The sequence below is a fragment of the Oncorhynchus clarkii genome, chromosome 6 (assembly GCF_045791955.1).
Source record: "Oncorhynchus clarkii lewisi isolate Uvic-CL-2024 chromosome 6, UVic_Ocla_1.0, whole genome shotgun sequence".
NCBI lineage: Eukaryota > Metazoa > Chordata > Actinopteri > Salmoniformes > Salmonidae > Oncorhynchus > Oncorhynchus clarkii.
In genome coordinates, this window is record NC_092152.1 from 33,943,804 (window position 1) to 34,015,378 (window position 71,575).

Consider the following 71,575-nt stretch of genomic DNA (forward strand, 5'->3'; position numbering starts at 1 on the left):
TGTCCCTGCTCAAGAATCAAATGTACACTTTTCGGTTCACAATCTGTTTGACAAAATGTGTTTCATAGTTACAAATAAGGTCCGTCACCCTACCAAACTTCCCTGCTAAAACCTACTGTAGGTCTGTCTGCTGCCTTTTCGTTGTCACAGCCAAAATGTCAATCACCAAACGAGGTGACTAATTCAAGTGTGGATTAAATCGACTTTCGTCCATGCTGTACAACATTGTAAATAAAACAGCACTGCCGTGCTGCTCTTTTTATAGTTCTATAAACTCAGCGGGAACATGATTTCTCTCCATTCAACGCCACTCTAATCTCGATGGAGCGTTTCTTTAAAACATGCATCCAATCACTTTGATGCAATACATAACTTGACCAGTCATATGCTTCAATGTGCCTCGTTTTACAGTGCTTTGGGAAGACAGGACAATGATAGAGATTCCGCTAGTTATGTTAAATTGCAGGCGCAGATGCTCCGATTTTCAAAACCATTTGGTGCACAGTTGAAAAGTTAATGGACTAATTAGAAAAATAAAAGCAGTAATTTTCAATGAGATATAAGAGGTGTGCTGTGAGAGCATGAGAAGAGGGTCAAATGCGTATATCACGACCAATGCATGAGAATTGGCAGCTCTGACAGCTCATGTTTCTCATGTGTAGGACATAGAATGGCCTACAAACCTTTTCTGTATTGTTTCTTCTATGCTGTTGAAATTGAGGCCATTTATGAAGTTGACGTTAGTTGGCTGAGTGAAAGTAAATCAAGCGAGCATTTCACCAATTTGACTGCTGGACTACTTTAAAGCCCAAGTCAAACCCTGTTTACAAGGAAAGTCCCGTTGATGTTCGCCACGCAGTTATTATGATGATCAGCTGACACAAGCTAAATATTAGCACATGATGAGACATCTCAAAGTGAAACTTAACTTATCCAGTCAACTGGTTCAGTCGAAAGTGCACTAATACTCAACTTTGAGTGCTCTCAACACCTGCTGCGCATTGTTTAAAGAAAGATGTTGACTACCTCAACTTGACTCACGATCCTTATTATTCACCTAGGTAAGTTGTATGTACACCTTATTTTGATGTGGTAACACCTTTAAATGTAAGTATTTATAACACAGTATATTGCCGTTAGCCTTGCTTGGAAACCCGACGTTGAAGCATGCGCAGAACGATGTGTGCGTGTGTTCGGCAGGTATGCATGAGTCTCATGTATTTGGATCTTGTGCTCATGCTCCAGGTGATCTAAATCTGAATGCACTACCAGTGCTTTGAAAAGTTGATGTATTTATGCTTTCTTGTGGATATGTGTTCACGCGCCCACGGCCTAAAGGACCAGCCGCATGGACAACCGGTAAAGCAGCACGTCATTTTATTCAACATTCTGACATGTATAGATTGCGAGGAAACCTTCCTGACCCAAACTAAGATTTCTGCCCGTCGTAGAAATCAATGCAATTCAGCGGTTAACCTAGCTGTTGCTCTGTTATGAGTCTTGGACCCAATCCAATGATCATCCTTTTATGGAACTTGGCGCCTGCCTAAATAATGTGAAAGTAGCTTTTGAAGTATGTCATTGTTCTTCTGCCTATATTTATTGTCCGGACACAAATACAATCCCTATTTCCTACGGTTATAGTTTATTTTATGCATAATATGTCCTCAACGGGTTCGGTTTTTTTAAGCGCCACCAATTACTGTATGTAGTCTATCCCAGAACATTTTTACATGCAAGTGGTAAATTTAAGTATATAGCTAATTAGCCTACAATAATGAGATTTCAGCTGTGCTGAGCTGGGGCGTTTGTGGGAAGACCGACATGACTAAGTACTTTTGAGGTTGGGCCAATTCTTCAACTATATACATTTAGCTAGCTTACCTAACATTCACAATACGGTCAAATTAGCTGCATTATCCACATTGATAACTGTCAAAAACCGATTTGTTGTCAAACCGTTAAAAAGGTGAAACGTCACAACTCGGCTCGGCAACTCGGGTAACAACATTTTCTCCAAGTTTCCCACTTGTAATTACAATTTGGAAGGTCGTTCAAGTGAAACTTTCCAGTATGAACTCTGAGCTTCCGATAACTCCAATAGCATGTGAACGCCCCACTAGCCTTTTAGCTTTATTGGTATTTTATTACATTGCTATTATTATGTCATTTTATCACATGCTTGAATAATGTTAACATGATTGATAGCCAGGGTTGGGTAGGTTACTTCCTAAATGTAATGTCAGTTACTATTTACCTGTCCAAAATTGTAGTCAGTGAAAAGTTTTGGATTACCCAAACCCAGTAACGTAATCTGATTACATTCAGTTACTTTTAGATTACTTTCCCCTTAAGCGACATTAGAAGACACACGTATGTTACCAATTGAACTGCATCTATTGCAGGATAAATCGATGTTAAAGTTTACATAGCTGGCCATATATGGATGTTAAATTTAACTTCATGGTGTCACGCCCTGACCTTAGTTATCTTTGTTTTCTTTATTATATTGGTTAGGTCAGGGTGTGACAAGGGTGTGTGTTTTTGTCTTGTCTTGGTTTTGGGATTGTCTAGGTAAATGTAGGTCTATGGTGGCCTGAATTGGTTCCCAATCAGAGACAGCTGTTTATCGTTGTCTCTGATTGTGAATCCAATTTAGGTTGCCATTTTCCATTTTGGTTTGGTGAGTTATTGTCTATGTGTAGTTGCATGTCAGAACTAGTTGTTTATAGTGTGACGTTAATTTTGTTAGTTTGTTTAAGTGTTTTTTGTTAAATAAAATAAGAATGTATTCCAATCACACTGTGCCTTGGTCTCCTCGTTATGACGAACGTGACACATGGGTTGGTTATGTAGGCTTCTTCTAACCTATTGCTTTCTACTACATATAATAATAATACGATTAATAATACGATGAAAATCTTTATACTCTCTTTGGATAATTCATTCCAATCATTTAAAAGTTAACAGCAGGTATTTTGCATGTAAGTTTAAGTATTTTGATATGTTCACAAATATCTTTACATTAATAACCAAAGTCTATCAGAATTCCATATTTACAAGATCAAGGAGTATAACATTTATTGGAATGACTGGAAGTATAGATTAGCCTAATTGTTTTACCTGAGCATAACACCAAAACTAAGGACTTATTAGCCAGCCCTACTCTGTTGTTTTGGATTTTGTTGTTACAGAGGACTGATTGGGCTCATTGATTCGAGTTGAAAAATAAATGCTGCGCTTTGAGCATTTCTGAAAGTGCTATTTACATGTGAAATATGAATTCTGCATTTGTTATAGGTCTATTGTTTCACTTTTTGTTGGTGACTCTTTGATATCTTGATAATATGCAGCTGTTTAAAGGGCAAATCCACAGATTAAAAAATAACAAAACGATCGCCCCACCTCTGTTTTGGTAATAAATAAAAAACTGAGGGATGGGCATGGAGAAATTTAACCACTCAGAGAATAGACAGAACTATGGATGCAATGACTGACCATCCATGATATCAAAATTATTGTTTTAACCATGTTATACATTGTTTACATTTACAATGTTTACAAACATTGAAGATAAACAAGCTTATATTTTGAGTTCTCATGGAGTGTGACAGTTGAACTAAGCTCATGAGGCATTTATAAGTTATATTCTTCAAGAATCAATGGATAAAAATATATCCAAGTCCAGAAATGGATGTAGCGACTACAGATTTCCCTTTTAAGTCTATCAAAAGTGTCCGAGTTTGAACATGTGTCCATTAGGCCTATGGATTTAATGTTTTTGTCAGCATGAATTAGATTGTGCAATAAAAGCCCCACTTGAATTCCACAGGCTGGGATCGGCACTGTGCAGTTGTTGTAAGAGCACATTTTTCACTGGCTGTCCACTGGTTTAAAAAAATATATTGATAGGCTCCTGAGTGGCGCAGCGGTACATCTCAGTGCTAGAGGTGTCACTACAGCCCCTGGTTCGATCCCGGGCTGTATCACAACCGGCCATGATTGGGAGTCCCATAGGGCGGTGCACAATGGTCCAGCGGCGTCCAGTTTAGGGGAGGGTTTGGCCAGGGTAGGCCGTCAACTTCTTGAAATCAACCATTATTGGGTTCAAATATTTATATTTGTGAACAGCCATCCACAACAACCACAATCCGTAAGGCACAAATAGCTAAATGAGAGCAGCAGTGATTCACATCAATGTGCTATGTAGATAGCAATAATAAGTGACATCCAAATCGCCATAGACTACACCACTGCTGTCATACTTAACTCCAAGTGTTTATTCAAGTTGGATAATCTTTGGATGCCAACCGCAGTCGTACCATTGGAAGACATAGCTTGGACTGTGGCCTACAAAAACCTATTCCTGCTCTTTTCCCGCGATCCATTTTATCAGCATATCCATCAAACAATGGGAGATGTTTCTAACAACATTGTTTGGTGCGTGCAACATCATAGTGGCATCTCTGACGGACATATTCAATCAATCCCTATACCAGTCTGCTGTTCCCACATGCTTCAAGAGGGCCACCATGTTAAGGAGGACAATGCAAATAGTCCTGGTAGGCATTTTCAAGGGATATATAAAGTGATTGCCTATATATATATATATATTTTTTTTTTTAAATTTATGAAGTGACTGAAAATCATACAGACTGTGGCTCTAAGGCTGCCTTTACGCAGGGAACCCTGATTGGTCAAAATACCAATTAGTGTCAAAATGTGTAAATGCAGCCCAAGAGCCAGTCCTACGCTTCAATTTGGAGATGCATTTTTCTTCTCATTTGATAGGACAAACACAACTCCTGTATTAGCGGAAGAATGTTTCAGTTCTCATATTGACTTCTCTAACCCCAAACCCTAGTCTGCTTCGCAAGTGTTCCCGTAAGTCTTGTGATGTTGCTCCTCTTGGTTTAGAAAATATGTGGGATCCTCCTTATGGTGCCATTTCCGCATTCACATGCTAGTCAGAACTCAGACATGTCTTACTTGCTGATTCATTGAATGCAGGTAATGTCAGAGTTTCCTAGTTGGGACTAGCACATGAACGCAGCATTCCTCAGAAACTCAGATAAAAACGAGGTAAAATCATGTCTGAATAATCTGTCTCCATTGTGGAATAATTATAATGTTAAGGTAAGATTTAAATTAAGAAAGATGATCTGAGAGCAGTGCTGCCTTTCTTTCGATTTTCGAACGTTCTTCCTGTGTGGTGTTTTGGGAAAAACTGGTTACATCTTCAGCCAGTGCAGGAAAGATGCATCGTTAAAACACTCAAAAGTCTACAGCTTTACCGCATGCTTTCCAGTCAGAACAGTTAATGCATATATTATGACGACGTTTTGGTGTTCGGCAGGGGGTTTCTTCAGCTGTTTTGAGGCTTGTCGAAGTTCAGTAGCTTAAGTCTACGCCCCTTCGTGGGTGATTGGTCAACAGTAGGGATTCTTCAATTAATTCAACGGCAGATGACTAGTTTTCATGCACATTTTTTTACTTGAGAAATACTGCACCAAACATCTTAGTTAGATGTACATTGAGCGACTAAGACCTGCTCTGCAAAAACGTTGAAATTAATTAGATTTCTTGAGTTATCTTAGATTAAATCAGACTATTTTGAGGCAGTGTGCTGGCCACGGCAGTAATATTTCCTCGTTTTTCAAGCAAAGGTATTTTAATGAAGTCTGCGAGCACAGACGTTGACTTCGCCTAGCCAAATTCTGCTAGGAGCAAACCGAACCTATGTAATCGGATTAGAGGTCGACCGATTAATCGGAATTGCCGATTAATTAGGGAATGATTTCAAGTTTTCATAACAATCGGAAATCGGTATTTGTGGACACCGATTTGTATTATTATTATTCTTTTTTACACTTAAATTTAATCTTTATTTAACTAGGCAAGTCAGTTAAGAACACATTCTTATTTTCAATGACTGCCTAGGAACGGTGGGTTAACTGCCTCGTTCAGGGGCAGAACGACAGATTTTCACCTTGTCAGCTCGGGGGATCCAATCTTGCAATTAACTAGTCCAATGCAATAACGACCTGCCTCTCTCTCGTTGCACTCCACAAGGAGACTGCCTGTTACGCGAATGGAGCAAGGTAAGTTGCTAGCTAGCATTAAACTTATCTTATAAAAAAACAATCAATCATAATCACTAGTTAACTACACATGGTTGATGATATTACTAGATATTATCTAGCGTGTCCTGCGTTGCATATAATCTGACTGAGCATACAAGTATCTAAGTATCTGACTGAGCGGGGGTAGGCAGAAGCAGGCGCGTAAACATTAATTTAAACAGTACTTTGTTGCGTTTTGCCAGCAGCTCTTCGTTGTGCGTCAAGCATTGAAATGGCTAGCTAGTTAGCGCACGCTAATAGTGTTTCAAACGTCACTTGCTCTGAGCCTTGCATTGGTTGTATCCCTTGCTCTGCATGGCTAACGTTGCTTCGAGGGTGGGTGTTGTCGTTGTGTTCCTGGTTCGAGCCCAGGGAGGAGCGAGGAGAGGGACGGAAGCTATACTGTTACACTGGCAATACTAAAGTGCCTATAAGAACATCCAATAGTCAAAGGTTAATGAAATACAAATGGTATAGAGGGAAATAGTCCTATAATTCCGATAATAACTACAACCTAAAACTTCTTACCTGGGAATATTGAAGACTCATGTTAAAAGGAACCACCAGCTTTCATATGTTCTCATGTTCTGAGCAAGGAACTTAAACGTTAGCTTTCTTACATAGCACATATTGCACTTTTACTTTCTTCTCCAACACTTTGTTTTTGCATTATTTAAACCAAATTGAACATATTTCATTATTTATTTGAGGCTAAATTGATTTTATTTATGTATTATATTAAGTTAAGTGTTCATTCAGTATTGTTGTAATTGTAATTATTACAAATAAATAAATAAAAATGGCCAATTAATCGGTATCTGCTTTTTGGTCCTCCAATAATCTGTATCGGTATCGGCGTTGAAAAATCATAATCGGTCTACCTCTAATACAGATGCCTTTTGTTCCAACTCTATTGGGAAACCGGGCCATGGAAGAATAGCTCACAGTGTTGTGAGTATTTAGTCAGCCACCAATTGTGCAAGTTCTCCCACTTAAAAAGATGAGAGGCCTGTAATTTTCATCATAGGTACACTTCAACTATGACAGACAAAATGAGAAAAAAAATACAGAAAATCACATTGTAGGATTTTTTATGAATTTAAAAACATGATTTAAGTGAAGGATGATTTGTAATTCATATATACAGAATAAAAAACAGTACATCCTGCCAGCACGCCCACAAGAGAGCCACTCGGGCGAAGAATGAGGCGTAGAAGAGAGTGAGGAACGAGATGGGAGTAACAATCCAGGCTATTTGCTCTGAGACCAGCATAATAATGTAATGAAACAAGCAGCGAGAAGGTTTCTAACCCTCACATTCTAGCCCGAAGTCCAGCACGCTATCGACTATGTCCAAATGTATTGATTGGGGCCAATTGTGGCTAAAAACATTTTTATCAATTAGAATCTTGAACATGTGGAAAGGGGAAAAACTGTTATTATTAGTTTTTCACAAGTGTAGCAGGATGGGCTATTAGCTGAACAATAGACTATTCAACCTTTACTAAAGAATTGTCTAATAGCCGAGCTAGGTGTGAAACCCCCTCCCCAACTTGAGCTAGGTGTGAAACCCCCTCCCCAACTTGCAACAAATCATTTGTATCTATCTTTCCACACCTACCTACACACATGTTTGAAAACTTTTTATGGCTTCAGGGGCAGTATTGAGTAGCTTGGATGAATAAGGTGCCCAGAGTCAACGGCCTGCTCCTCAATCCCAGTTGCTAATGTATGCATATTATTCGTATATTTGGATAGGAAACACTGAAGTTTCTAAAACTGTTTGAATGATGTCTGAGTATAACAGAACTCATATGGCAGGCAAAAACGTTATTGAAGATGTATGATAACATCCTAAAGATTGATTCTATACTTAGTTTGAAATGTTTCTACGACCTGTAATATAACTTTTTGAACTTTACGTCCGATGTCCGGCTGGACCTGCACGAGCGTTTGGATTTGTGTACTAAACGCCCTAACAAAAGTAGCTACTTGGGCATAAATAATGGACATTATCGAATAAATCAAACATTTATTGTGGAACTAGGATTCCTGGGAGTGCATTCTGATGAAGATCATCAAAGGTAAAGGAATATTTATAATGTTTTGTCTGATTTCTGTTGACTCCAACTTGGCAGATGATTTAATTTTTCTTCTGAGCGCCGTTCTCAGATTATTGCATGGTTTGCTTTTTCCGTAAAGCTTTTTTGAAATCTGACACAGCGGTTGCATTAAGGAGAGGTATAGCTAGCTATAATTCCATGTGTAACACTTGTATTTTCATCAACATTTTATGATGAGTGTTTCTGTAAAATTGATGTGGCTATGCAAAATCACTGGATGTTTTTGGAACTACTGAACGTAAAGGGCCAATGTAAACTGATTTTTTAAATATAAATATGAACTTTATCAAACAAAACATACATGTATTGTGTAACAAAGTCCTATGAGTGTCATCTAATGAAGATCATCAAAGGTTAGTGATTAATTTCAACTCTTGTGCTTTTTGTGACTCCTATCTTTGGCTGGAAAAATGGCTGTGTTTTTCTGTGGCTTGGTGGTGAGCTAACATAATCATTTGTGGTGCTTTCACTGTAAACGCCTATTTGAAATCGGACACTGTGGTGGGATTAACAACAAGATTACCTTTAAAACGGTATAAGATACATATGTTTGAGGAATTTTAATTATGAGATTTGGGTTTTGAATTTGGCGCCCTGCACTTTCACTGGCTGTTGTCATATCGATCCCGTTAACGGGATTGCAGCCCTAAGAAGTTTTAATCTTCTGAAAGATTTAAAAAATATATGTATACAGTTGAAGTCGGAAGTTTACATACCTTAACCAAATACGTTTAAACTCAGTTTTTCACCATTTCTGACATTTAATCCTAGTAAAAATTCAGTTTTAGGTCAGTTAGGATCACCACTTCATTTTAAGAATGTGAAATGTCAGAATAATAGTAGTTATTTATTTCAGCTTTTATTTCTTTCATCACATTCCCAGTGGGTCAGACGTTTACATACACTCAATTAATATTTGGTAGCATTGCCTTTAAATTGTTTAACTTGGGTCAAACGTTTCGGGTTGCCTTCCACAAGCTTCCCACAATAAGTTGGGTGAATTTTGGCCCTTTCCTCCTGACAGAGCTGGTGTAATTGAGTCAGGTTTGTAGGCCTCCTTGCTCGCACACGCTTTATCAGTGCAAATTTTCTATAGGATTAAGGTCAGGGCTTTGTGATGGCCACTCCAATACCTGGACTTTGTTGTCCTTTAGCCATTTTGCCACAACTTTGGAAGTATGCTTGGGGTCATTGTCCATTTGGAAGACACATTTGCGACCAAGCTTTAACTTCTTGGTGACGGGGGCAGTATTGAGTGGCTTGGATGAAAAAGGTGCCCAGAGTAAACTGCCTGCTACTCTGTCCCAGATGCTAATATATGCATAGTATTAGTAGTATTGGATAGAAAACACTCTGAAGTGTCTAAAACTGTTTGAATGATGTCTGTGAGTATAACATAACTCATATGAAAACCTGAGACAAATCCAACCAGGCAGTGGGAAATCTTTTATTTAAGTGATTGCCTATCCAATATGCTGTGCCTATGGGGCCAGATTGAATTTCCCAAGGCTTCCAGCAGATGTCAATAGTATTTAGAAAGTTGTTTGAGGCTTCTATTGTGGAAGGGTGTCGAATAAGAGCTGTTTCAATAAGTGGACTAGGCTGAGGCCAATCAGTTGTTTATTGCATGGTCACGCGGGTGCACCGTTCCTTCTTTTTCCGCTGTAATGAATACGCTATTGTCCGGTTGGAATATTTTTGAAGATTTAATATAAAAAGACCCCATGGATTGATTGTAAACATCATTTGACATGTTTCTACAAACTGTAATGGAACTCTTTTGACATTTCGTCTGGATTTTGCGCTCGCGCATTGTGCCTTTTGGAATAGTGAACTAAACGCGCAAACAAAACAGAGTTATTTGGACATAAATGGGGACGTAATCGAACAAAACAAAAATGTATTGTGGGAGTCCTAGGAGTGCATTCCGACGAAGATCAGCAAAGGTAAGTGAAGATTTTTAATGCTATTTATGACTTTTGTTGACTCCACGGGTAACTGTATGGCTTGCTTTTGTGGCTGTTATTGTGCTTTTGCCGTAAAAGCTTTTTTGAAATCTGACACAGCGGATGCATTACGGACAGGTTCATCTTTAATTCTATGTAAAACATGTATCTTTCATCAAAGTTTATGATGAGTATTTCTGTTATTTGATGTGGCTCTCTTCAATTTCTCTGGATGTTTTGAAGGCATTTCTGAACATGGTTTTTGGATATAAATATGAACTTGATCGAACAAAACATACATGTATTGTGTAACATTGAGTCCTGGGAGTGTCATCTGATGAAGATTGTCAAAGGTTAGTGATTTTTATCTATATTTCTGCTTTTTGTGACACCTCTCTTTGGTTGGAAAATGGCTGAATGCTTTCTATGACTAGTTGCTGACCTAACATGATATGTTCTGCTTTCGCCGAAAAGCCTTTATGAAATCGGACACTGGTTGGATTAATGAGAAGTGTATCGTTAAAATGGTGTAAAATACTTGTATGGTTGAGGAATTTTAATTATGAGATTTCTGTTTTTGAATTTGGCGCCCTGCAATTTCACTGGCTGTTGGCGAGGTGGGACGCTAGCGTCCCGAATAATCCCAGAGAGGTTATCTTCTTGACTGATGTCTTGAGATGTTGCTTGAATATATCCACACAATTTTCCTGCCTCTTGATGCCATCTATTTTGTGAAGTGCACCAGCCCCTCCTGCAGCAAAGCACGTACCACAACATGAGGCTGCCACCCCGTGCTTCACGGTTGGGATGGTGTTCTTCGGCTTGCAAGCGTCCCCCTTTTCCTCCAAACATAACAATGGCCATTATGGGCAAACAGTTCTATTTTTGTTTCATCAGACCAGAGAACAATTCTCCAAAAAGTATTATATTTGTTCTCATGTGCAGTTGCAAACTGTAGTCTGGCTTTTTTATGGCGGTTTTGGAGCGGTTGCTTCTTTCTTGCCGAGCGGTCTTTCAGGTTATGTCGATATAGGACTCGTTTTACTGTGAATATAGATACTTTTGTACCTGTTTCCTCCAGCATCTTCACAAGGCCTTTTGCTGTTGTTCAGGGATTGATTTGCACTTTTCGCACCAAAGTACGTTAATCTCTAGGAGACCAAACGCGTCTCCTTCCTGAGCGGTATGCCGGCTGCGTGGTCCCATGGTGTTAATACTTGCGTACTAATGTTTGTACAGATGAACGTGGTACCTTCAGGCATTTGGAAATTTCTGCCAAAGATGAACCAGACTTGTGGAGGTCTACAATTTTTTTTCTGAGGTCTTGGCTGATTTATTTTTTAATATCCCATGATGTCAAGCAGAGGCACTGAGTTTTAAGGTAGGCATTGAAAGACATCCACAGGTACACCTCCAATAGGCTAATTGACATCATTTGAGTCAATCAGAAGCTTCTAAAGCCATGACATCATTTTCTGGAATTTTCCAAGCCGTTTAAAGGCACAGTCAACTTAGGGTATGTAAATTTCTGACCCACTGGAGTGATGCAGTGAATTATAAGTGAAATAATCTGTCTGTAAACAATTGTTGGAAAAATGACTTGTCATGCACATAGTAGATGTCCTAACCGACTTGCCAAAACTATAGTTTGTTAACAAGACATTTTTAGAGTTGTTGAAAAACTAGTTTTAATGACTCCAACCTAAGTGTATGTAAACTTCCGACTTCAACTGTATATTTGTCATGGCTCCCGAGTGGCGCAGCATCTTGGTGCAAGAGGCTTTACTACAGTCCCTGGTTTGAATTCAGACTGTATCACATCCGAACGTGATTGGGAGTGCCGTAGAGCGGCTCACAATTGGCCCAGCGTCATCCGGGTTTGTCCAGGGTAGGTCGTCATTGAAAAATAAGCATTTGTACTTAACTGACTTGCCTAGTTAAATAAAGGTTCAATTTATAAAAACATCTGGTGGCAACTGCAGCACAATCAATAGGAAGTGAACAGTGGCTGGTGCCTAAAAATATAGTCAACTTGTTTTATGCAGGTGTTGCACACCAACAGATGGAGAAAACCTACACCAGTCGAGCATTTCATTTCAACAATCTTCATTTTAATTTGACTTTACAAACAACAAGAGGGCTTAATTGGAGTCTATTTCTTTGGAGCCTAGACCTATATAAAATCACTTAACTGGCTGAGATAGTCTGAGGCATAACAGCCTAATAGAAGTATGATTTTTTTTGTTTGTCCTACTTACAATTGCAACTGGTCAAAAATGTAGCATCCTACATAAAACGATAATTTAAAGAAAAGTCTGCACGTTCGAACTAAAACAATGTAACTAATAATGAAAGCGCACATTTGTAAATCTCAAACTCTAAAAGTTTGTGTAAACACAATGTTTGTGACATTGTGTTTACAATAAAGAGTGTAGCCTATCATGCAAATGTTTCCTATTAGCAGGACAATAGACTTTTTATAGCCCGGCTACTGTTGTGGAAATCTCTCAACTCGCAATGTAATGTATTCGATGCTTAAGTACTCTAAAGTGTTACATATCTAACTCAAAACAGCATTTCTTCATCAACATCTTTATGCTTTCGTTAACCTTCTTGATCTTTGCCTTTATTTCTGTAGCAATTTTGAGAAAATTGCTCAAGGGCCACGGTTGATTCGTCTGTGAAGATGACATTCTTGAATGTTTCGCAAGTTTTGATCTAAGCCTGCAGGACGCAAAGTTCTTTGTTTGTCAGACAAATCGTAGGGTTGAAACTACAGAACAGTACAAAACAAGCGAACACACAGGGTTAATGTTCTGATTTAAAAAAAATATATATAATTTCTTACCGAGCCTTTCCATAAGTCCATGCAAGTTTCTTCAAGTGTCTTCTGACTGTAATTAGAGTGATGTTGTGCCGTAATGCCAGCAGATTACAGATTGCCTTTGCCGATTGCTCGTCATCTTCACGAACATAAGCAAGTCATGTCTGCTAAATAATCAATTTAGGTTTCTCCAGAAATAATTTGAAATAACAAACTGTCTTTCTTTACAAATTAGTGAGAATGTCTCACCCCATGTTCAAGAATGGCCTTTTTCTCACTCTAATATTAAAATGAAATCTCCAAAATATCGTTACTTTTTAAACAAAGCGATTTATAATTATGAATTAATTTAGAATTGTATAAAAGCCCGTTTAGGATCTGTGAGAATATAGATAATAATTTTGTCCTCCAATCCTCTAGATGTAATTATTGGCGGAGAGTCACGTCATTGAAAAACATATTCTGTAGGCGAAATTAGTCTCACTAGTGTTGAGTAATGTGCTGTTAAATGGTATTTATTTAAAGAGGATGTTGAGGTTAGAACTGTTTTTTTTGCACTGTTTCGCTCTGCTCTGGGGCAAGCATGGGGACTAGTCTTGATATATCAATGAGATTTTTATTTTCACTTAATCTCCGTTTGGGTATTGGCTAGACAATAATTAAAAAATTAGGGTGCAGAAATGTTATGCTCTTACACTCCATTATTTAACTAGGCAAGTCAGTTAAGAACAAATTCTTATTTACAAGGACAGCCTACTCCTTCCTCCTGTTGTACAGCACCATATTTTCCATTCCCATCCTAATGGAAACCCTGATGGTTTCGTTTTTTGTTTTTCTCTGAATAGAAACACCACAATATTAATCAAATTAATTAAGCCAAATTTCTTAAAATCAATCCCATATACTATGTTATTACAAAAAAAGGTATTAAATTCTCTGGTAATGCTAATACGGAAGACTATCAAATGCTTCTCTAAGATGCCCTCTGGTGGTCAAACTAGCAATAACTTGCGTTAACAGAAAAAATGGCTGACAAATAGATAACGTGCCACGGAATGCTGCAGCAGCCCGCAAGGTGTGCCGCAGTATGACGCAACTTTTAAAGGAGGAACCACTGTAATAGTGAAGACATCAAAACTATGAAATAACACAATGAATCATGTCGAAACCAAAAAAGTGTGAAACAAATCAAAATATATTTGAGATTATTCAAAGTAGCCAGCCTTTGCCTTGATGACAGCTTGATGAAAACACCTAAAATAATTGCACTACATCACTGGCCACCAGGCAGGCCAAAACTCCATCACACCAAAACGTGCTGAAATTTTTGTTGGTCTTTTCAAACGGTTCGTACACTGAGGGCATTATCATCCTAATCACAGTATTATTCTAACCTCGTAGTGTGGAAAGAGGATAATCACGTTTTTGACTGCACTGGGCCTTTAAGATCTTTGATAGGCTGATGTGTAATTTGTTACAGGAAATCACTGTCAGCTGGTGAGGTTAGCATAGGGCTAACATGTGGCAGGTTATCTGATAGAACACTACATTGTAGCTGGTCCCATCGCATGCAACTACGTCGAGGATTGTAATTGGTTGATGCACATTTTTGAGAAAAACGTTAGGTTTAACTTTTTCTAATGTCCAAGTATAGACCCCTCTATCTTATTTATTTACTTTCTCCACAGTACCCCAACTCGAGGCAAGAAGAGGTAGTGAAAGTGCACTGACTCCTACAGGCTCCTCGTGATGGTTCTCTCAACCATGGAGCACAGCACCAGAAGACCTCCACGCTGCTGGCCTCCGGTGGCTCTTTTCCTCGTCTTCATCCTCACCCAGCAGCTCTACGCCCTCATCGTGTTACACGGCCAGTTGGTCAGCTCTAGTGAGGCCAACATCAGCCCTTTCAACTTCTGCCTCCAGGGACAAGATGTTGGAGTTACCTGTGATGATCAACACAACAACATGGCTACCACCGCTGGTGTATTAGTGGATATACTCAGGGTTCTGGTCATTATGAGTCTGTATATTCCACTGGTGCTGGTGCCCTTTGCCCTCATGGCCTTTCTGTTTGCAGTCTGCTGTGATGACAGAGGGGTGTTGTGGTTCAGTGTCAGCTGTCTGGCTGCTTCCAGCCTACTGATGCTTGTGGGCCTCTGTGTGTTTGTGGGGCTCCACTTTAACTATGTGTCATTGGCTGGTATGACAGCAGGGTACTATGTCTGTGTGTTTGTTAATGCTGAGCTGGTTACAGCAGCTGTACTGACCTGGATGACAGGGAGGCGGCAGCTAAGAGATAAGACGACATCCAATGATAACTAATAACCCAGTGGAGAGGCTTGCTGGTAACCAACAAGGGATTGTCCTCCCCAGTGTTCAAATAAGAGGAAATGTTCAGCAACCCCTAACTGGTCAGGAAAAACAAGTCAACTTTTGAGTTTTTCAATGTGTTCAACATGATCAACCAAAAGGGTGTATGACTGTCTATATAATGTTTTCAAAACATACTATTCATAACTTTATTTAGTCTGTTTTCATGTTTGTGTTCTGTTCTGTACATATATGCATATTTTAAATCAAATTAAGTTTCCAATATAAACTCTGATACAGAGATACTTTACTCTTTGACTACTACTACTACTACTATAGTCCTACTGTACTGTGGTCGGTAATGTTGACGACAAAAATGCTACAGTCATTTTAATAAATCGACCACTAGCCTAAGTAATTAAAAAGGATATTGCATACGTTTTGGCTAACTGTCATGTTCCAGTAAATGAGTGTGATAACCTACTTTACCTTATAATCATTGTTAAGTTAAAACCACCAATTTTGCTCACGAGTCTCAAATGTACATGATTTATTCATCAAAATTGTGAAGTGTATGACATGCCTGTTGATCATAAGCCTATGTTGATGGTCAACAAAGATGTCTCTAATTTCTGTGAAAACCAAAAAAGTGACATATTGCAGCTTTAAAAATAAAATAAATTGAATCAATAAAAGTGCCTTGAGAATATCCCAGTAGTCACATTTTATTCTTCAATCAAAATTATATATTTTTGGTTTCTATTACAAAGTATGTCATTGCCCTTTTACTGCTCTTAAAGGGGAAACTATCTTGAGCAGTTGCGCCTAATATTGTACACATCATTAGTTGCACCTTGTTTTTAGGCCCAATGCCTTTTCTAAGACGGTGCATAAACACTTCACAGATTAAACCTAATCCTGTATTCATAAATGCTTTCAATGGAGATGTATTTACTAACATTACCAAGAACCCACTATAAATCATTCATGTTATGGGTCCCATTTGCCCCCATTGACTATTTTTAATATACTCTAGTCTACATGACCTCACTGTGTATCCCCCCCCCATCTTAGTTTGTAAGGAAAGCATCTCAAAGTGTTCTGTGGTTTATCATCAGGTGAAGAATATCTCCCTTACAAGCCTGAGGGCATCATCGTCTGCTGTGGGAGACTGTGACCGTGAGTGGTCCTCTGCTCCAACATCCTGAGCCAAATCCCCTGGACCATCAGCATCGTCGTGACCTGGTCCTGAACTCTGACCCTCAGGTCCCTGCTCTGTGTTGTTATTGTGAGTGTTGTTGTTTTGAGCGTACAGTAGAGTGTCCTCCTCGGCTACATCGATGTCCGTTTCTGAGACATACGTCCTCTCCTGTGCATCAGAGTCTGAGGACTCCGCCACCACGTCCAACTCAGACAGCCTCCTCTTCTTCTTCTTGACACAGTTGTTTTTTGCATTCATAGAGCAGCCCACCACACTCATTTTGACCTATACAGGGTGAATTGGATAAAACAGACAGAAATAGCTCAGTTATATCCACTAGGAATGATTTAAACCTCCCCCACCAGATGTTTCACAATTTTGTTGTAGCCCTGAACTAGCTCACCTGAGTCACCTATTCAAAGGCATGATGATTACCTGAGGAGTAGAATCAGGTGTGCTAGCTCTGGATTAGATCAAATAACAGCTGGAGGTCCCCACTAGAGGTCCTTCATACTGTGGTCTAAGCTAGTTAGCTGCAACCCCCCCCCCCCTACCCCTCAGTGAATCATCGCCCAGTCTATGGAACATCACCTGTTTGTCATCATGACGAGCTCCATCTTCTCCACCTCCAAAATCATTCAAATAACTGACAGCTGCCTCCACCAGCTCCTTTTCATTCATGCAGTAGAAGGCCACTCTGGACAGCAAGAGAGGGAAAATTAAGTCAGGTTACTTTTAGTTGAAAAATAGAAAAGTTAGTGGTTGAAACCACACTCTACAGAAAACAATTGCCGTTTTGAAAATGCAGTAAAATTGCACTAATTGTGGTATTTTTCAGAATAAACTGCAAAATTACTGCACTAAAAAACTTATTTTGGAAGCAATATATAACTGCAGTACAGTGTATTGCAGCTATACTGCGTTCTGACCAGTGGATGCTCCTCAGAGGAGAAAGGGGAGGACCATTCTCCTCAGTGAATTTCATAAAAAATTACAATTGTAAAACATTTTAAAAGTTATCCTTCTTAGATAAAACTATAAATATAATCACATCAAATAATTGATTAAAACACACTATTTTTGTGAGGATTGAAAATATGCTTGGCCTATCATGGGGGTGTCTGTGTATGTTAAAAGCTACATTTTGCAACATATGGTGTGACTAGCGGAAAGGCTGTGGCTGGCCTTGAGGTGTAGGCAGCTATCATGAGTTGTGGGAGACACGTACAGAACGTAGGCAGTTAAGCAGACTGTCTTTTGTTAGAACTCAAACTTAGAAATAACAGGAAACAGATAACGGTGTCTAGGGTGTGAGCGCATGGATATTCTACACAGCAACAGTTACCGTACATGTATCAACTGGAGCGCCCGGGGGCTGGTACCAGCTCGTGCTCCAACAATCAACGATAGGCTGGGTGAGTCTAAACCACGCCCAGTCTCTACTCTGCGACAGGCCGGCTCGGAAGCAGGAACTACTTCTGTCAGAGTATATTATAATAATTTTGTCCGGAACAAGTTCAGTTCTCTGTTTGCCCTGCGAGGTGTGACAGAGAGCCCGTATATACAAAAATTGCATTTACCACTTATTGCTTAGCTAATAAAAAATATTTTAGCATACAATCGGTGACTCAATGTCATATTTATCCTGATACCAGATTCGAATTGATGCAACCCTAACATTTTGCAAAAAGTCTACAGTAGCCTCAGCAGCACTCTGTAGAGTAGCACCATGGTGTAGCCAGAGGACAGCTAGCTTTCACCTTCCTCTGGGTACATGGACTTCAATACAAAACCTTGGGAGGCTCATGGTTCTCACCCCCTTCCATAGACTTACACCAACCATCCTTTCTTAAAGTATAAGTCGCGGACCTGTTAATGGTGGGTCGCGACGTGTCAGAGTAAATGTATAATTAATTACAGGAATTGATTTGGCCAAGTCTCTTCTCAGCAGCGGTCTCTGCTCTGTTTGGCAGCTGCACAAGTGTGACAGGGAGATGCCTGTGTGCTTCGCAGTTTACCAGATCCTTTTTCTGTAGTTTTCTTGAAGATCACTCCGCGACACACACAATGCAGTGCTGTCGTTCAGCAGCAGATGATGCGCTGCCTGCCACTGACTTGTCATTCCCACTTGCCATCACTCACCGCTGTCATCAAATGGATTCATGCTAGCTACAAGTTCTGACTGAGCTCAATTGTCATGAAACGCATATACAGCGATGAGTTTCTCTCTTTTCATACAAACTTGTAACGAGGAGCGACCACAATGTGTTTTGTGTGGGGAAGTGCTTAGTAATGAGTCTCTCAAAACTAACAAATTAATAAAACGACACTTCCTGACCAAACATCCACAGCATGATGGCAAACCCAGGGAGTTCTTTGAGAACAGAGCAGAATGCTTCAGGAAACAGTGATTCGACAATGGAAAAGTAAGTCAGCTAGCAAGGCATTGTTGTCATTTTATAACAGGTGATTGATTATAAGCAGAAAAAAGGGAGCACTAACTATCTCTCATCATAGTAGATGTGAGTTTCTCTTTCAAACAATCCCCTGGCCTTGTACACAGCTAATAGCTAACATTCACCAAGGCAAGCAAGCTACTGTTAGTGCAACCCTAGTAACAGTACAGATTAAAATAAAATGATCAGGCCTACTGTACATCAAAATGGATCCCAGAATATACATGCTTGTTGAAAACTTCAACCAGCTACACACCTCTCATTAGGACTGTGTGTGTGTGTGTGTGTTTTCTGGTCTACATCTGTGTGATGTGATCAATCAGTTTATTCCAGTTTAGAATAAAAAAATATGTATTGTATTTTAACAGCAACAGTTCCAACCTAGACTTTCTTTCAACAATAATTTATACAGTAAGATGTACAGTAGGCCTGATTATTTTTCATCTGTACTGTTACTTAGGGTTGTGTAACCGGTGTGAACTGGCTAGCTAGATAGCGGGGTGTGCGCTAATAGCGTTTCAATCGGTGACATCACTCGCTCTGAGACCTTGAAGTAGTTGTTCCCTTGCTCTACAAGGGTCGTGGCTTTTGTGGAGCGATAGGTAACAATGCTTCGAAGGTGACTGTTGATGTGTGCAGAGGGTTTGGGGCAAGGGACGGAAGCTATACTGCTATACTATACATTGGTGCTGTGACCCAGATCACTGGTTGCTGTAGAAAAGGAGGTCAAAAAGGAGGGTGAGTGTAACCAGTGTGAAATGGCTAGCTAGTTAGCGGGGTGCGTGCTAATAGCATTTCAAATCGGTGACATCACTCTCTCAGACCTTGAAGTAGTTGTTCCCTTGCTCAGCAAGGGCCGTGGCTTTTGTGGAGCGATGGGTAACAATGCTTCGAGGATGACTGTTGTCGGTGTGTACAGAGGGTCCCTGGTTCGAGCCCAGGTAGGGGTGAGAGGAGAGGGACGGAAGCTATACAGTTACAATTGCACTATCAAAAACTGCCTGTGTGTGTGTACATCTGTGTGATGTGATCAATAAGTTTATTCCAGTTCAGAATTAAAAAGATTTATTGTATTTTAACAGCAACCTAGAAAAGTTCCAACTGAGACAGATATGTAAGAGTGTTTTTAATGGTGGAAAATAAACCTGAATAGATATTTATATGGATATTTAATTTCAATGTTATTTGTTTGTCTATTTTGCATTTGTTTTAGGCATAAGGGCAATGAAATGTACCAATATTTATTTATAGTTGCATATTTTCCTAAGCGTGAATTTCTCATTTGTGTCCCAGGCTGAAAAAGTTTAAGAACCCCTGATTTACACAGTAATTATGACAATTTCCGGAGGACGTCCTCCAGCCTATCAGAGCTCTTGAAGCATGAACTGACATGTTGTCCACCCAATCAATGGATCAGATATTTAATCTAGTACTGAAAGCATAAACTACAGCTAGCTAGCACTGCAGTGTATCAAATGTGGTGAGTAGTTGACTCAAAGAGAGAAAGACAACAGTTAACAAATACATTTCTTCCAAAATGAAGGAGAAGCAAGATAAAAATATATAGAGGGGGGATTGTCATTTTTTCCACTTTCAGTTTCACTTACTTAGCTAGCAAATGCAGCAAGCTAGTTTAGCCTACCTAAACAACCTGCTTTCCAACACAACACTGGAACTCTTCCAAATCAAGGTAAGCTTTTGGTATTATAAATTATTGCCACCAGGGCCCACCGTTGTAACTGCTTACTGACTGTGCCGTTACTCTATGATTGTAGCGGGTTTACTAACGCCTTAGTTCCATTAGCTATGCTGACTATGACGTTACTTTAGCTAATATACTCCAGCTAATATGGTGACAACGATGAAGGCTGTGTATGGGGGTTTGGCTTGGAAATGTTTTTTCGCCTGGTCACATACAGCTGATGTGTTGTGCATTGAAGTCCACAAGCGAAGAGGTGTCACACCTGTGTGCACCCTACGTTGTAAACTTTAATTCATAGGCTAGGTTGTAGCAACCTCATGATGGATATAGGGGAAATTCGAGTATCATGTAGTAGCCGAAACCTATCGCTGTAACTAACATTGAACTGGGTGAATGGAACAGGAATGAGTCATCCAATATTCTGTAATAGAAATAAAGCCATGCTCATTAAAAAAAAACGTCCTAATCTTAAACGGCACTGTCTGACCGCAACTGATTCTGACTGCAATGTTTTTCGTAAGGGCACTGCCCACCTATAGTATAGGTATTATTTCATATCTCAAGAATATCAGGTTAATTTGTCCTTTGATGAAACTACACTGCCCACCTTTCAACTCGTTTCCTCGTTCTCTTTCTTGCCTGAAGTTATCCTCTTCAGTGTCTCCTTATCTTTCACTCTGTCCTCATCCTTCCTTGCCATCCAAGACGGTTGTTCCCGCCGCTTTCCTGCCCACCTATAGTATAGGTATTATTTCATATCTCAAGAATATCAGGTTAATTTGTCCTTTGATGAAACTACACTGCCCACCTTTCAACTCGTTTCCTCGTTCTCTTGCCTGAAGTTATCCTCTTCAGTGGCTCCTTATCTTTCACTCTGTCCTCATCCTTCCTTGCCATCCAAGACGGTAGTTCCCGCCGCTTTCCTGCCATGTCAACGATGTACTGTATGCTCAGTTTAAAGTAGTACAGAAATACGACTAAAATACCGTGTTTATATCATAACTCCGTGAATTTTCGATGTAATTTCACAACTTCTATTTTTTTCCGGTTTGATACGTCCGCAGCCGTAGGGAGGATATACTTGTGAGGAGATGGGAAACTCCGTTGGTATCGTATTAAGGCCCCTTGTGTGCGTTGCCAACCCGTCGTCAATGGACCAGAAATACGACTAAAATACCGTGTTTATATCATAACTCCGTGAATTTTCGATGTCATTTCACAACTTCTATTTTTTTCCGGTTTGATACGTCCGCAGCCGTAGGGAGGATATACTTGTGAGGAGATGGGAAACTCCGTTGGTAATCGTATTAAGGCCCCTTGTGTGCGTTGCCAACCCGTCGTCTGCGCGTTGCATTCTGGGCGATTCTGTGACAATTAGAACTCTCCTTCAAGGAGTCAGTTGAGCGCCAGCTCCAAAAAACATCCATTAGCATGAATTTCGTCAACAAGAAGTACAACATTGAAAATCTTTTCCGAGATATGAGATAATTAACTTGTCTGTAATATCGTATAGCTTTGGAATCGTGACATTGCGTACTTTCGAAGAAAATAGCCAAATTAAGGATGGATTGCGTTACAATTAGTTTAGCAACCGCGTGACGCACCATAGAACGTGAACACGATTGGTCGACATTCTGCTGGTGAGGTGTTATGATGGTCTTCCGGTAATTGCCATTAGGATCACTATCTCCTTTCTCTGAAATCTCTGATTACATACGCCTCGCGTCCTCTCCTTTCCCCATTGGATACATTTAGAGGGACTTCTGGCTTTCTCATCCAATGGGTCTTGAGAAGGAGACGAGGAGCGAGGACGCGATAAATGTTTGAGATATTTCCATTTGTATACATATCGAAAGTTCTAACCATAGCCATTCATTGCTTAGCTTAGAGTGCCATGTTGCGGACAAGAAGAGAAACACTACAATGTGCGTAATGCATCTGTAGTTTAGTTTCTATGATGTTATTGTAAAGTCACGACCAAAGAAAATGGTAAAATGTTTATTATATACTGAACACAAATAAACGCAACATGCCATGCATTCATTGATTTTACTGAGTTACAGTTCATATAAGGATATCAGTCAATTTAAATAAATTAATTCGACACTAATCTATGGATTTCACATCACTGAGAGTACAGATGTGCGTCACAGATACCTTAAATGGGTCTCACAAAGGGCCTCAGGGTCTCGTCACGGTATTTTTTTGCATTCAAATTGCCATTGATAAAAATGCAATTGTGTTCGTTGTCCGTAGCTTATGCCAGCCCATACCATAACCCCACCACCACGGGTCTAGCACTGTTCACAACGTTGACATCAGCAAACCGCTCGCCCACATGACGCAATAGACGTGGTCTGCGATTGAGGCCGGTTGGACGTACTGCCAAATTCTCGAAAACAAACAGATGTTAGAGGTTTATGTTTGAGAAATAAACATTACATTCTTTGGCAACAGCTCTGGTGGACATTCTACAAGTCAGCATGACAATTGTGTGCTCCCTCAACTTGAGACATCTGTGGCATTGTGTTGTGTGACAACTGCACATTTTACAGTGGCCTTTTATTGTCCAGCACAGCACAAGGTGCACCTGTGTAATTATCATGCTGTTTAATCAGATTATTGATATGCCACACCTGTCAAGTGGATGGATTATCTTGGCAAAAGAGAAATGCTCACTAAGTGGATGTATACAGATTTGTGCACAACATTTGAGAGAAATAAGCTTTTTGTGGGATCTTTTAATTCAGGTCATGGGATAAACACTTTTTACATGTTGCGTACATATTTTTGTTCAGTGTAATTGAACTTTTTACAGCTCCTAGACGGTTGCTTTTATAACAACCATCTGTGTTTATATGAAGTATAATTTGGGATTTCTTCAAGTCTTCTACACTAGATGGAGTCTTTGAGACCCTTCCTTCATATTACAGTGTGGCCATCCATTTTAAAGTGATAGTTCACCCAAATTAGAAAATTACATTGGTTTAATTACCCTGTAAGCAATCTATGGACAAGTCATGACAGCAATCCATACTTTGGTTTTGTTTCCCTGGCACTGTTTCCATGATTTAGCATTTGTGGCACAAATCCCTTTTAAGCCATAGGACTGATATGAGCATTTTTCCCGCATCTTATTCAAAACATCTATACGTGACTTTGCTGAGCTTCACAATCAATTTTAGATAAATGCTAGCATCCATCCCATGACTTGAATGGGATTTGTGCCACAAATGCTAAAACGTTAGCATGTGGAAACCAATTGATTGCTGTCATACCTTGTCCATAGACTGCTTACAGGGTACAGAAACCAACGTGTTATTTAGTAATTTGGGTGAACTATCCTTTTAAACCATCTATGGGCCTAGTATATTGAACACAATCAATACATATTACCACTTTTTAAAGCACATTCACTCACTTTCATACAATAAAACCCCACACAAACATCCCAAAATGAATACTTTACACCACGTCAAGAGTTTATTTGACTGTATTTCAGAATAATTTTCGGTAAACAAGTTTTTTGCTATTTTTCTTTCACAAAATGTAATATATCCGTACTGTCGCATTTCATAAAAATAGTTGTTCACTTCGGTCTTTGGAACTACAGTATCAACCATTGGCTGATGCTTGCAACGTCTGAGCAGGGGAACGCGACCCATATGATATAGCAATCTGATGCCCAACTGCTCAGACGATGATTTGGCACACAATCAATCAAATGTATTTATAAAGCCCTTTTTACATCAGCCGATGTCACAAAGGACTTTACAGAAACCCAGCCTAAAACTCCAAACAGCAAGCAATGCAGATGTAGAAGCACGGTGGCTAGGAAAAACTCCCTAGAAAGGCAGGAACCTAGGAAGAAATCTAGAGAGGAGCCAGGCTCTGAGAGGTGGCCAGTCCTCTTCTGGCTGTGCCTGGTGGAGATTATAAGAGTACATGGCCATTAAGGCCAGATTGTTCTTCAAGATGTTCAAATGTTCATAGATGACCAGCAGGGTCAAATAGTAATCACAGTGGTTGTAGAGGGTGCAACAGGTCAGTGCCTCAGGAGTAAATGTCAGTTGACTTTTCATATCTGAGCATTCAGAAGTCGAGACAGCAGGTGTGGTAGGGAGAGAGAGACAAAAACAGCATGTCCAGGACAAGGTAGCACATCCGGTGAACAGGTCATGATTCCTTAGCCGCAGGCAGAACAGCTGAAACTGGAACAGCAGCACGACCAGGTGGACTGGGGACTGCCAGGAGTCATCAAGCCAGGTAGTCCTGAGGCATGGTCCTAGGGCTCAGGTCCTAGGAGAGAGAGAGAGAGAGAGAATTAGAGGGCGCATACTTAAATTCACACAGGACACCAGATAAGACAGGAGAATTTCACCAGATATAACAGACGGACCCTAGCCCCCCGGCACATAGACTATTGCAGCATAGATACTGGAGTCTGAGACTGGGGATCAGGGGACACTGTGGTCCCGTCCGACGATTACCCCGGACAGGGCCAACCAGGCAGGATATAACCACACCCACTTTTCCAAAGCCCAGCTCCCACACCACAAGAGGCAGATCAAAAGACTTGAGACATGGATTGTGTATGTGTGCAATTCAGAGGGTAGATGGGCAAGACAAAAAATGTAAGTGCCTTTGAACGTGGTATGGTAGTAGGTACCAGAAGCACTGGTTTGTGTCAAGAACTGCAACGCTGCTGAGTTTTTCATGCTCTACAGTTTCCCTTGTGTATCAAGAATGGTCCACCACCCAAAGGACATCCAGCCAACTTGACACAACTGTGGGAAGATTTGGAGTCAACATGTGCCAGCATCCCTGTAGAACGCTTTCGACACCATGTAGAGTCCATGCCCTGACCAATTGAGGCTGTTCTGAGGGCCAAAGGGGGTGCAACTCATTATTAGGAAGGTGTTCCTAATGTTTGGTATACTCAGTGTAGTTGCCACTGTGAGAGGGCCCATGGATTGTTTGTGATAAGTTTATTGTTATTTATTTATCGATGGTGCAATTTCATTTTCCAGGTAAGTTGATTGTCAATAAAATGCTATTTTATGCCTGCTACATTAGGTTAATCAAGTGAGTGGTTCTTTCCTTTAAGCGGATTCAATCCCGCTAGAAAATGTTTTCCTTCATCTATTGGTGCTCAGCCCTGTCAATCAAGCCCATCCTCATCTGATCTAGTATGTCAACAACAATCATGTCTGTGGGCGTGTTTCAGTGGTAAGGCAAAAGCAACCTACTGTAGACAAAAGTCGAGTGACGTCGGGGGAGGTGCATCTCTGACAGCTGAAAAATGGAGAAGGGTGTAATTGCAGATTGCAATTATGGGTGTTTTCTGATATCAGGCGTTTCTTGATATCAAGTTATTCCTATTGATGCTCGCCATTGGTTGGTGGCCGTTTCTTTTGCATCGAGGGCAACAGTTGTTGACAACTGCAGCATTGTACCTAAGCCTAACCCTTTTCCTAATCTTTCCTAACCTGCCACACTAATTCACCTAACCTGCCATGTTAGATATCCTATCCTGTTATGTAAACAAACCATCATCAACAAACCATCAGTCTCATAACACTGGAACTGACCAATGGCAGGTATCAGTGGGCATTCCCTGATATCAGGGAACACCCACATCAGGAAATGCCCCGAATTGCAGAATGCAATTACACCATATTCGAAAGTCAGACACTAATGTGGTTTTCCAACAGCAAGGCTCAGATCAACATGACAGTGTTGCCATTGTTTATACAGGTTTTTCTTTATAATGCTGAAATAAACATGGCTCCAACCCCCCATATTACACACTCACAAACTGAAATACACTGCTCAAAAAAATAAAGGGAACACTTAAACAACACAATGTAACTCCAAGTCAATCACACTTCTGTGAAATCAAACTGTCCACCTAGGAAGCAACACTGATTGACAATAAATTTCACATGCTGTTGTGCAAATGGAATAGACAACATGTGGAAATTATAGGCAATTAGCAAGACACCCCCAATAAAGGAGTGGTTCTGCAGGTGGTGACCACAGACCACTTCTCAGTTCCTAAGCTTCCTGGCTGATGTTTTGGTCACTTTTGAATGCCGGCGGTGCTTTCACTCTAGTGGTAGCATGAGACGGAGTCTACAACCCACACAAGTGGCTCAGGAAGTGCAGCTCATCCAGGATGGAAGACCAACGCGAGCTGTGGCAAGAAGGTTTGCTGTGTCTGTCAGTGTAGTGTCCAGAGCATGGAGGCGCTACCAGGAGACAGGCCAGTACATCAGGAGACGTGGAGGAGGCCGTAGGAGGGCAACAACCCATGCAGCAGGACCGCTACCTCCGCCTTTGTGCAAGGAGGAACAGGAGGAGCACTGCCAGAGCCCTGCAAAATGACCTCCAGCAGGCCACAAATGTGCATGTGTCTGCTCAAACGGTCAGAAACAGACTCCATGAGGGTGGTATGAGGGCCCGACGTCCACAGGTGGGGGTTGTGCTTACAGCCCAACATTGTGCAGGACGTTTGGCATTTACCAGAGAACACCAAGATTGGCAAATTCATCACTGGCGCCTTGTGCTCTTCACAGATGAAAGCAGGTTCACACTGAGCACATGTGACAGACGTGACAGTCTGGAGACGCCGTGGAGAACGTTCTGCTGCCTGCAACATCCTCCAGCATGACCGGTTTGGCGGTGGGTCAGTCATGGTGTGGGGTGGCATTTCTTTGGGGGGCCGCACAGCCCTCCATGTGCTCGCCAGAGGTAGCCTGACTGCCATTAGGTACCGAGATGAGACCCTCAGACCCCTTGTGAGACCATATGCTGGTGCGGTTGGCCCTGAGTTCCTCCTAATGCAAGACAATGCTAGACCTCATGTGGCTGTAGTGTGTCAGCAGTTCCTGCAAGAGGAAGGCATTGATGCTATGGACTGGCCCGCCCGTTCCCCAGACCTGAATCCAATTGAGCACATCTGGGACATCATGTCTCGCTCCATCCACCAACGCCACATTGCACCACAGACTGTCCAGGAGTTGGCGGATGCTTTAGTCCAGGTCTGGGAGGAGATCCCTCAGGACACCATCCGCCACCTCATCAGGAGCATGCCCAGGCGTTGTAGGGAGGTCATACAGGCACGTGGAGGCCACACACACTACTGAGCCTCATTTTGACTTGTTTTAAGGACATTACATCAAAGTTGGATCAGCCTGTAGTGGGGTTTTCCACTTTAATTTTGAGTGTGACTCCAAATCCAGACCTCCATGGGTTGATAAATTTGATTTCCATTGATAATTTTTGTGTGATTTTGTTGTCAGCACATTCAACTATGTAAAGAGAAAAGTATTTAATAAGAATATTTCATTCATTCAGATCTAGGATGTGTTATTTTAGTGTTCCCTTTATTTTTTTGAGCAGTGTATAATGTGGTCATTGTAAAATCAATTACTGAGAGAGAGCTTCAAATATCACATTAATTTGTATATAGGCTATCCACTGTATACATGAAGTTGGTTCCTGTTTTAGTCATGTCTTTGGTCACCTTTGCATGGGTCAAACAAAAACACCCTAATGATTGGTTGACAATAGAGCCTCCCACAATGCAGGCAAGGCTGCAGGAGGAAGTTGGTGATGAACAACTGCAGAAACTTACAGTCAAGTTCATGACCTTTGATCACATGATTTCTGTAAAGTTCCTGCAGTAGACATGTAGGCTCTAGTATGAACATTTTTATCCTTATAATGCAACAAACTTTTAAAGGCATCTGTCACTGACTTTGGAGATGGCTGCCGGTGTGGCCACATGTTTTGAGTGAATATGGAGTGGTGGATCACACAGAACTTGTGGTAGAGCTACAGAAGAAAATGTAACATGACGAGAGTGAGGATGAATTAACTGCGGTTGCAGGTGCTGTGAAGACAGCAGAGTATGAGCCTCATCCTGATGATGACAAAGATGATTCTGGCCCAGGGGAATTAGGTTTTTGGAGAGAATGGATCCTTGCCTTCTGGCAGATCTGTATGTGGTGTCAGGTTTGGTGGAGAGCAGGTTGTGATATGTTGGGTCAGTGAAAGTGACTGGAAGTGGAATTGTTTAGATTTTTTGTATGTTTCTGCGGTTCAGAGGGAGCATACCATGCAACTGGGGACAAGAACTGTGACTTGCTTTCCTCTCTGGAACAGGGCGCCGTTGAAAGGAGTGATAACTGGAGTGCCGTTAAGTGTGGAGGATGATCAACTGAAGTTGAAGATTCCCAGTGTCTCTGACGCCCGCCGTTTGGTTACAAAATGTTTTGGACAATAGGGTCCCGTCATCCCTGGCTGCTGGCCTGGAGTAGGATCAGATAGGGCCATAGTTGTGAGGTTTTAATGTGGTTAGTTAGTAGGGTTAGTTAGTAGGGGATTTTTTTCCACAGAGTGTAATGAATTCATACTACAGAATAGCATGCTGATGCACAGCCAATACAGTAGGTGGCGGCATGCACTTATATTTTTGGGTGGTTGCCCGCAATAATACCAAAGAAGTCACCGACTTCACAAAAGTGATCCACTCGAACGCGCCCGGTGTGACTCGCAATAACCTTTTCAGTGAAGTAACAGGGTTTCCACTAGATAACATAGCTACAAAGTCAAAACTGGTCTTAATTTAAGTTTAGGCGTAAGGTTAGGTTTAAAATCAGGTCTTAATAAGATAAATTGTAGAAATGGGCGGGAGTTAGCCATAATTATGACTGTGTTCATTTAACTAGTGACGACCCGGGAGCAGCGTTAGGTCACTGTACCAAATAGGCGAAGTTGGTCAAAAGGGTACACGACGTTTCTCAAAGGAATATTAGTAATAATAAAGTCAGAAATGGGTTTATTACATCATCAGTCTTGATTTTCGTGGCACATCTTCAATCAGCACACAACTGTGAATGGATTGTAACGTTACTATTTTGCTCTTTTAGACAATCTTTACGACGCCCTGTCGGCAGCCATAACATAGCTCTCTCGAGAACAATTTGACGTTCGAGGTAAGCTAGCAAAGTTCGTCAATCAACTTCCGTTTTCAGTTGTTTGCGTGTTTGCTCTAGGAACATGCATTATCTCTGTATGTTCCTAGGTTTGCTAAGTCATCAGATGTTTTAGATGTTCTATTGTCAAACCAAAGTTTAAATCTCTCAAGACTGCAGATGTTAGCTAATTAGCTAGCTAATGAGCTACAGTACTGTCTGTAATCCACATCGTTAACATTACATTTTATCATACTGAATCCATTAAACGACGGTTGGAAATATCTTAATGTAATGTATTTCACTGGTCTTATTGTTCACCATACAGGAGACCTCGATCTGCCGGTGTAACAACAATGGCAGTGTTCAGTGCACAGGTGCTTCTGGCAGTAACAAGATCAAGGTAGGAGACCAGGTCACCGGCTCTATATTAGAAACTATTTAGGCCTGCACTTACCTCAACCACACAGTGGGGACACACACCACTGTAGGTGTCCACAAGATCCCTGCTAGTTAAATCAGTCATTTAACTCTCCAGGAAGTAATTTGGAAGAGTTGGTTATGTAAACAAGCTGGTCTGTAAATGCCATAGGTGGCACCCCACAAACCATTGGTCTAGTTTACATTAGAACAGCAGTGTGCCTGGCTGACTGCTGTAGTGAAAGAAAGGATATGTCAAATATGACCAGGTAGCCACTGACCATACTGATGTATCTATGTGTTCTGTCTCTAGGGGATCTTACCTGCTGTCTAAGAGGCACAGCTGCTGCCCTCTCCCATCCACAGCCTACGTCCACCACAACCTGGACCCCCCCAGCCGCCTGTCGTTCTTACCCTCCCTCAGCCATTCCAGGTCTGGCTACCCTCACTGTGTTCGGCTCCACGGTTTCAAGAGGCACAGCACCACCCTGCTGGCCAGATCTCTGCACAGTTCCTGTGTCTGGCTGCAGGACACCAAGGCCCCTGCCACCCCAACCCAGGATGACCACCCAGGGACCCCTAAGAATGGCCACCCTGCACCCCAACCTCCAGTCCCTGCTCCCCCTGCTGCTGCTACTTTTGTGGCTGCAGCTGCCCCTACGGTCCAGGTAGTAAGGAAATCTATTGGCCAGAGGATAGTGGATGAGCTGAAACACTACTACAATGGCTTTAGGCTGCTGGGGATTGATACCAAGATTGCAGGGAGGATGGTGTGGAGACTGCTGCATGGACAACTGCTCTCACGCAGGGAGAGGAGACGGGTAAGTCAGGAAGTGTAGGCTGAGTTCGCTCTGTGTTTAACCTGTTCCTTAAGGAGTAAATAACAGGGTAGAGGGCAGGATTTATAGGAATACTCTTTGATGTGTAGTAAGGAGTACCAGGAACTAATGATCATCTGATCACCTCCAAATCTCATGTTTTGAAAAGAACAAGGTCCTACCTTTTGAACATATTGAACCAATAACAATGTTGCTCATTTTTGCGTTAATGTTTTCTCTCGTTGTGCCTATTGAACACAACCGAAGGAGTAGAGCCACGTGTCGTGAGGTATTGTAGTTTAACCCTCAGTCTAAGAACAAAACTCTTAGGTCTGAGTCACCCAATCTGTCCCTTAGATTATAAACATTTCAGAACGCTGCCTGCCACAGTGCCAGTGTTGTGGTTAATCTGCTATCTGAAAAAGGACATTCATGTGGATGGTGTACCGAACGGTCTCTAATAGACTGTCTGGTGAAACATAGGCAAATAAGACGGATTGATGAATGAAACACAGTACATGTCGGGTCACAGGCATGTAGATACAGTACGCCAAACAAACACACACCCACCCACCCTCAGTTGACTTCAGGCTCCATGTTTATTAGTAAGGCTGATTGAAAGGATGCATCTAGCCTATTGCCTCTGATACAAGATGGGTGCAATAACACATGCACACATCCAAACACTCCGCCGTGTGACCCTTGCTGTTTGAATGCCATGGTAGAGCTTTACTCAGCACCGGTGCTATTTTAGAAAGGGACTGGCAGTGCTAGTAGTCTGCTAGAGACGGAGGGACAGAATCCTAACATAGTGTTGTTGCCCATGGTGGGTCAAGGGGGATTCCTTCTTGTGTTGTGGCTTAAGACCAGGAGTGAAAGTAAGCCGATCCGGTTTGGCGTCCCAGCAAAATAAATAGTGTGGGTATGCCGTATCTGTAAAACGTGAGCCTACGACAACATTATTTAACATTACCGCAGGTCAGCTACATGAAAATGAGTGAATTTACCTAAACTGACAATATATAACATTATCCCAAATTGTTTTGTGCTTTGATAAGTGGCCCAGACGAGACACACAGGCACAGCAGTGGGCACAGCTATCCAGCCTTAAGTGTTGTATGCCTTATGATCATTGCCAAATTTCATTACACTTTTAGTTGGTTTGTAACTGATGTCTCTTTCTATTCATCAAATTGCTACTCTCCCTGGGATCCACATAAAACATGACCTAATACATAACCTAGTTGAGTACATTACAAAGACAGAACTACATACATTTGAAATAAGAATACACACTTTTATGCCTTTATGGGATTTCATAGACTACTGAATGCAAGTGCAACACACGAAAATGGAAATGTACTAACGAGAAGGTGCGTTGCAAATAGGCTGACACTTTCTTCACTATCCTGATCCGACAAACTTTATCCGTTATCATACGTACAGTTTCACTATCCTGATCCGACAAACTTTATCCGTTATCATACGTACAGTTTCACTATCCTGATCCGACAAACTTTATCCGTTATCATACGTACAGTTTCACTATCCTGATTCGACAAACTTTATCTGTTATCATACGTACAGTTTCACTATCCTGATCCGACAAACTTTATCCGTTATCATACGTACAGTTTCACTATCCTGATCCGACAAACTTTATCCGTTATCATACGTACAGTTTCACTATCCTGATCCGACAAACTTTATCCGTTATCATACGTACAGTTTCACTATCCTGATCCGACAAACTTTATCCGTTATCATACGTACAGTTTCACTATCCTGATCCGACAAACTTTATCCGTTATCATACGTACAGTTTCACTATCCTGATCCGACAAACTTTATCCGTTATCATACGTACAGTTTCACTATCCTGATCCGACAAACTTTATCCGTTATCATACGTACAGTTTCACTATCCTGCTTATGTGAAATAACCAGGACAGTGTTTCAGATGGAGTTTCACTTATATGAACAGAACCGTCATCAAATGTGGCTTCACTTAACGTCCTTCACCCCCATTCAGCTCATAAAATGAACTAAACGATCAGACATGCAGACTTCTGTTTGCATCTTTCACCCTTGCTCATAACAGTGAGCTAAATTCCTTGAGTCTTGAGCCTTGTTACACGCCTGTAAGGGTTAGCTGAGGTATAGTGTAATGTGTTAATCTACTGTTCATGAAGGGTTAGCTGAGGTATTGTGCCAGTATTTGGACCTTGCTCATAAAAGGAACAAGGTCCCGTGAATCAGATGGACTAGAGTATATAAAATGAACAAGAATCAGATGGGAGTTTCACCTAAGATGTGGCCACAGCCATTGGTTTTGTTTGTTCAAAGATAACATTTTTTTTAAAAGAAAACATTGTTTTGTCGGTCACATTTCAAAATGTTTGGGATTGACTTGGGTGTTGGCATTCTATTTCTATAGGTGTTGGTGCAATCACAGGGCAAAACTCACATTGCATCACTGCAGCTTTCTATAATACCAAAAAACTGTAGCCTACATAAGTAATCTGCCGTACTTTTATTCTCTCTCCTCTCCTCCTCTGTTGTGAGACCTGTTACTGTTTGTTTTGCTAACCCTCCGTTTTCTCTCCAGCTGATGAGGACATGTGCTGACCTGTTCCGCCTGCTGCCCTTCATGGTCTTCATCATCGTTCCCTTCATGGAGTTCCTGCTTCCTGTCTTCCTCAAGCTCTTCCCTGAGATGCTGCCCTCCACTTTCGAGACCGAGACCAAGAAGGCACGTTCTTCACACTGTTGCAATGTTAATGTCCTTGACTTGTTGATGACTGACTGTGTCTCAATGGTCTAAACTTGCTTCCTTGTCTCCTCTCCTTCATCTGCACTGATCTAGTCATGATATGCTAGGTGTCTGTTTTTCTGTTCTTCCATTTTTTGTAATATATATATTTATTTATTTTTTAACTAGGCAAGTCAGTTAAGAATATATTCTTATTTACAATGACGGCCTACCCCGGTCAAACCCGGACGACACCCTATGGGACTCCCAATCATGGCTGGATGTGATACAGCCTGGATTCAAACCAGGGACTTATGCAGATAAAGGAAAGGAGACAAAAGCACACTTGAGATGCACCCAAGCAAGGGATATATTTCCGTTAGACCTGTAGGCCATTAGAATGAGCAGAAGTGTGTCCCAATCTATTTTCTCCTGAAGTGTGCACTTGTTCACCTCCCTTCATAGATTTGACAGGAAATTGCTACTCAAAGAAACTCTCTAGCCCATGCCCCCACTAATCCAATGTTTATTTTACATTTGTGGGGAGTAGTGAACAGGTGCACACCCCAGGAAGAAATAGATTATTGGGACACCCCAGGTCTTTGTGTGGGATTAGACCCAATAGGCCTGAGCCTGGTTTCCCAATAGTGATGAAATTCAGGCTTATGTTTTTTTTTTATTCATTTTTTGTGAACGATGCATCTTTCCTGCAACGGCTAACTAAGTAACACGCGTTTCCCCAAAACCACGCAGAGAGAACAGTCTCCCAGTGCGTCGTTGGAGAAAGTGCCGATACTGATATGATCGGGGGAAAAGGGCAGCGCTGCTCTCGGACCAGCTTTCTCAATGCAAAGCTTACCTTTCAATTTGAATGATTTCACAATACTGACGACAGATCAGCTCCTAGAGAGAGATTAGCAACTACGGCTACAAATGTATTTGTATTTATTTTTTGGGTGACCAGAGTGGGTCACTGTTGAGACCGTGGTCTCATTCACAAGAGAGCTCTGTGAACATGAACATACACCATTTATTACACATAATGTAAGATGATCAAAACAGACACAACTGTCACATATCACCCCATTGAGTATCATTTCTGTAATAACCTGAAGGCTATTTCATGAGGTGGCTTATTCTAACGCTTACCCAATAAAAATGCCCTAAATCGCACATCATGAAATATGTTGAGACAAATTACTCCCAAGTAGAAAAATAGAACTCGAATGAACATGAAGTGTATTTCATAATGATTTGAAGCATATTTTTAAACATCACTTGTTTGTATCAATTGCAAAGACATTGGCAACTTTATTTGTAGTCAACTTTGTTCTGAAGTTATCTGCGGTCAGAGAAGATAAGCTGTGATTCTATGTTTAGCGGAGATCTTCTGTGCGTAAGGGAGGGCCATAAGCTGCTCTACAAAAGGCGGGCGTTAGATTGCGATCTTTTTCAAGTGCAACGCTAATGGTTTTGGGAAACCGCTCTGAGATTTAACAATGCTCCTACGAAGGTTGTAACGATGAACTTCACCTTGAAATGCTTTTGGGAAACCGGGCCCTGGCTAGTTGTAGGTTACTCTGAATGGCTTTCATGTCCTCGTGCTCCTGTACAACAAGAGGTGCCTGACCTGGCCGCTTACATCATGGCCATTGGGATACCTACAGGAAGCAAGGGTAGTGACCACCATTAGCCAACTGGAGCACTTTGAAAGTTTGTTTTCAAATAGACCCTCTTTAACATTACCTAGCAACTTCATAGAATTCCATGAGGCTCTTTTTTTACCTACTCTTTTTCTAAAACCAATCGCAAGTAGCGAATACTAGTTTATGCATGAGGACCATTTGAGAAATGACTTCTCCCTCTCTCTTTCTGCCCTTTTTCTCTCTTTAAGGAAGAGAAGCAGAAGAAGGGTCTGGCTGCTAAGCTGGAGCTGGCTAAATTCCTCCAGGAGACCATATCAGAAATGGCCAAGAGGAACAAGACCAAGGCTCTGACAGAGGACGAGACGCAGCGCTTCTCCACCTACGTACAGAAGGTAATTTAGCCAGAGGGCAAAGCCTGCATCCACACCTCTGATTCATAATGTCATGAGTGTTTCAAGTTTTCATCCCCTTGTTTGTCTAGTCCTGGTCATACAGACGTGATAATGGTCAACATGTGATAACGTTCACTTGCCCATGTGTCCCTCCCAAGTCTGTCTCCAAAGTCCCCAGACTGCTCTAACTAACCCCTGTCCTCCCTGTGTCATCTCCAGGTGCGTCACACAGGGGAGCAGCCCACCACTAAGGACATCGTTAAGTTCTCCAAGCTGTTTGAAGACGAATTAACGCTGGAGCATCTAGAGCGCCCCCAGCTGGTGGCCCTGTGTAAGCTGCTGGAGCTCCAGCCCATAGGAACCAATAACCTGCTCCGCTTCCAGCTGATGATGCAGCTGAGAACCATCAAAGCAGACGACGAGGTGATCGCCACTGAGGGTGTGCCTGCTCTGAGTGTGTCAGAGCTGCAGGCAGCGTGTCGTAGCAGAGGGATGAGGTCACTGGGTCTGACCACTGACCAGCTACGCCAGCAGATGCAACAGGTCAGACACTCAACTTGTGAACAAGTCATCATCATTAGTTGCATCATGCTGCCTTAGAATATATTCAAAATCAAAACGTATAGCCCACCTTGTTAAAGCTGCGTTATGTCGAGCCACTAAAGGATTCAATATATTTATTTGTATTATAAGGGATGCGTCCAAAATGGCACCCTTTTGTGCCATTAGGGATGAAAAAGGATTAGCTTCTTCAGTGGCCTCTGACCTGTAACCTCTGTCTGTTCCAGTGGTTGGACCTGCACTTGAAGGAGAACGTCCCTCCCTCTCTGCTGCTGCTCTCCAGAGCTATGTACTTGACTGACGTCAAACCCATTATACCCGTCATACCCCCTGTACCCAAACTAGAGGTAAGACATCGTACCTAGCGCTTCAAGCACTGATGCTGCATTAGTAGCCTACCAAACTTGCTAATTGCCTGGTACTCAGTACTCTGTCCCTCTAAATGACTCTGACATCATTGCAAGTGTAATCAAAAATCTAATCAATCACCTACATTTCTTTAGGCTATGCAATTGCGTGAGAACTAGAGTTTTGATGGCCTCTATTAAAAATAGTACCCCATCAGCTTTCTATAGGCTAGCCCTACTATTTCTCAACTTTCCTAATATTAAGCACATTTCTTCCCTTTACAACAGGAGTATAGCCTACCTGGCTGGCATGAAAATGAATCACGGGAAATACGTCGTCCATTCACAATTTAAGTGCATAGATATTTATCGAGACGGGTGCGTGATAATGGTCCATCCTATATCAAAACAAATTTCATACATATCTTGTTTAGTATATTCAGGGGCGGCAGGGTAGCCTAGTGGTTAGAGCGTTGGATTAGTAACTGAAAGGTTGCAAGTTCAAATCCCTGAGCTGACAATCTGTCTGACAATCTGTCGTTCTGCCCCTGAACAGGCAGTTAACCCACTGTTCCTAGGCCGTCATTGAAAATAAGAATTTGTTCTTAACTGACTTGCCTAGTTAAATAAAGGTAAAATAAATCAAATTAAAATATAAATAAAATAAATATGTAAAGACAAGAATAAATCAAGAATAGTCGATGGGGGACAATATCACACAAAGGGAATGCTGCCGGGAAATTTGAGACATGTGCTTGTCAAATTGTGAATAAGAGAATGATGAAGTGTGTGCAGCCTGCGTAAAAAAACAATGCCCATGCCTTTCATGATGCTTTTTTTCAAATCAGCATTAGTCTCATCATGCAGCCTTAGAATGTATTACAAATCAAAACATATAAACATATTTTATTTCGCAACTAAAGTTGCATAAATAACTCTAGATGGAGCATATTGGAGGACCTGTTTCTTTGTTAACCGCACTCCCTCAAATCGGTTGGAGAAAATGTCCTTTGTATTTCATTCAGCTATGTTCAATTGTATTCTTCATACTATAATATAATGCCAAGGAATTCTAAGCAAATCTTGTCTGCCAAATGAACTAGTGTAGCCCACAGCCATATGGCATAGCCAGTTCAGGAGTTAACGTAAGGACAACGCAGAGCGTTCTGTTCTTATGAAATGGACCACATACTAGAGGTAAGACCCCCCCCCCCCCCCCCCCCCAACCAGATCAGTTCGTATTTGAGAAGGGTGATCTGATTCTAGGTCTGTGGTCAAGGGCTTCTGCCTCCAGTGATTCTCACAGAAGCACAGGTTTCCCTCCGAACTAAGGCTTCACCATCAGACCATGGAGACCTGGTTTATTCTCCAACTCTTGAGCGTAGTAGAAATGCAGATCAGCCATCTGAAGTATGTTCCTGCTGCCAACTCTCTCTGTGGATTTTACACCAGTCTCCGAACACTCTGTGGAAGGCATCACCACTGCTTACATAACTGGCCTGATCATTCCATTTGTGTGTGTTTTTGTTTTCAGGGAGGTCATTGTGTGTGTTTTGTTAAACCGAGAGGTCATAAGAGAACTGTCTAAGTATGTATGTTGATAATGTAACATTGTGTTGTATGTTTCAGAAGGCCACTCCTCTAGCTGAGACCCCACAGGGAACAACAGCCTCCTCCTCAGACTTACTAGTGGACCCAGCTCTGGTCATCAAAGACAGGCTGGTTAGTATGCAGACACACACAACCCGGTCACAGAATGCTCAGTAGAGTATGGTCAAAGACCGACCGGTCCAGTATCTTCTCCAGGATGACCTGTGGTGTTGGTAAAGAAAGTCCTCATTTCTGGTGTGTGTTTCTGTTCCTCCAGGTGGAAGAGGTTAGAGACCAGGCTGCCATTGTCTCAGACAAACCTCCCATCCCTGCCCAGATTGTTCAGGTCAGCCACCTTTGACCCTCAGTCATGTGATACCCACAGGGAGCATCACTGTAGTGACTAGATGGCCGTGCTAGAAATGACAGAGTAGCCGTAGTAAATAGATGGCCAGGCTGCTGGCAAGCAAATGACTGTTCACAACTTCACTTAACATCTTCATAACTTGTGAAAAATGAAATTAGCTTTTTGGTTTTGATTTATGGTTAGAGATGGTTAAAGGTTAGTGTTAGTGGTAATTACATTAACCCCAATACTGTCTCCCTTTCTCTCACCACTTCCTAATCGCTCACACAACAAACTGCCCAACCAACCAACCATGGACTCTTGGAAGATTAGCACCATTGTGGGCTAAAAGATAAACAAACATGTCCACGTGATATCATAGCTATTTAACCATCAATCCACCTACTTGCCACATTCATTAACCATATAGGATTTATGAGTAGTTAAATTACAGTGCGCCCATAACGGGTTTTATTCCATTATTGTTAATGTCCATGTCTGAAATTCACCATTATTCAATGAGTGCCATCTGTTTCTTTTTCATAATTTGTTTGTAAATTAACCTTTGCCCTCTGACCTCTCCTCCAGGCCGAAGAAGCAAAGGCGTCCCAGAAGAGCAAGATAAGTGTCAACGGAGTGTGAGGAGGACTGAAAGGGCTTGACCGGACCCCACAACCCTGTGTCCTCAGGGTTGAGGGGGGCTATCAATCAAGCTTATCTACACCAAGAGGGATCAGTCAACCCAATCACCCCTCTGCCCCCCTTAACACCTTCTCCTTATCCCAAAGACCAGGGGGCGTGAGACTGTATCCCCCGTCCTCACTGTCTAGCCAACGGGGGCTCGCTGTGTGATGAAAAGGTCATAAGATCATCACATGATAATGTCATTAGACCAGACAACGCTTGGCTAAAATGCCACTTTGCTCAGGATCAGACCTCTTGCTACACCTGGAGTGAGGGCTGCTGGCAGGGGTTTAAAATGGGACAACCACGTCTGATTAGTCTCTGGTTCTTTTCGCCTGCATCTATTTGGTTTACATGTTATGCACTCCATCCATTTGGGTTTCACACTCCATCTCAGCAGGACACTGTTACGTAAACTCTGAAAAGTCCCTCAACTGGGATTACCTTTCGTTTTGTTTTAGGGATCACAGTTACCCAGTGATGTAACAAATATTATGTCCTTGAAGAGTAGACGTATCCTCTCAAGATGTACCGTTTAGCCCAGTGTTCTGGTTGGTTGGTTTTGGTGTAACTTTAGTCTGTTTCACTTCCGGTTGCATTGAGACCTAGCCTGGTCTCAGATTCATTAGGTGCTGAAGCTGAATCCTCTTGACTAGAAACACCGCACAGGCGAAAGCAGGGGGTGGCTGCGGTGTGTTAGGGGTCACCTGCTGGCTTTGAACCATTCTTCAAGGTGTGTTTTCTCTTAGTTGGCCCGCTCATCTCCAGATCTGGATCAGACTAACGCAGACCACCAACCCCCCCCCCCCCCCCTCGTGTATATTTGTAAATACCCTGTAAATGGTTCTCCGTGTCTGGCAGAAAAGGTACACCTGCTCTGTACGTTGGTTATGCCACGCCCTCAAGCTCTCCCAACTAAAGAGTTCTATGAACTTTTACCCTCCTATTATTTTGTCTTGTTTGTTGAATATTTGAATCTAAGACGGAGCAACTCTTTACATTAACTTGCCTTCATACCATGAAGTTACTCTCGAACTACTCTGGTAACCAGAAAGTAATTGTTTAGCTCAAAATGCTCTTTGCAAATAAGGTATATAAGCAATGATTGATGTGTAAAGGAAATTGGGTAAATTGTCTAGCTAGTTACAATGGTAGTTGCATTTTAATTACAACAGAAAATGTAACACACGTGGTATCTGTGCAATTTATTGTGAAGCGTGACACAACGACTGAGTGGTCCAATGTCATTTAGCAGACACTCTTATCCAGAGCAACTTACAGGAGCAATTAGAGTAAAGTGCCTCTGTCGATGTGCCCTAGTAAGCTCGGGGAATCAAACGAGTGCCCTTAATTGTAAGCTAGCGAGAGACTTCACTCCTGATACACAGGAGAGGCTGTAGGAGCACCTAAATCCTGATAGTCAACACAACTGCCAGTCTGGGGACAAATGGACTATACAGTGCATATGTTGTGTTAATGCTCTTCTACTACCCTTGATTTACACATGTTAAAAGCAAATACTTGACTGACAGCTATTGGAAATGATCCATACCCACTGTTAACTCAACTAGAGAAGTGTGTAAAGAGTTTATTTGAGCGAAACAGCATGAACATGCAGGTTTTGTGAACTCTTAAAGGATTACACAAGAAAGTGTTACATTTTATTTTGAAATGTGGTTCTCAAAGTACTTGAAAGATGGCCGCTATTAGACGATGAACTGCCTAGTACCTATCCTGCTTACGTATGTTAACACAATTATGTGATCGAGAAGGTTCTTGGAAGGTTTACCACATAAACATATAGTATGTGTACTGTGTATGTTTCATATTTCAGTGTGCGTGTATGAGAGTTTGTGCGTTTGGTGTTGCCTTAGCCTTGAGGAAAACCTCTTTCAGCATCAAGTTAGGGCAGGGTTTCCAAAACGTGGTCCTTGGGCCACCGCTGGGTGCATGTTTTGGGTTTTTGCCCTACCGCTACACAGCTGATTCAAATAACCAACTCATCAAGCTTTGATTATTTGGACCGAGTTTGGGGAAACCCTGAGTTAGGGGATTAACTTTATGAACCCCTCCAACTGAATTGCATTACTTCACTGATTAGTCAGTGGCCGACCGTTCGCCCTTTCTGAATGGAATAGAATGGACTTCATAGTGCATCTTCCTCTCCCACTGATCTGTAGGTGAGTGTATAAGCGAAACCAAGATGTCCACCCTTCTGCTTTGATCAATCCAATCCTCTCAGATCTGTGATTAATTCAAGGGGTCGGGAAGAGAGGACTATGAGACCGGGGATTCTCCTTTCCATTATTTTTCTACTTGGTTTAAGGATTGTTATGCAAATGAATGTACAGCCAAATCTGTAAAAAAGTGCTTTGTTAGCTCTGCTCTCTGTGGAATGTCTCCTCTGCCTGTTCCCCACTGACTACTGGAAGAGATTTACACTGTCCCAATTCCCCTGCCTTGTTCCTTCCTTTGGCTCCCTTCATGTCGATAGATTGGTGAAAGGAATTCATATTATTGCTTATACTGTTACCTTTTTTTGTGTGGTTATTTTGGATCAGTGATCATGAAGGCAAGGAGATTAGGAAGTTGGGGGAGAGAATTAGGACACATACTTCAATTCATTTAAACTCCTGTGTAATTGCCCTTTCACTCACATGCCTAATACCAAATACTAGCTCTTACCCCTAAACCCTTGTTGGTACAAGCAGTATAGTGGAAAGCAGAACCATATTGCTAATGGCATACCTTTCAGATCAACAAGTGGTCTGTGTGGGCTTAGAGTTTGGTGTGGAGTTGAGTAACATGAACTATACTGAACAAAAATATAAACACAACATGTAAAGTGTTGGTTTCATGAGCTGAAATAAAATATCCCAAAAATGTTCCATATGCTCAAAAAGCTTATACAATTTGGTGTACAATTTTGTTTACATCCCTGTTAGTGAGCATTTCTCCTTTGCCAATCAGGTTTGATTAAACAGCAACTGATTAAACAGCATGGTCATTACACAGGTGCGCCTTATGCTGGGGACAAAAGGCCACTCTAAAATGTGCAGTTTTGTTAACAGATGACTCAAGTTTTGAGGGAGTGTGCAATGGGTATGCTGACTGCAGGAATCTCCACCAGAGTTGTTGCCAGAGAATGTAATGTTAATTTCTCTACTATAAGCCGCCTCTATCATTTTAGAGAATTGGGCAGTACGTCCAACCGGCTTCACAACCGCAGACCATGTGTAACCATGCCAGCCCAAGACCTCCACATCCGACTTATTCATCTACAGGATCATCTGAAACCAGACAACCGGATAGCTGATGAGAACTGAGGAGTATTGCTGTCTGTAATAAAGCCCTTTTGTGGGTGGGCCTGGGAGGGCATAGTCATGTGAAATCCATAGATTAGGGCCTAATCAATTTATTTGAATTGACTGATTTTCTTATATGAACTGTAATTCAGTAAAATTGTTGAAATTGACGCATGTTGCGTTTATCATTTTGTTCAGTATATATTACCTTGTTCATTACTGATAAAGAAAGCTACTAGGATAGAACTAGAGCACATTCTTTTGGTTTCTTGAGCTAGGTTTCAATTTTCCCCCCTTTCCACACACACTGCTTGTCACGGATTTAAAATTATAGGATTGGTGTATGAATTGTCTGGATGTAGTTTCCACCCAAATCCATGGGAGAACTCAACCCTCACACATATGATAGATGTTGAAGCTTTATGTATGTAAACCTCCTAGCTGGTCTGTGGCTGTGCCAGATATCTGTAGACCGTAGTAGCAAATATTTGTTGCCAGAAATAAAAATACAGGACTCAAGTGTAAAGGATTTTTATGAATCAGAGAACTTTATATCTCCCAAGCAGTCATTTGACAGTAGAATGATGTATTGTTTTCAATGTTAGTTAAATACTGTACATGTCTGACAGCAATGATGTATAATGTTGAAAGTGTCTTCTGACCTCCATTAATGAGCTTAGTGGACTGGAGGGTTAAAATGAGAGGAAGAATGTCTGACTCAAGGAAAGCCCCCAAAGGAGGAGACTGAGGTTGTCCATAATGACTGATACACGGTCAGATATGTTTTCATCCCCCAAATGGTTATTGTTAGGGGATAGTATGCTCTTCTTAGAACTGTGGTTCGGGGTAACCTCTACTTCAGCGATGGCCAACCAACCCTTCTCCCGAACAACTACTGGTTATGCAAGCTTTTGTTCTTACATACATCTGATTCTACTCATCGGCTGATCATCAGAACCTTGACTACCTAAATCAGGTATGCTAGAGATGGGCTGGATCAAAAGCCTGTATACCCAGTAGCTCTTCAGGAGGGATGGCCATCCCTGATCTACTTCAATCAGTCACTAATGCACTCATGCATGGTCATAGCATAGCCATAATCTTCAGAGTTAGCGCAGTGCTAGCTAATAGTAGCAACACATACGAGTTGTGCCGAATGAAAAAAGTTTAGTAAACTATGGCAGGGAGATAAAAGCCAGTTTGAAGAGGACAGGGGTTCCATTATGACAAAAGTTGCAGACAGTCATTCAGAAAGGACAAACTCCACACAGCCTCACTGTCTTGTAATGTCTATAATGTCATATGAATAATATCAATCCGTGATACAGTGCAACACCTGTGGAAACATTTGCAAAGAGTACATTTGAGAGGAATAAGCTTTTTGTGCATATAGAACATTTCTGGGATCTTTTATTTCAGCTCATGAAACATGGGACCAACACTTGAAATGTGGTACAGTCCCAATTTCCTCCCAATCCCGTCCCCTAGGTCCTAACCCTTTCACGCTTGCAGATCTGTCTGCGTAGGTAATAGTAGTGTAGTGGAGGATCTTCCACCATATTATTTCCATGTGCAAACATTAAAAATGGTTAGGGCCAAGGGAGACAGGTAGGAAGTTAATTGGGACCGGATGATGGTATAAAACAATGCATTTCTGACTAGAGGCAGCAGAGAGCGCCATTACCTCTATTACTAGAGCAACTTGGGGGTTTTGCATTTCTAAATGAGACCAGCATAGAGAGGTATTGAGGCTTAGTTACACTCCAGCTGCTTACCCCCTCTAGCACTGGGGTCAGTCAGCGCACTCTCAAATGTGTTTTTTTTACCATCATTGTAAGCCTGCCACACACACACACACTATACGATACATATATTAATTAAACATAAGAATGAGTGTGAGTTTTTGTCACAACCGGACTCGTGGGAAGTGACAATGAGCTCTTATACTCGTGGGAAGTGAAAAATAGCTCTTATAGGACTAGGGCACAAATAATAATATAATAATAATCAATCATTTTGCTCTTTATTTAACCATCTTACATATAAAACCTTATCTGTTAATCGAACATTGTGGGGAAAAAAACCCACAGGTTAATGAGAAGGGTGTGCTTGAAAGGATGCACATAACTCTGCATTGTTGTGTTGTATTGGAGTCTCAGTCTTAAATAATTTTCCACACACAGTTTGTGCATGTATTTAGTTTTCATGCTAGTGAGGGCCGAGAATCCACTCTCACATAGGTACATGGTTGCAAAGGGCATCAGTGTCTTAACAGCAGCGTTTTACCAAGGTAGGATACTCAGCGTAGCCCAATCCAGAAATCTGGCAGTGGCTTCTGATTAAATTCAATTTTCACAGAACCGCTTGTTACAATTTCGATGAGGCTCTCTTCTTCAGATATCGATAAGTGGACTGGAGGCAATGCATGAAAGGGATAACGAATCCAGTTGTTTGTGTTATCTGTTTCGGAAATGTACCTGCATAATTGCGCACCAAACTCACTCAGGTGCTTCGCTATATCACATTTGACATTGTCCGTAAAGCTTGAGTTCATTTGCACACAAAAAATCATACAATGATGGAAAGAACTGTGTGTTGTACTTGTTATTGCAGACAGAGAAGAGCTCCAACTTCTTAATCATAGCCTCAATTTGTCCCACACATTCAATATAGTTGCGGAGAGTCCCTGTAATCCTAGATTCAGATCATTCAGGCGAGAAGAAACATCACCCAGATAGGCCAGTTGTGTGAGAAACTCATCATCATGCAAGCGGTCAGACAAGTGAAAATGATTGTCAGTAAAGAAACTTTAAACTCGTCTCTCAATTCAAAAAACGTGTCAATACTTTGCCCCTTGACAACCAGCGCACTTCTGTATGTTGTAAAAGCATTACATGGTCGCTGCCCATATCATTGCATAGTGTAGAAAATACACGATTGTTCAGGGGCCTTGCTTTAACAAAGTTAACCATTTTCACTGTAGTGTCCAAAACGTCTTTCAAGCTGTCAGTCATTCCCTTGGCAGCAAGAGCCTCTCTGTGGATGCTGCAGTGTATCCAAGTGGAGTTGGGAGCAACTGCTTGCATGCGCGTTACCACTCCACTATGTCTCCCTGTCAAAGCTTTTGCGCCATCAGTACAGATAACATGAGCAGCAGTTACGTTTGGCTACATACGGACCATTAGTGGAATTCCCGAGAGAGTAATGGTTAATGTGATTGGATGTTAATTATTTGACTAGGCAACCTGTATTTGACATTGTGGTGTTATTTCGCTGAACACTAGATGGTTTAATTTAATTTTTGGCAGTGAAACGAGGCTACTCAGGCGAGGAAAAAAAACTTGCCCAAATGTATTGCTTCGTTGAAATATATAAATGGACTGTTTGAAAATGTGAAGAGAAAAAGAGTTTCAAAACCATTTATTCAAATTTGTATTATTATAATTAAAAAAAAGTGTGAATCACATTTGTATTTGGCGTACCCCTGTCGGCATTGTGCCCGTACCCCAGTTTGGGAATACCTGGCTTAAGCTACTCAACTGACCCAAGAGAAAGTGGAACGTTCCTACCACCCACCAGATAAATAATCATAAATAATGTTTCTAATCACACAGGTTTGTAGAATTGACCACATTACACCATATGGCAATGAGTGTTACTCACCATGGATGGCACACCATGGATTTTGATAGGGGGACCTTGGCATGACAATGATTGACAAGGAGTTGGCATGATAGCATAAACTGATTGGCACTTAGGCTAAGCAATATCTGCACTTCACTGTAGGCTATCACATTTCCACTTTCCATCCTGTCTCACTATAGCCTCGTACGAATCATCCTGATTTCGCGAGCTTACATTCTTCTCACGAGATCAGAACCAGAACCAGATAGGACATGAATAGATTAATGTAGTGAAATAAAGGCAATAAAAAGTAAAGATATATTCAATAAAATAGTTTATTATACATTTTATCATACTGTTTTTTATTGTTGGAACATGGGATTTAACAGGAAAAAGATATTGCCGTTTCCTTTCAATCACCCAGTCTGTATTTGTTGATTGAATACAGTCTTAGAGGAGATACGTCTAGCACTGATCTCTACTTCATAGAATCAAATCTGCAATGACAATATTGTCTTGACTGACTGGTATGCTATACAGTATATCTAAACCCTAAAGTGAGGTGAGTCAGTCAGAACAATCTTTGGCAGGAAGCAATTGCAGCTCCCCAAGTAGCAAAGTGTGTGTGTGTGTGTGTGTGTGTGTGTGTGTGTGTGTGTGTGTGTGTGTGTGTGTGTGTGTGTGAGAGAGAGAGAGAGTGCAGCTAGAGGGAAAACAGGAATAGAGACAGTGGATAGTTGTAGACAATTGTGTTATGAATACAAAAATGGAAAACTATGATGGCAAGCTGAATATTGGTCTCTTAATAAGGCCAAAGAACAGTCTTACAAAAGAAAAAAGTGAAAACTAGTAATTCTGTGGGCTAATTATCCATTTGTCCTTCGTTTGTCATCCCAACATTGACATCACTTGCTGGCTCCAAGTTATATTTGCGTCCATGTTGGTAACTTCTGGTAAGCGTGTCAATGGAAACTCTCCCCCTGCCAGTTATCCCTGGATCATTAAAAGCAGGACACGCTGTAAAATGTACCGTTCTCCTAGCAGCAGGATATTATGATGTCAGGATGATCACATATTGTTTTGTCTAAATTAAGAGTACCCCTGCAAAGACATGCTAAACTTTGGGATTATCGATATTTTTTGCACTCTAGTGCAGTGAAACCGTTTTTCACAGCATGCAACAACCTCTGAAAAAATAAAGGGATAATTTGACATATTTTATTTTTTATATTGTATTATTGATACTAGCATTTATTTTGAAAGATTAAACTGGTATGTTGAACGCTATTGTGTAGGCTATAATTAAAACCAGTTGACCTGACAGCCAGCCTTTTTGCACTGTTTCGCTATGGCGTTCGTCATCAATTTAGCAAGAGGGCAACATTTTATTCAGTGTTGTAGAGTCCACTCTCGGGACCACATGTTGTGTGTCTAGGTCTTGCTCTATAGCACCCAATGCAATATACTGGGTTAGTAGAGACCCTATTGAGAGACCCTATGGAGACCCCACCTCACTTTAGCTGAGAAAGGTAGAGAAGTTCTCTCTACAAGCCAATATGTATCCCGTCTATTACAGTGTGTTGCATTTGGGGCTATGGAGGGAACGGAGTGAAAAGTCAGCAACAGGCCGATATTTTCCACCCCACTTTAGATAGGTAGAAAAGTTATATATACTACCCAATATTCTCAACATACCAGTGACAACATTGTATTTTTCGTTATTGGTATAATTTGTTTTTTTTGAAAGCATATTTTTTATTTGTTTTCATATATTACTCATTGCATTTTCTTGTTGTCACAATAGAAGTGGCCATTGATTAAAATGCAATATCTTTTGAATGCAATGTTTTGAAAAGCAACCTTTTATTTAGAATGTTTCCTCATTACCATACCAACGTGACGTTATCGTTTGTGCTGCTGGCAGAATAATAGTCGCTGTAGGCCTATTCAACTCAAGAAAGGGCGGCGGCAAATGAACGGACAAAACAAGCGTCACCAACGTCGCATTGGCACATTAATAACGGTAAGGTGCTACATTTTATGCTATTTCTTTTAGAAAATGTGTAGTTTTAAAATATAATGAAATAGGGAACGTTTTGCTTTCGAATTGTGCTTGTCTGATTTGATAGAACGTAGCAGGTGCCGACGTTTCCGAAATAGATGACCGGACTTTTTATAGCCTATTAAGGGTAGAAAACACTGACGTTTTAAATATTCTACGCAGTGATAAAACTCGGCACTGCGCTGAATTTTAGGGTGAGCTTTAACACGTTCCTTTGCAGAGATAAACATCACCAAATTGTAGGGCTCACGCGCTTTACATAAATGTAGCCAAACAACGTCGTAAACTCCGTTATTTGTAGAATCTGTGGATCGCATACACAAATGCTATGTAAAGATTAGAATAATGTGTGTAGTACGCTAGTATAGGTTATGTGACCAGGTGGCGTGACTGTCACATTGTAGCGCCATTTTGAAACGATTCAAGCGATTAGTGCCTTCAGAAAGTACTCATACCCCTTGACTTTTGCTGTTACAGCCTGCATTCAAAATGGACTCAATTTACTTTTTTTCTCACCCATCTACACACAATATACCACAATGACAAAGTGGAAACGTATTTTTAGAAATGGCTGTAAATTTATTGAAAATTAAATACAGAAAATCTTATTTGCATAAGTATTCTCACCCTTTTGCTATGACACTCCAAATTTAGTTCAGTTGCATCCAAATTCCTTTGATCATCCTTGAGATGTCACTACAATTGGATTATAATCCACCTGTGGCCAATTCAATTGTTTGGACATGATTTAGAAAGAAACACACCTGTCCATAAATTGACAGTGCATGTCATAGCAGAAACTATACCATTACGTCAAAGGAACTGTCCGTAGATCTCCAAGATATAATTGTAATGAGGCATATTTTTCCAAATGTTGTTACATTACAGCCCTATTCTAAAATATATAAAATGGTCCACCCCCCCCCCCCCCATCAATCTACGCACAATATCCTTAATGACAAAGCAAAAAACAAATTATTTTTTTTCAAATGTATCAAAAATAAAAAAAGTATTCAGACCCTTTACTCAGTACTTTGTTGAAGAACCATTGGCAGCGATTACAGCCTCTAGTCTTCTTGGGCATGACGCTACAAGCTTGGCACACCTATATTTGGGGAGTTTCTCCCATTCTTCTCTGCAGATCCTCTTAAACTCTGTCAGGTTGGATGGGGAGCATCGCTGCACAGCTATTTTCAGGTCTCTCCAGAGATGTTTGATCGGGTTCAAGTCTGGGCTCTGGCTGGGCCACTCAAGGACATTCAGAGACTTGTCCCGAAGCCACTTCTGTATGTGTAACGCTATATGTGTAACGATTCTCGTCCTCCTTTTCTGAGGAGGAGTAGGAAGAAGGATCGGAGGACCAATGCGCAGCGTGGTACGTGTTCATTATATTTATTTATAACTCAGAACACTAAATAATAAAACAACAAAGAGAACGAAATGAAACCGAAAAAGTCCTTTACGGTGCATACATAAAACACAGAACAGAAAATAATCACCCACAAAACACAATAGAAAACAGGCTACCTAAATATGGTTCTCAATCAGGGACAACAATTGACAGCTGCCTCTGATTGAGAACCATACCAGACCAAACACAGAAATAGCAAATCATAGAAAAACTAACATAGACAACCCACCCAACTCACGCCCTGACCATACTAAAACAAAGACATGATAAAATAACTAAGGTCAGAACGTGACCATATGCTTAGGGTCATTCTCCTGTTGGAAGGGGAACCTTCGCCTCAGTCTGAGGTCCTGAGCACTCTGGAGCAGGTTTTCATCAAGCATCTCTCTGTACTTTGCTCCATTCATCTTTCCCTTGATCCTGACTAGTCTCACAGGCCCTGTCGCTGAAAAACAACTCCACAGCATGATGCTGCCACCCCCATGCTTCACCGTAGGGATGGTGCCAGGTTTCCTCCAGACATGACGCTTGTCATTCAGGCCAAAGAGTTCAATCTTGGTTTCATCAGTCCAGATAATCTTGTTTCTCGTTATAAGGATGTAACAAAATGTGGAAAAAGTCAAGGGGTCTGAATACTTTCCGAATGCACTGTATATCTGGGGAAGGGTATAAAACAATTTCTAGAGTGTTGAACGTTTCAAAAAGCACAGTGGTCTCCATTGGGCATGAATATGGAACTACCCAGACTCTGCCTAAAGCCAGTGGTGACCCGTCATTGAGACCCACCTGTTTGCATGTTATTTTGGCATTAATTCATGTCACATATCAGTTTGCAAACAATAAAAAAAATTAAAAAACAATACTTGAGTTAATAAAGCCGCATACAGACATTGTCTCTTTCTTGAGTAAGGCAGCTCCAAAATGCAGGTGTTTCAGCTTTGCTCAGTGCTTTCTGTGGTGTCAGGGCAGCCAGCAATGGCTCAAGGTCATTGGCCACAGATAAAAGGACGTCAAATCACATCTACCATATCTTTGATTGGATTGATCATGTCAACATCATACTTTCACAATCTTAGCTAGCAAGCTAGACAAATAGTCTGAATCATGTCGACACTCTACTGGCAAATCCTTTTCAATCCTTGTGATATAAAGATAAATTATAGATAGAATGTATTGTAGCTCATCCGCCATTGGACATAAACATCACATAACAAGTCGGTAATTGAGAATTCAACCATGAGTGGTTTTGAAGGAACCAATGGCTAACTGCAATCGTCACAAAGCAGTCACTATTTTGCTTCCCCTGCCTGCTATTCGGTGGAGAGGGTGTGTGGTCCAAGTCTGGGTTTAAGGATTTAAAACATCTTTCTCAAAGGGTCACTTTTCCAAGCTTAAAAGGATAAGCATTCACACTCAACACCATGGGGCAGACAAGATTGAATACATTGGCCATGCTGTCAATCCAGCATGACTTCTGCCACGTTCAAAATAACTTGAAACTCGGAACTGGGAAATATCAGATTTCAGTGCGTTCAAGACAACAGATCTCAATACGTTTTGAACGGTCTTCCAACTCGGATTTCCAAGTTGCGAACTCGGGCCTCTTTCTAAAACTCAGACCTGAAGATCTGTGACGTCATGATTAGACCTTGTTTTTTCCAGAGTTCTCAGTTGTCTTGAAAGAATCATAAATCCAGAGAATGCCAGACTTTGATGACAAAGTTATCCCAGTCTGCTGTCCCCACATGCTTCAAGATGTCCATCATTGTTCCTGTACCCAAGAAAGCAAAGGTAACTGAACTAAATGACTATCGCCTTGTAGCACTCACTTCTGTCATCATGAAGTGCTTTGAGAGACTAGTCAAGGATCATATCACCTCTACCTTCCCGGCCACCCTAGACCCACTTCAATTTGCTTGCCACCCCAATAGATCCACCGACGCTGCAATCGCCATCACACTTTTCACTGCCCTATCCTGTCTGGACAAGAGAATGCTATGTAAGAATGCTGTCCATTGACTATAGCTCAGCATTCAACACCATAGTACCCTGCAAGCTCATCATTAAGCTCGGTGCCCTGGGTCTGAACCCCGCCCTGTGCAACTGGGTCCTGGACTTCCTGACGGCCCCCAGGTGGTGAAGGTAGGAAACACCTCCACTTCGCTGATCCTCAGCACAGGGGCCCCACAAGCGTGCGTGCTCAGCCCCCTCCTGTACTCCCTGTTCACCCATGACTGCGTGGCCACACACACCTCCAACTCAATCATCAAGTTTGCAGACGACACAACAGTAGCCTGATCACCAACAATGATGAGACAGCCTACAGGGAGGATGCGAGGGCCCTGGGAGTGTGGTGCCAACCTCTCACTCAACATCAACAAAACAAATGAGCTGATCGTGGACATCAGGAAACAGCAGAGGGAGCACCCCACTATCCACATCGATGGGACCGCAGTGGAGAAGGTGGAAAGCTTCAAGTTCCTCAGCGTACACATCACTGACAAACTGAAATGATTCACCCACACAGACTGTGTGGCGAAGAAGGCGCAACAGCACCTCTTCAACCTCAGGAGGCTGAAGAAAGCCACGACCTGTTCATCCTGCTATCATCCAGAAGGCGTGGTCTGTACAGATGCATCAAAGCTGGGACAGAGAGACTGAAAAACAGCTTTTATCTCAAGGCCATCAAACTGTTAAATAGCCATCATTAGCACCTTAGAGGCTGCTGCCTTATATACATAGCCATGAAATCACTGGACACTTTAATAATGGAACAGTAGTCACTTTAATAATGTTTACATATTTTGCATTACTCATCTCGTGTATATACTGTTTTCTATTCTACTGTATTTTAGTCTATGCTGCTCCGACATTGCTCATCCAAATATTTATGTGTTCTTAATTCCATTCCTTTAGATTTGTGTGTATTGTTGTAAAATTGTTAGATATTTCTTGTTAGATATTGCTGCACTGTTGGAGCTAGTAACACAAGCATTTCCATACACCCAAAATAACATCTGCTAAACATGTGTATGTGACCAATAACATTTGATTTTGATTTCAAATCAAATCAAATCAAATTTTATTTGTCACATACACATGGTTAGCAGATGTTAATGCGAGTGTAGCGAAATGCTTGTACTTCTAGTTCCGACAATGCAGTAATAACAAGTAATCTAACTAACAATTCCAAAACTACTGTCTTGTACACAGTGTAAGGGGATAAAGAATATGTACATAAGGATATATGAATGAGTGATGGTACAGAGCAGCATAGGCAAGATACAGTAGATGGTATCGAGTACAGTATGTCCAAATGAGATGAGTATGTAAACAAAGTGGCATAGTTTAAAGTGGCTAGTGATACATGTATTACATATACAGTCGATGATATAGAGTACAGTATATACGTATGCATATGAGATGAATAATGTAGGGTAAGTAACATTATATAAGGTAGCATTGTTTAAAGTGGCTAGTGATATATTTACATCATTTCCCATCAATTCCCATTATTAAAGTGGCTGGAGTTGAGTCAGTGTCAGTGTGTTGGCAGCAGCCACTCAGTGTTAGTGGTGGCTGTTTAACAGTCTGATGGCCTTGAGATAGAAGCTGTTTTTCAGTCTCTCGGTCCCAGCTTTGATGCACCTGTACTGACCTCGCCTTCTGGATGATAGCGGGGTGAACAGGCAGTGGCTCGGGTGGTTGATGTCCTTGATGATCTTTATGGCCTTCCTGTGACATCGGGTGGTGTAGGTGTCCTGGAGGGCAGGTAGTTTGCCCCCGGTGATGCGTTGTGCAGACCTCACTACCCTCTGGAGAGCCTTACGGTTGAGGGCGGTGCAGTTGCCATACCAGGCGGTGATACAGCCCGCCAGGATGCTCTCGATTGTGCATCTGTAGAAGTTTGTGAGTGCTTTTGGTGACAAGCCAAATTTCTTCAGCCTCCTGAGGTTGAAGAGGCGCTGCTGCGCCTTCTTCACGATGCTGTCTGTGTGAGTGGACCAATTCAGTTTGTCTGTGATGTGTATGCCGAGGAACTTAAAACTTGCTACCCTCTCCACTACTGTTCCATCGATGTGGATAGGGGGGTGTTCCCTCTGCTGTTTCCTGAAGTCCACAATCATCTCCTTAGTTTTGTTGACGTTGAGTGTGAGGTTATTTTCCTGACACCACTATTATAATCTGGTTACCAACGAAATTAGAGCAGTAAAAATAAATGTTTTGTCATAATCGTGGTATACGGTCTGATATACCACGGCTGTCAGCCAATCAGCATTCAGGTCTCGAACCACCCATGCTGAATAAATTATGTAATATGCCAGGGAGATATGTATACTGGAGCTAAGAAAGTAATACTAAGTGTATGTTGTGTAATAAGCTGTTAGCAGCCTATGTGTCACTTGTAGCCTATAGCCTGTTTTAGGGAAATGTCATCATTGAATATTGTAAAAGCTTTCATTGTGTGTTTATTTGCCCCCGTTATTTATGCTACGGTTCTGATTTGGTGTACAAGGAGAATACTGTAAGAACGGCCCATGTTCTGATTTCTGTCGCTGTACATTTCAAGAGTGCTGAACAAATAGTTGTTTCGACTACTCTCTCTAAGACGTTCATCGAAATTACGATTTGCCTCTTATCCGTTCATCTTTCCCTTATGCCATAGTTTGCACATATCAATGTTATATTGCACATGACAGTGCACCTTTTAGTTTGCAAAAAGGCACGTGAAAGACTGAGAACATAAGGCAAAAAATTATGTAGTCTGCTAACTCTGGCTTAAATGCAAAGCTCTATGTCTGGAGAAACCCAGACACAGCTCATCACCCGTCTAACATTCCTACCGTGAAGCATGGTGGTGGCAGAATCATGCTATGAGGATGCTTTTCATCATCAAGGACTGGGAGAGTAGTAAGGATAGAGGGAACAATGAATGGAGCCAAATACAGGCAAATCCTTGAGAACCTGCTTCAGAGTACAAAAGACCTTCGGCTGGGGCAAAGATTTACATTTCAACAGGACAATGACCCAAGCATACAGCCAAAGCATCGCTGGAATGGCTTCAGAACAAGAATGTGAAAGTCCTTGATTGGCCCAGCCAATGCCCAGACTTGAATCCCATTGAAGATCAGTGGAACGACACAAAGATTGCTGTTTACCTACCTCCCCATGAAACATAGCTTGAGAAAATATATTTCTGTATTTTATTTTCAATACATTTTACAAAGCTGTCTAAAAGCATGTTTTTACTTTGTCATTATGGGGTATTGTGTGTAGATGGGTGACAATCTATTTATTCAATTTTCAGGCTGTAACACAACAAAATGTGCAATATGTCAAGGGTAATGAATACTTTTTGAAAGCACTGTATGTTATTTTTGTTCTCGGTTAGACAGCCAACATTGGCTATCGGGCACTCTGGGTTACTTATGATGAATGCTCAAAAGAATTTCCCAAGACATTACTATTTACGCTACTTTGTCAATTATAGCATACACACCGAAGTGGGCAAATTAAGGCCGTATGAGGCAGCCCGTCTAGATCAGTTTCATAACATCAACATTGATGTGCGCGCATGGTACAGAATGAATAGAGAAATAAATCCCTATATTGACCACTGACTTAAGACTGTATTTTGGGCAAGGCTCCCGTTTTATGTTTTCATGCAGTAGGCCTACACAGAACCATATATTTAAATATATACTGTATATGGCTCTCGGTCTACATGATTTATGTAATGTAGACGGATCTGAATATTGAGATACAGGCCTAACCCAAGTTTGGCAATGTGTGGGGCAGTACAGAGGGGCTTTGGCTTCTATAGCATTTTTGGTTCTATAACATTTTGGATGGAAATGGAATTAACTAACGTGTCTTGTGACCCAGGTCCCCACCATTCTTCAGTCAGCGCTACTCTTATCATTAACCAAGTAGCTATAGTGACTCATTTTAAATTATTTACACCCAGAGGATACACTGGGCACTCTGGGGATTTTCCACCCTGTTGGCTTGGTGTTTACTGTATCTGGTAGTTTGGTTAATCACCTCCAGAGACCGAATGAGGGAACACATTCTCAAACTCTCTAGCTTACTTTTTAAAATGATTTTCCAGTTGTACGTACAGTCCTATTGTCTATGTAGGTTTATGATTTGTCTTAACATTTTGAGTTGGGCCAGTTCCTCTAACTACTAATCATCACAGATGGAACTGGTGGGACTTGGACTGGTGGAATAAACAGACTCTTATTTTTTATTCTCTAAATTACAGTTGTGTAGAGTCTACAGTGTTGACCTATATGGTTATCTGAAAAATTTTATACTGTAAGAATTTATTTTAAAAAGGAACCGGTGAGTGTTATCCACAGAAATTAGATAATGGAAATTCTAACTTTCTTCTTCTCCACCTTATTGCTCTCTCTCTCTCTCCTTCTCTCTGTCTCTGCAGTGCAGTAATGATGAAGCTCAGCTCTCCTCTGGCCGTGCTGTGCCTTTCTCTCCTGCTGCTCAATGCCCACCTGTCCCTGGCCAAGAGAGGGGGAGGAGGCTTTGGTGGTAAATCCAGCATAGGCTTTGGGAAGAAACCTTCCTCCACCTCCAACCGTGGAGGCAGCAACACCCAACGCAGACCCAACCAAGGGACCAATAACCAGCCAGGGAACTACCCTCGCCAGCCCCAGAGCCCACAGAACCCCCAAGCAGGGTACCCGCAGCAACCAGGAGGTTATCCACAGCAACCAGGGGGGTACCCTCAACAGCCAGGCAGGGCAGGATACCCTAACCAAGGTGGCTACCCTAACCAAGGTGGCTACCCTGCTGGAGGATATCCAGCTGGAGGCTACCCAGGGGGCTACCCGGCAGGAGGCTATCCAAACAGATACCCAGCTGGTGGAGGCTATGGTGGAGGCTATGGTGGAGGCTATGGTGGCGGTTATGGAGGGGGCTACATGAACCAAAACCCCAACAACCGGATTCTTAGCCCTGGCTACGGGGGCAGTTACGGCTATGGGGGGTATGGTGGTGCCGGTGGCTCCCCGTTCTCCCGCTCCGTGCAGGGGATGGGGATGGGACCCTCGCAGCAGTCCAGGGGGTTTGGGCGTAATGCAGCGATGGCGGCTGGGGTTGTGGCTGGGATGGCTCTGGGTTATGGACTGGGCCGGTTTCCCCGGCCTCACTTCGGCTTTCACAACCCCCAGGAGGAGTACTACTATAACCACTACATGTACAGGAGGTACGGCACCAAATCCACTGATGACAATGACTACAGCAGGGACTACCACTTCAGCCCGCCTCCACAGTCCTATGATAACTACATGAAGAACTGTATGAAGAGGACTGACCTGCTGAGAGGTGGGGAGAAGGGTGGATCGGAAACAGGAGCCAGGGAGAACTCACCACCACAGGGAGCTGCAGACAGCCCCAGCACTCAGGTAGTCGTACCCAGTGGAGGAGGCACTGCAGTCGGGGAGAAGAGTGAAGAGCCAGCCCCTGTTCCTGGAGGTTCCACCAATACTACCGACCCCGGTTCCACCCAAGCACCAGGCAGTGGCCCCAGTAACAGCTCTGCCACAGAGGGCAGTTCCAGTGAGAGTAATGTCACAGCTGAGAGTAACGGTACAGCAGCGACTGAGAAGCCTGTGACCCCTGAACCCTTGAACCCAAACCCTCAAACCCCCCCTCCTGCAGCCAAGCCCCTCCCTCCAGCCATAGCTGAGCCTGAGGATGATGATGAGGAAAATATAGTGAGCATCTCTGAGATTGGCTACCCAGCGCTGATAGAGCAGATGAAGGCTCGGAGGTGTGTGGAGCTTTACATGGTGTACGCCGAACACTACCTGGAGAAAAAGAAGGAGGACAAGAAGAACACGCCCCGGGAAAGACCCAGAGGAGGAGTGGAGAGACTGGGAGGAGGAGGATACCAGGGACTGCTAGCTGCTCTCACCTCTACTGCACTACTGCTGCTGAACAGCAACATGCTACTACTGCACTGAGGCAGAGAGAGAGCAAGAAACAGAAAGAGAGGGAAATAGAGGGAAGAAGGAGAAAGGACACAATGTTTGCTGCCACGCTATGTGAGTCGGAGTCAAGAATGGGGCTGATGGAGGGATGCTGGGACAGTCTGTCTTCTTCTCTCATCCTCCTTTGATCGACGCCTCAGGACTCTCCATAATAAGTGGACTTTTTTTGATTGATCAATTCTATGGATTTTTGTTCTGTTTTTGTATTGTTGTTTCTCATGCACTGTTACTTGCATTATATGAATCTGTAATCATGCGCCCGTGTGTTACTAAAATGCTGGCACTTTTTAAAATCCAACCCTGCTGTCCCCAAAGCATTGAGTTTGCTCCTGCTGTAGCCAAGTACTACCGCCTCATGCATGCAGCATGACTATTATATACAGCATATTTCATAAATAAGATAAATATTGATTAAGGTTAAGCAGGGACTGGCTGGATCACGCCCAGTTCCCAGCACCAACAGGGATTCCAGGATAATTTAGATGCTGTATTATATGGTAGACAGACTGAAGGGAAATGACCATTTACTCCATTACATCATATGAACTGGAAATACTAAGGTGTGTGTGTGTGTGTGTGTGTGTGTGTGTGTGTGTGTGTGTGTGTGTGTGTGTGTGTGTGTGTGTGTGTGTGTGTGTGTGTGTGTGTGTACACGTAGATAGGTAGATAGGACTGTAGTGTAAATATTGATTGAGATAAGATGACATCCATATTAACATCAGCTGGGGAAGGGGAATTGTTGAATATGACAGTCAAGTATGCATGACAATGAATGTGAGCTTTATATTATTAACTATGGCTTGTATTTATTTTAGCTTAATACAATACACATACCTGTACACTTTGAACTGGCTTTTGCTTGTAAGACTACTAATTACACCATTCTAACGTAACCTCTTTCGTACATGGGGGCTGTGATTTTGCATAAGCATGTTTACATTTTACTACGGTGGCAAAAGAGAATCCATTTGCAAACATTGCTAGCTTGACTTCACCTTTTTTATGGAAGGGCTATCAGTTTGGTCATATGCTCTGATGAGGTCCGAAGACTGAAATGTTAAGATTCTTTAGAAACTGAAGAGACTCTTGTTAGATGTGTGCTTGGATCCCTTGTCTTTCACCCAGCTGATATCCTATGTAATGGATGGCTGTCAGGTTATCTGAATCAATTATCCTGTATCGGGGCTTGATGTCATCTTTATATGTTATGTGTCTTTGTGGTTAATATGTTTGATACTATTCCGTGGATTGATTTAGTTTGCTTTGTATTGTTATTATATGTCAAGTAAGCTGCATGTGCTCAAAGACACTTGCGTAAACCTGATTTCTTTCTTTCCTCCGACTCCAAGGCCCTTCTCTTTTGTACATTCCCTTCTTCCCTCCTTCCCCTTTCTGGTGTCTTGCTTTCCTCTCTGGGGTGGTGAAGTGACTGTAGATTGTATTGTAAGGGCTCTTGTTGTCTAGGCCCAACCAGGCTTTGAACCAGGCCACTGTAGCGGCAGCCCGACAAGTCAAGGAATACAGATTCAGAAAAACACTGTCCACTTTAAAGTAATGGTCTTAGTCAACTTGGTACCTGGTAATATTAAGGTAAATGATAAGCATATGACAATGATATAAGTTGAACTATAATGTTATATGTGGGTTCTAGAGAGAAGTAGCTAGATTGAAGTCTAAATTATTATACTGTATGCGTTGGGGTGTAAACAGATTTTTTTTTAATGGAGTTAGAATACTTTTGGAATATATTGGATAGACGATGGGGGGGGGGGGGGGAACACCTTGTTTACCATCATGTCATAAACAATTTCTATATTGTCTTGGGCCTTGAATGTATGGGTGTGCATACTCTGTTAATGTAAATACTTCCTCTGTGATAAAAGATAAATGTGTTTGTGTCCATTCATCTTCTATAATCTGTCAGTTTTCATTCTGGCCTCCACTCTATTTAAGGCTCGACAGGACAGCCCTAATTCAAGGCTTTCTTCAGCACTCATGTGTTAGTTTTATTTGTATTTTTTACTTGTCCCCTACCACTCTGTCCTCGGGGGCGTGTTCAGCGGGATACAATGTTTTTGTAATGTTCAAAAAGTAATATGTAATGTAGAACAAACATGCCTCTGTCATGTAGACCAAGGAATCATTTTGGCTCTATTCATGGAATTTCTATCTGCAACATTCAACAACGTTTGGCTACTGAATGTGGCCCTGGTTTATGTTTCAGTGAGGTTTGGCTTAAGTATCATGTTGTGACTGTTCTGTGGACACAACATTGTTGTGCATCAGAGTGCTGGCCAACGTTTGGACACACCTACTCATTCCAGGGTTTTTCTTTATTATTACTATTTTCTACATTGTAGAATAATAGTGAAGACATCAACACTATGAAATAACACATATGGAATCATATAGTAACCAAAAAAAGTGTTCAATAAATCCAAATATATTTGAGATTATTCAAAGTAGCTACCCTTTGCATTGATGACAGCATTGCACACTCTTGGCATTCTCTCAATCAGCTTCATGAGGTAGTCACCTGGAATGCATTTCAATTAACCGGTGTGCCTTGTTAAAAGTTATTTTTTTGAATTTCTTTCCTTCTTCAAGCAAATTTCAATCAAATTTATTTATAAAGCCCTTCTTACCTCAGCTGATGTGACAAAGTGCTGTACAGAAACCCAGCCTAAAATCCCAAACAGCAAGCAATGCAGGTGTAGAAGCACGGTGGCTAGGAAAAGCTCCCTAGAAAGACCAGAACCTAGGAAGAAACCTAGAGAGGAACCAGGCTATGGGGGGTGGCCAGTCCTCTTGTCCAGGCTGTGCCTGGTGGAGATTATAACAGAACACAGCCAAGATGTTAAAATGTTCATAGATGACCAGCAGGGTCAAATAATAATAATCACAGTGGTTGTCGAGGGTGCAACAGGTCAGCACCTCAGGAGTAAATGTCAGTTGGCTTTTCATAGCCGATCATTCAGAGTATCTCTACCGCTCCTGCTGTCTCTAGAGAGTTGAAAACAGCAGGTCTGGGACAGGTAGCACGTCCGGTGAACAGGTCAGGGCTGCAGGCAGAACAGCTGAAACTGGAGCAGCAGCACGACCAGGTGGGCTGGAGACAGCAAGGAGTCATCAGGCCAGGTAGTTCTGAGGCATGGTCCTAGGGCTCAGGTCCTCCGAGAGAGAGAAAGAAAGAGAGAGCATACTTCAATTTACACAGGATAAGACAGGAGAAATACTCCAGATGTAACAGACTAACCCTAGCCCCTGACACATAAACTACTGCAGCATAAATACTGGAGGCTGAGACAGGAGGGGTCGGGAGACATTGTGGCCCCGGACAGGGCCAAACAGGCAGGATATAACCCCACCCACTTTGCCAAAGCACAGCCCCCACACCACTAGAGGGATATCTTCAACCACCAACTTACCATCCTGAGACAAGGCCGAGTATAGCCACGGAGATCTCCCCTACGGCACAACCCAAGTTGGGGCGCCAACCCGGACAGGAAGATCACGTCAGTGACTCAACTCACTCAAGTGACGCACCCCTCCTAGGGACAGCATGGAAGAGCACCAGTTAGCCAGTGACTCAACCCCTGTAATAGGGTTAGAGGCAGAGAATCCGAGTGGAGAGAGGGGAACTGGCCAGGCAGAGACAGCAAGGGCGGTTCGTTGCTCCAGTGCCTTTCCGTTCAGCTTCACACTCCTGGGCCAGACTACACTCAATTATAGGACCTTCTGAAGAGATGAGTCTTCAATAAAGACTTAAAGGTTGAGACAGAGTCTGCGTCTCCCACATGGATAGTAAGACCATTCCATAAAAATTGAGCTCTATAGAAGAAAGCCCTGCCTCCAGCTGTTTGCTTAGAAATTCTAGGGACAGTAAGTAGGCCTGCGTCTTGTGACCGTAGTGTACGTGTAGGTATGTAAGGCAGGACCAAATCGGAAAGATAGGTAGGAGCAAGCCCATGTAATGCTTTGTAGGTTAGCAGTAAAATCTTGAAATCAGCCCTTGCCTTAACAGGAAGCCAGTGTAGAGAGGCTAGCACTGGAGTAATATGATCAAATGTTTGGTTCTAGTCAAGATTCTAGCAGCCGTGTTTAGCACTAACTGAAGTTTATTTGGTGCTTTATCCCTGTAGTAGTAGCCAATATGCTGTGTTGTGACAAGGTCGGGTTGGTATACAGAAAATAGCACTATTTGGTAAAAGACCAAGTCCATATTATGGCAAGAACAGCTCCAATAAGCAAAGAGAAACAACAGTCCATCATTAATTTAAGACATGGTCAGTCAATCTGGAAAATTTCAAGAACTTTGAAAGTTTCTTCAAGTGCAGTCGCAAAAACCATCAAGCACTACGATGAAACTGGCTCTCATGAGGACCACCACAGGAAAGGATGACCCAGAGTTACCTCTGCTGCAGAGGATAAGTTCGTTAGAGTTACCAGGCTCAGAAATTGCAGCCCAAATAAATTGAGACACATCTCAACATCAACTGTGCAGAGGAGACTGCATGAATCAGGCCTTCATGGTCGATTTGCTGCAAAGAAACCACTACAAAAGGACACCAATAAGAAGAGACTTGCTTGGGCCAAGATACATGAGCAATGGCCATTAGACCGATGAAAATCTGTCCTTTGGTCTGATGAATCCAAATGAGATTTTTGGTTCCAACCACCATTGTGAGATGTAGAGTAGTTGAATTGATGATCTCCACATGTGTGGTTCCCACCGTGAAGCATGGAGGAGCAGGTGTGATGGTAAGGGAGTGCTTTGCTGGTGACACTCAGTGATTTATTTAGAATTCAATCCACACTTAAGCATCATGGCTACCACAGCATTCTACAGTGGTAGAACATCCCATGTGGTTTGCGCTTAGTTGGACAATCATTTGTTTTTCAACAGGACAATGACCCAACACACCTCCAGGATTTGTAAGGGCTATTTGACCAAGAAGGGGAGTGATGGAGTGCTGCACAAGATGACCTGGCCTCCACAAACACCCGACCTCAACCCACTTAAGGTGGTTTGGGATAAGTTGGACAGCATAGTGAAGGAAAAGCAGCCAACAAGTGCTCAGCATACGTGGGAACTCCTTCAAGACTGTTGGAAAAGCATTCCAGGTGAAGCTGGTTTAGAGAATGCCAAGAGTGTGCAAAGCTGTAATCAAGGCAAAGGGTGGCTACTTTGAAGAATCTAAAATATGTTGACTTTTTTAATACTTTTTTGGTTACCACATGATTCCATATGTGTTATTTCATTGTTTTGATGTCTTTACTAATATTCTACAATGTAGAAAATGTAAAAAAATAAAGAAATACCCTTGAATGAGTAGGTGTGTCCAAACTTTTGACTGGTACTGTATATGTGAGAACATTATGATCAATGCTCACCTGCACTTTACCAATGTCCCTCCTTGTCTTCATTAAATCATTGTGTGTGTATCTACCCTCAGATATTGTGTTTTCATATTCTCTAAATGTAATATTTAACCCATATATTCCATTTGATGTTGGTCTGATAGCAGAAAACCATTCAGATACCATGGCTGTTCTCTTCATTCCTACAGCAATGAGAAACTAACTTAAAGGCAGTGGTGTAAAGTATTTAAGTAGTACTTTAAAATCGTTTTGCGTAAGTAGTTTTTTTTGGGTATCTGTACTTTACTATTTGTATTTTACTTCACTACATTCCTAAAGAAAATGATATACTTTTTACTCCATACATTTTCCCCTGACACCCAAAAGTCCAATTTACACACTTATCAAGAGAACATCCCTGGTCATCACTACTACTTCTGATCTGAAGGACTCACTAAACACAACTTCGTTTGTAAATGATGTCTGAGTGTTGGAGTGTGCCCCTGGCTATCCGTTAATAAAAATAAAAAATACAATTGTGCCGTCTGGTTTGCTTAATATAAGGAATTTGAAATGGTTTATATTTTTACTTTTGATACGTAAGTACATTTTAGCAATTCCATTTACTTTTGATACTTAAGTATATTTAAAACCAAATACTTTCAGGCTTTTACTCAAGTAGCATTTTACTGGCTGACTCACCTTTACTTGTAATTTTTTATTAAGGTATCTTTACTTTTGCTCAAGTATTACAATTGAGTACTTTTCCCACCACCACTTAAAGGTTAATTGGATTCTATTAATAAACTCTGGGTTAGAACTATTAATGTTCAGAAATGTAACACTTTCATTGCACAACCTCATTCCAAACCAAATAGTCATTCACATGTGGTTTAAAAGATGGTGAAAGCACACTTGGGTTTTACTTTACAAAATGAATCTTTGGGATTTGTTTCTTTTAAGCCGTCTTTTATAACATATTTTATGCTGTGTGAAGGCGGCTATATTTGGACAAATCTAACATAGTTTCCAACGAAAAACATATCTATTTCTGTACTAAAAGGCTGACCTCAGAGAATCAGGAACGTTATTAGTTGTATCTGTAGGATACGTTGTCAAATCATTTTCTCTTTTTGTTTGATCAATCAGTAGCATTGGACATAATACAGAAACAGAATGACTATTGTTGCTAGGCCTTCATCTCTTGTAATGGACCATGGGAATATATCCATAACAACCACAGCCTGCACACTGCATGGTGTTGCTAGGTAGCCTAGAACTTGCTCCTGAAATGAAGCGTGACTATTAAATGTGAAAGGTAGAGAAAGAAGGAGAGGGGGAGTGAGGGAAAACTAGAAAAGAAGTGAGAGGAAACAGTGAATGCCCTTATCTGCATAGATTAGGATGCCTGAACATTCCGGCTACAAGTCAAGCAGAAGCTATTTATCTTGCTCTCTCGTTCTAAGAAAATACATTTGAGAAAAGTTCTCTCTATATTTATTTTATATGATCATGATCAACATAATTAATACGTCAATAAATAGCAAGATACTGCTCCTCCAGTTAGCTCAATTAGGGCAGTAGGAAGTCGCAACTTGTAGGTCTACCATACATAATTGCATGAGTGAGACAGACTTGTTAGGAGGATTATTTCCATAATGGAACAGACATTTGGGGTTAATTTAACGGGTAACCAGTATTCTTCCAGTTCTCTCATGTCTCCACCTGCTGATGAAGTGACTGTATTACAGCCTGACAGCCAGGAGACCCACAGTAATATAATTGATCTCACAGTGAGGGTGTTTAGTCATAGGACATCCTATTTATTATTGAGTGCTGACCAACATACCTGGCGCACGTCAACATTTGTGTCACAACAATAGCATTACAGCCTAATGATCTTGGCTAAGACTGAAACCACTTACCATAGCTATGAATAACTCCACTGTGTGAGTCAGGTTCCTAATCTTAAATTTGAATTGAGATCCACTTCAATGAATGGCCTATATACAGCCATTCACAAAATCCCCAAAACAGATTTCACATTCTAGAATCCAAAATGTCTACTAGAACTATGCTCGATTGACTGGTGATTGTTGCACAGGTACTGAAGTGACTGCATGTTTTTGTCTGGTCTCAAAAGCCTAATTTAAATAGGACTACTATCTGAACCGTCACCTTCTCATTTCGTGATCTAAGGATAGTTGTGCTTTTTACACATGATTATGGTCAATATCATGAATGGATACACGCATCTCTGTCTCCCATGTTTTTATTGGAGTAACCCGAAAGGAAAACTACATCAGATTCATCAAATGACACCAACACAGAACATGGAACTAGTTATTGTGTATTATACTTAAGCAACAAGGCACAAAAGGTTACGGTATACGACCAATATATCACGGCTAAGGGCAGTTTTGGAGTGCCTGAATACAGCCCTTTGGTATATTGGCCATATTCCACAAACCCCCCGAGGTGCCTTATTGCTATTATAAACTGGTTACCAACGTAATTAGACCAGTAAAAAGTATTTTTTTTGTCAGCATTCAGCCAATCAGCATTCAGCTCGAACCACCTGGTTCATAATGGTGTTAATACACTCCACTCACCCAAAATCACATCCTTTTCAATAAAGTAAGAAAAGTAATGGACACAAAATATAATTAATAGATTTGAACAATATACAGCATTTACAAATCCACATCCAAAAGCTGCCAGTATTCTACTAAGGGTTGAAATCAGTGAAACATGAGTTATAGCGTGAGTCTTTCAAGTAAACTGTTACTGCAGCATGGCAATATTAAACTGTTGATAACAACCATGGTAAAGAGAAGTAAATCATGTACTACTGCTTCATGGAGGTAGTGAGTGCTTGACCGGAAGGTCATCTATCACACACCAGATATTTTATGTTGTGTAACGTCTCATGAAAAGAAAAAGTAATTTTTTTTGTGTGCAATCAGTTGACAAAGAATCCACATCAGAGTCTTTCTGCATCAGGGATCTATATAGGAAGTGTATTTGTCCCACTACACCTGTCAGTCAAAACAGATGGAACTGTGATCTCATTGTCAACGAGGTCATGGTTTGCGACTCAATGCCCAAGGTCTTGATCTGGATCTTGGTCAGAGCCTAGTTTTGGTTTGGGTCTCTAGAGCCTTTATATGGTCTTGGTCTGGAGAGCTTTAGTCGTGACTCCATCCAAATCTTCACTCCATCTCTACATCACTCCCACCCAGTGCCCCATCACCAATGACATTAGTGACCCGATGATGACGATGATGCTGTTATAGATGGGCCCACTGGATGCTCCATAGTAGTACCCCATATCCCCAGAGCCCTCTGGACCATCATAGCCACCAGGCCTGGGGCCATACCCTCCAGCTCTGGGGTACCCCCCATAGCCTCCTCCATAGCCTCCATAACCACCTCCATAACCTCCTCCATAACCCCCATATCCTCCTCCGTAGCCAGGACGACTCAACGCACTGCCCAGCATTGCTCCCCCCACGGCACCAGCAGCAGCAGCCCCTGCCATCTTCCCCGCACTGGAGCCGCCACTCTGGGCAGGCATTGGTCGGTATGCCTGTCCACTCGAGGATGGCATTGGTCGGTATCCCGTGCCTCCACCTTGACGAGGGTAACCCCCACGGCTACTACCGCCCCACCCCCCACCGAAGCCCCCACTACGACCGAAGCCCCCACCACGGCGAGCCTCTGAGGTGGGGCAGACGGTTGCTAGGAGCAACAGGCAGGTTGCCACAGTGAGGAGAAGTCTCCGTTGGCCAACAATCCTCATTCTCTGTGAAAACAAGATCATGAACAGTTTGTGATTGATGAGAATATCCCACATTTCCACACGAGCGCTGGGTCATTATCAAGACAAGAACAAGACATGATCATGACTGTGTGTGTATGAAGTGGGATAACCCTACGAGCTAATCTAGTGTCAGTTAGGATTTAAACCACCTGTGGGTTAACTGGGTTGATTGACAAGGGAAAGCTGATCCAGATCTGTGTTTAGTGTCAGCTGCAAGCCTTAAGACCCACACAGTGATGTAATGCCTGCATTCATCAGCAAGTCTGGACAGTCTGTCCAGTGATTAGTACAGTGGAACATAACATACACACACACACACACACACACACACACGTTTGAGTATGGTAGAACACAACGTACACACACACTAACGCACTAACGTTTTCGTCACTGCAGGCTTTGAGAATGTGCTAAGTAAAGGTTATTTTTACGCTAGAGACAAATTAAGAGCAGGGCAGAGTGAGCTGCGGCTGCTAATCCAGCTTTGACAGAAGAGTGTTACACGAGCTGTGAGAAGTCAACACACAATAGCATAGATAAGATCTAACAACTCAACATAGGATTTAAGTCTTCAGTGGATTGACAAGTCAGTATATAAACTCAGGTTGGTACGAACTCTGGTTCTAGTCTAGTATGAAAAACAACGAGGGGATTGAAGGGAAAGTTTCTACTGTCAACATTTTTTCTCTTAACTCTTTTTTGATGACAATAGATGACAATAGTCCTTGTCAATCCCCTTTTTTTGTGTTTCAAAACCCAAGAGATACATGTTCTACTTGGTCAGGAGATGACCACTAGACCAATGCCATAACAGATTAACTTCACAAGTACCATGTTACTACATCTCAATAATGGTCATATGGTTTTTACCTCCATAATCTCTCTCATTTCTCTACCTCTCATCTCTCTGTGCATCTCTCTCCTCTGTCTCAGTCGCTCTTACTCAGACCTCTTTACCACTAATCTGTCCTCCCTAAGATTGTTTGTCTGTCCTCCTCTCTGTCCTCCTCTCTCCCCATCATCATCACACAGCATTACAGTGTAATCTGTGTCCTTGGCGCCAAGACTATCCTTATCCCTGAACCTTTTGTCTGTAGATAAATCCAACACAGTAGCGTTCCAGTTTCCAAGATTACCTACATTGTTCATTAGAGGTCAGTGGAGGCTGGTGAGAAGGGCCATAGGAGGATGGGCTCATTGTAATGGCTGGGATGGAATTAATGGAACAGTATCAAACATATAGAAACCACATGTTTAAGCCCAACCTCCTATAGCTCCACCCACCAGCCTCCACTGGTAGATATTATTTCAGAAAATGGAGAGTTCTATAACTTCCCTCCTGGTTCATTCAGAAAACAGAGAGTTCTAGAACACCCCTCCTGGTTCATACAGAACACGGAGATCTATAACTTCCCTCCGGGTTCATTCAGAATACAGAGTTCTTGAAAGTTGTAAATGTAATCCTTTTTCATTCAAAAAAATAGAGAATTATTTTCTAAAATATTGCTCATACTTCACTAATTGTATGAGTTTGGACGGATGTTAATAGTTTGTCTTTAGCCTCTTAATGATCCAATTCTGATTGTTTACTAACTTGATCTGGGCAGCTCTTACATAGCTTTTGGTAACTGTTTAGGCATGGTGTAAATGTCTATGTAAAACTCTTTAGACTAACATTTGACCACTATAGAATTAGTTATACAGGATACAACTGGGTCAAACATTGGCAAATAACACTATTGACACACGTGATGTACCTGCATTAATGCATCTTGGTATTTGTATTTTCCAAATCCCAGATAACAGTTACAGGATGCTACATCATCAATAACACAGATTTAAAAATCTATAGAAATGACAGAAGGATAACAATAATGTACATTTGACTGCAAAGCTAAAAGCAGTAGTGAGAGTTGAAACTCTTACCTGTAGAAGTTGACAAAGAGCTGAGGAAAATCACAGATGTGTCAAGAGGATGTCCGTTGCTTGTTCTGTTGTCCTTTTGGCTCTCTCCTTAGTGTGTGTGATCGTCAGTGATTCCTGTGACTGTCTGGGAGAGAGAGAGTGTGGGACGGGTCTCTTCAACCTCCAAATGGTCTCAGCCAGGTAGAGAGGGGATCTATCTCTGACCTCCTCATTGGCTGAGCAGGATAAACAAATGATGCTCATCCCTGCTAACACTGTAGTGTTACAGTAAGCCCATGCCCCAACAACACAGAAACACCTGCAAACTTATCAGTACACTTAGCCAAAGAGAACCTGTGTGTGTGTTTCAGCCCCTAACCCACCAACAGAGTAGAAACTCAAATAATGACCTGTGCGTTTTTAGCCTGCAGTTACTGTAAGCCTCCTAGCCTACCAAAACATACAGCAATAATACAGAGTAATATCATACAGCTTTGTATTAAGTATTAAGTAAGTATTATACAACCAAGATAATGTGGTTTCTACCCACAGACCCAAAAAGGCTAGACAGTACAGACCAAATAAATAATCATTATTGTAAAAATGTCTAAATAGTGGCATGTGCCTTTGAAGAGAGAGTCAGAATGCAACATTAAAACAGCTAAAATATTTTATTATGAAATAAATGGTGTCAGTCTTGAAAGAGCCATAGAAATTGAAAGGACAGACATACATGCACACACACACACGCTCTCTCACACACACACACACACACACACACACACACACACACACACACACACACACACACACACACTCGCTCACACACAATATACAGCAACCTTTTAAAAGCTGAGGGTAGATATAGGTGTAATAGAATTGTTGTACCACATCTCAAAGTACTGTATACAGTCATACACATGCACATAGTCACACAGATCAATATCTACCAGGAAAGTAAGTACTGCTTCAGAAATGTGCGTGCACACACACAACCTAACACACACAAAACATTCCCTCGTTTGAGCTATTGTAGTTGATTCATCATTCATTCACAATCTTAAGGAACTCTGGTCCTCTCTATGTTTTGTGCTTCAGTCTCTAGCTATGCTAGTAGAGCAGACACACCGGTCATATCACACTATACTACACTATGTGATTATAACCCTGGCATAACCCTGGTATGGGGTGGCAGGTAGCCTAGTGGTTAGAGCATTGGTCCAGTAACTGAAAGGTTGCTGGATCGAATCCCCGAGCTGACAAGATAAAAAATCCGTCGTTCTACCCCTGAACAAGGCAGTTCCCCGGTAGGCTGTCATTGTAAATAAGAATTAGTTCTTAACTAACTTGCCTAGTTAAATAAAGGTAAGAAAAAAATAACACACAGGTAGCAGAAATAGATGTTTTTTCCATTCCACTAGAATTGGTTAGGAGACAGTTTTAGATGAACTGTGGCAAGAACAGTCATGAAGTTACATTACAGTTCCTCCCTCTGTAGAGCTGATCATGGAGATAGTACTGTACCACACTTGTGTGACAGGCATGTTTCAACACCACATACTGTCACAGGACAGGAGTCATTCAACCCCCCTTACCGACTGACTGGGTGGGTGAGAATCTCATCTAGTGTGGGATGCCACTCTTGAGTCTAAGGCAGGTTCTGGTTTGGAGAGGGAGACAATCAGTTATCTGCAGGTGGCAAAATGGGGCTTTGGCCAAAAATAGAAAATAGAAATATGCAAGGAGAGAGAGGTAGGGAGAATAATGGATGGAAAGAGAGAGATATATCTAACTCAGTAGAACTAAGAAAGAGATGTAGATGTGCTTTAGGTTATTTTGCATCGGAGTGGTATAGGACATGGGACAGTCTAAAATGCCCCATACAGACCCACAAGAGAAAAGTGCCAAACCTTACCTTCATTATTAACCATTATTATTGCTGATATGGATACAGTTAATATGCAGATATCACGACAGAGAGGCAGGTGTGTCAGAGAGGGATTGGGACAGCAAGGAGGATATGTACTGTTTGTTCTTGGTATGGACGGAAAGAGCAGACATCATGTTTCATAATGACCCCAACCTCAACTGAGGAAGTTACCACACACAACCCAGCTCACAGAATTAGTACACTGTCCCTATAGAGGTCTTGGAAGAGATTAAAGCGAGGTTAGAATGGATGCCTCTCCCCGGGGTGGTTCAGGGTCACTCCTGTTTGGGGCTTGGGACGGCATCTGGGGTTGGGAGGGGTAGCTAAGGAGGTCAGGGAGATTTTGGGAAGATCTGGTGGTCCCTCCCTAGACCGGGTCACATACAGGCAGTCCCCTCAGGAAGACAACGCAGCTGCTTCTCAATGATACACCGCAGAAATGTATACCTACAGATAGAGAGAGAGAGCGAGAGCAAGTAAGAGAGCGAGAGCAAGTAAGAGAGAAAGAGAGAGAGAGAGAGAGAGAAGAGAATGAGACATAAATACACAGTACATGACACCATAAACACAGCCGTTCAGGGGAGGTAGGTAGATGTTGCCGGCACCTCACCTGCTCCTGAGTTTCTGCACCTCCCGGTCCTCTTCCTCCTTCAGCTTGGTGATGAAACTCTGCAGCACTGGCATCTCAAACTTAATATACTGCGCCACCTGGTTGGGAGGAGGAAGAAATGCAATTACAAACACAGACTTGGCCTGAACCCTCAACTATTACAAAGTCACAATACTGTAATAATAACAATTACATAAAGGATGTCATACAGTCACAATAGCTTATTTCAGTTTATGGGCAGTGAGTTCACACTGTCAAGCCGGTGGCAAGTCATTGTTGAGGACAACTAATTGGCTTGGCTTGCAGAC

The 71,575-nt window shown here is 41.8% G+C and overlaps 5 protein-coding genes and 1 long non-coding RNA gene across 11 annotated transcripts in view; 3 read left to right on the forward strand and 3 right to left on the reverse strand.

Annotated features, from left to right (window-relative positions):
• The first annotated feature begins 920 nt into the window (after positions 1-920).
• Positions 921-16,032, forward strand: LOC139411042 (uncharacterized). The gene is made up of 2 exons (XR_011634560.1): positions 921-1,061; positions 14,704-16,032. It is a non-coding gene; the product is annotated as an uncharacterized lncRNA (long non-coding RNA).
• On the reverse strand, positions 15,861-22,015 carry LOC139411041 (uncharacterized). The gene is made up of 3 exons (XM_071156831.1): positions 21,493-22,015; positions 17,118-17,223; positions 15,861-16,811 (listed from the first exon to the last, which is right to left on the reverse strand). Exons 1-3 carry the CDS (start codon positions 21,612-21,614, stop codon positions 16,440-16,442), a joined length of 600 nt encoding a protein of 199 aa, XP_071012932.1. The 5' UTR covers positions 21,615-22,015; the 3' UTR covers positions 15,861-16,439.
• A 7,190-nt stretch (positions 22,016-29,205) lies between these two features.
• On the forward strand, positions 29,206-41,031 carry LOC139411045 (LETM1 domain-containing protein LETM2, mitochondrial-like). 4 transcript variants are annotated; one of them, XM_071156834.1, is made up of 11 exons: positions 29,206-29,477; positions 29,621-29,686; positions 29,994-30,068; positions 30,399-30,906; positions 33,512-33,655; positions 35,550-35,693; positions 35,913-36,236; positions 36,482-36,601; positions 38,231-38,323; positions 38,469-38,537; positions 39,126-41,031. In XM_071156834.1, exons 3-11 carry the CDS (start codon positions 30,022-30,024, stop codon positions 39,177-39,179), a joined length of 1,503 nt encoding a protein of 500 aa, XP_071012935.1. In that variant the 5' UTR covers positions 29,206-29,477; positions 29,621-29,686; positions 29,994-30,021; the 3' UTR covers positions 39,180-41,031. The 4 variants fall into 4 exon arrangements, with proteins under 4 accessions (XP_071012935.1, XP_071012934.1, XP_071012933.1 ...); XM_071156833.1 differs by having other exon boundaries at positions 29,248-29,477; positions 33,512-33,659; positions 35,554-35,693; XM_071156832.1 differs by having other exon boundaries at positions 29,449-29,686; positions 33,512-33,659; positions 35,554-35,693.
• A 7,007-nt stretch (positions 41,032-48,038) lies between these two features.
• LOC139411046 (prisilkin-39-like) lies at positions 48,039-59,544 on the forward strand. The gene is made up of 2 exons (XM_071156837.1): positions 48,039-48,173; positions 56,069-59,544. Exon 2 carries the CDS (start codon positions 56,076-56,078, stop codon positions 57,609-57,611), a length of 1,536 nt encoding a protein of 511 aa, XP_071012938.1. The 5' UTR covers positions 48,039-48,173; positions 56,069-56,075; the 3' UTR covers positions 57,612-59,544.
• Positions 59,545-65,553: 6,009 nt separating this feature from the next.
• On the reverse strand, positions 65,554-68,949 carry LOC139412042 (uncharacterized). Its single transcript, XM_071158830.1, has 2 exons — positions 68,749-68,949; positions 65,554-66,804 (listed from the first exon to the last, which is right to left on the reverse strand). Exon 2 carries the CDS (start codon positions 66,799-66,801, stop codon positions 66,223-66,225), a length of 579 nt encoding a protein of 192 aa, XP_071014931.1. The 5' UTR covers positions 66,802-66,804; positions 68,749-68,949; the 3' UTR covers positions 65,554-66,222.
• Positions 68,950-69,379: 430 nt separating this feature from the next.
• The window catches only part of LOC139411048 (ras association domain-containing protein 2-like), a 16,020-nt gene continuing 13,824 nt past the window's right edge, over positions 69,380-71,575 (reverse strand). For 2 of the 3 annotated variants that reach the window (XM_071156840.1, XM_071156841.1), the window contains exons 9-10: positions 71,268-71,365; positions 69,380-71,104 (exon numbers count right to left, since the gene is read on the reverse strand). In XM_071156840.1, the coding sequence (XP_071012941.1) occupies positions 71,035-71,104; positions 71,268-71,365 (168 nt within the window). In that variant the 3' untranslated portion in view covers positions 69,380-71,034. The remainder of the gene's footprint in view (positions 71,105-71,267; positions 71,366-71,575) is intronic. The other variant, XM_071156842.1, reaches the window with a different exon arrangement.

Bases quoted from the DNA above. Each gene is read 5' to 3' on its own strand.
- LOC139411041 (XM_071156831.1), bottom strand. From the start codon at position 21,614: ATGGCAGGAAAGCGGCGGGAACTACCGTCTTGGATGGCAAGGAAGGAT. The intron at 17,224-21,492 runs GTGGGCAGTGTA...CTTGCTGTCCAG, and splicing joins ACGAGGAAACGAGTTGAAAG to AGTGGCCTTCTACTGCATGA. The intron at 16,812-17,117 runs GTGATGTTCCAT...CACCCTGTATAG, and splicing joins CTCGTCATGATGACAAACAG to GTCAAAATGAGTGTGGTGGG.
- LOC139411045 (XM_071156834.1), top strand. From the start codon at position 30,022: ATGGCAGTGTTCAGTGCACAGGTGCTTCTGGCAGTAACAAGATCAAG. The intron at 30,907-33,511 runs GTAAGTCAGGAA...TTTTCTCTCCAG, and splicing joins CACGCAGGGAGAGGAGACGG to CTGATGAGGACATGTGCTGA. The intron at 33,656-35,549 runs GCACGTTCTTCA...TCTCTCTTTAAG, and splicing joins TCGAGACCGAGACCAAGAAG to GAAGAGAAGCAGAAGAAGGG.
- LOC139411046 (XM_071156837.1), top strand. From the start codon at position 56,076: ATGATGAAGCTCAGCTCTCCTCTGGCCGTGCTGTGCCTTTCTCTCCTG.
- LOC139412042 (XM_071158830.1), bottom strand. From the start codon at position 66,801: ATGAGGATTGTTGGCCAACGGAGACTTCTCCTCACTGTGGCAACCTGC.